Genomic DNA, 72089 nt, shown 5'->3' with positions numbered 1-72089 from the left:
TCAACAACTATTTTCCAATCTGATGTCAACCCCAGTTCTCATGCCGAGTCCTCCAATAATTGCACCAAATTCTTTTGCAGTCATGGATTAGCAACTTGAATAAACAATTCAGCCTTCTGATCCTTCAAAGAACATTGTCCTACTGATGACAATTGATCAAACTTCTTTTTAAATTCTCTTAACAGCTCTCGTGCAGATAAATTTTACTATTCTTATGCATGAGAGCTATTGCAACTTCTCTATAACAGTTTGTCGAACTTTACGAATCTTCTCTTGCAGATTATGTTGTTGTTGGGCAGTATGTTGCTGCTACATGTACGCTCCAAACTACTGCATCATTTGTTGCATGGCTGCCTCTTGCGGTGTAGACATAGGCTTCAACTATTTTCCCACCCCGGCTTGGTTTTGGGTCGGGTTCACCAGGTTGTCGGGGTTATGGGTTTGAAACGTGAGCCAGGGCTACTGGCTATAGGAAAAGTGAGAGCCAAGAGTTTCCGTGCCACACGAGATAGTAGTTATTAGCTACTTGGAATTGCTACCAACGCATAAAAATTGCTTGGAAATTGGTAACACTGACAAAATTGACGCACAATTTTGAAGCAATGCCATTAACGACATCGTTAATTAATTCAAGTGATGGTTTAGGAGTTTAAGCTCCCTTACAATTTTTTGTGGGCCGTTAATGGCTCCGTGATTCATCAAAAAGATTAGCTAAACCTAAGTTGTTGCCAGTGAACAAAAACAAATCCTTCTATGTTGGTTTTCCAAAATCGATTGTCATTCGCTTTACGTCTTTCTTGCCAGTGAGTTGCCTTGTCTCTTTTGTGCAACTTCCCCTCCTTGCTTAATCGAGTGCAAGTCTCCTTCCTCCTCCGTGATTAAGATGCACATTTACGTGATTGCATTTGTTGGAAGGAACTCCTTCGCATGCGGTTTTTTATTGCTTGCATCAGCTTCTCGGATGATGCCAAAATTATCTAGCTCAGCAAAGCCGACAACTAACACCGGCCTCAAGCCATATTATCTCATCAAAGGAGACTCTTCCTGGTGAGCCTTAAATTCCTACAGACTTCTCAAGCTGCATAGAACGCATACAACCCTGTTGATGCTGTAAAATGCCCAGATGGCACACTGACTGAGGCTGTCGACTTGGTCCCCTTAGAAACTTAAACTGGTAATAACTTGGCGACCAGATCTTCGATTGCTGACCTGAAAAGACCGATGTGCTCCACAAAGTGAGCACTTCAAGACTATGCATTCACTTCATTTTTGTCCCCTTAGCTGTAGTTGCCCAATCCGGTACGGATTTGCATCAACTCAAACTCAAACTGACATAACTTTCTCACTGTAGCTCCAAACGACAAGCCGTAAAGGCAAGATGCTAGAGCACTTCAAGCATTGCACTTCTAGATCATAATCTCCCATCTATGCTCACTTCAAGCATACACCTTTCTAGCACCATTAAAGCATCTGTTGGCCCTTTAAAGCTGCATCGGGCATACATTAACCATAAAAATAGCTTGTTACCAAGCATTGGACACTAATCAATAATCAAGTAAGCTTCAAATAATCTTGACGTGAGAGAGAGGTGAAAATCCACAAGTTTTTATGGGAAGAGTAGGTCTAGATGGTTGAGAATAAACTAAATGGTATGATCGAACCACATGATACTGGACTCACAAGAGGCTTTAGGGTCAAGAAATATGCAGGCACTTATATAAGGTCGAAAGACATTCTAGATGGATTCAACGTAGAAATTCGGGTTACTTTTAGCAAATTCCATGTTTCCTTTAGTACGGATGTAGAGGCCGGTATTGGAGGAACATTTGGAGTGGTCAATGAGATTGAGGTTGAAGGGTGCTTTGATGAGCTCCCCTTTCTCCAAAAACTGTCCTCCTTTCAAAATCTTGAGTCTGCAGTCCTTCACAGTAGAGGTAGGGAGGTTTGAAAGGTATACCCAAGTTTCACTCAAAATGGGTGCTAAGAACACTTTGTTGGACAAGACCCAAAGCTAATGGTCAACCCCAAGGGATTCAATTTCAATTTGTCCAACAGGTAAGATATGAAAAAACTTTAGAGATCTTAGGTACCATCTCTAGGAGGTTAGAGTCATTGAGGGAACAAAGATTACTCTGAAATTGTTTCACAACTTCAAGAGCTGTACTATACCTACAAAATATACCACCAGTTTGTGGGATAGTCGGAGTAGCCAGTGTATTGACAAAAGAGGGATTGAAACCGCACAGCTTCCTTAGAAAGTTAGACAGATCAACACCCAAGGAAGAGAATAGGGCAAGCTCTTGTTGGTACTATGAAGACAATAAGGGAAGTTGGGCTATGTATTGGGTAATCAAATTCACCCCTTCCTTGGAGTTCTTGTCCAAAGTAGCCAAAACTTTGACCCAATCATTAAAAGACAGCATATGTAATATAGACAATTTCTTTCAGAGGTAAGAGCTGAGTCATATATTAGTTGAGAAGCATCAAAGCTGCTAATACATCTGAGTACAAGAGATGTGGCCACTGAGAGGGGCTCAGAGGTCAATTCCAATCCTTGTGAGAGAGCAAGAGTCTGCAATATTTCAAAAAAGTGTGGTGAGGTTTACTTTTTCTTACCGTAGTAAGTAATACAATCTTTGGATTTCCTAGTAAGGAAGGGTGATTGTAGAATTGAAAAGAGTAAACCAACTCCTTAGAGATGGAAAGCCAGACATACAGAAAGAAGAAGGCACTTCAGAGCCACCCCAAGTGGAAATCCCCTCGGTCTCATTTGGTAGCTTTGAGACGCAGTCTATAGCAGAGCCGAGTGGGCAAGAAGATTTTCAAGTCCAAATCACAGAGGAAGACACAGTGCCGATGGTCCAGCTGTCAAAGGCTGAAAAAGATGCACTGGAGGAGAAGATAGCTTTGGAGGTACATGAGCAGTGGAAGGAAGCTATCGATTGGGAGTTGAGAGTTCTACACTCTGTCAATCTCACACAGCTCACTCCCAATCAAATCAATGCTCAATGGCACCAACAATCTGTGCCATACCCTCTCATTAAGGTTGAGCTCTTAGAGGTAAAGGAAAGATTATACAAGGATATGCAAGAAGATGGTACAAGGATACTTGATTCTGTACACAAGAGCACCTATGGCCATACAAAAAGATCCAACATTTTGTCCTGTACCACGAGTAAGGATGTGACAAGCACACGAAGCACTGTAGAACAAGAGGCCAACATGGCTGAATTTTCCCAGGCTAACAGCTCCAGAGAGAGGCCAAGCAACACAATAATACATGGTGAAAATCCTAACGGGCGCCATGAAATTCTTCAAAAGTCTGCCAGATCTCTCCTGCACAATGCTATACAAAACCTACAGGATGCTACTTACTTGCATACAAGTGTTCAATGATCTTGAGCAGACAAGAGCCCCATGGCTCTCTTTTTTGGAAGGAAACAAAGGCCTCTGGTATGATCTAAGTAGGAAGCCCTCGGAGGAAGTTCTTTATGGATTTTATATGAAAAAGCACTGGAAGCACTGAAGAACCGCCTCACCCGCCGTCAACCCAAAGATTACTTCAACCCATAAAGCTGCGTCAAGGGACGACACAGGCGAGGAGGGGGGGAATGTTAGCAGCAAGTTAACATGGACACCATTTTTCGGAGTTCTCCTTGTAAAAACAATTATTATTTTGATAAATAGGGAATATTGTAACTCCTGTTTTCTTGATAAACCTTGTAATTAATGAGCCGGGCCTACAAGCTTCCAGATTGTATCAGCCATTCAATTCCTAGCTTTGGTAGAACTCCAGATTATTACTTTTGACTACCCAAAAACCTTGTCTAAGGTATAAAAGCCAATTTTTGTAAGTTTTTTATATGTTTTTGGATAAGAAATACACAGTGTGAGCTAACGGCGCTCATTTCTCTCCTTCTCGCGCTTCCTACTCCCTCTCCGATTGTCACATTGCGAATGTGTTTGTTGCATTGCAACCGCAGGTAAGAGCTCTACAGATTGGTGTAAGCCATTCACAGTATTTCGTAGCTTTTGGCGACGCCGATCCACGGCCTCATTTTATCATAACTATAAATTTACACTTTTAAAATGAAAACTAAGCATAGGCGGGGTATTGGGGCATCATTGCTAAGCATTTAGATGCATTCTGGATTGAAAACGACTAGGTCAAAAATCCACTGCTGTTAATAATCACGATTTTGGAACTTGACCTAAAGTGGGGTTTGAGGCCATAGGCATGTGTGCTTAGGTATTATAAACTTTTCCTAGAAGTTTCGTTACGTTTGGATGTCATTTGATACTGTAACGGATGTGATTTGCTTGCCGATGAGCGATTGGCTTTTGGTGGTTTTAGTCACTTGAGTGTAGCTTGAGTTAGATGCGAGTTGTTAGTTGTTTTCCAAGAGATTGACAACCTCTTGTAGCCTCTATGCACTAGTCGAGTCAGCTTTGTCCCATGGTTTGACAAATTAATTGTGGTTCTCGCTAATACTGTAATAAGATAGGATGGTGAGGTTAGACATGCGTCCCAGAGACTATCTTCAAGCTTTGGAGAAAAAAGCCCTTGCATCCAAAGCGGAGATGGACCAATATGCAACTACCGACGAGCTCATTTGTTTGTTTAAAAGCAAAGCAAGGATGCCTCATGTCTTGTGCAATAGTTTCAATTTGAGAAATCAATCCATGCTCGGCGATCTAGTGATGCCCATTTTGAGGAGGTTGTCAATAGTAAGCCTCATCATTCTCAACTAAAACGCTTCCTTATGCAGACTCTCAAGATTCTATCGAAGCAAGCCAAAAAGCCCGTGACAAGGTTGTCAGTATTGTGTGAGACATATGATGATTGTAATGATGGAAATGACATTGTTTCCAAAAATTCACAAACGAGTATGTTGGTTGTCACTCCTAATGTGCACTTTTGAAAAATGATATATTTGTATATATACATATGCATGACAATCTTCCATGAACGAACATACAACATATACATTTCACTTCCATGATAACATGTGCCATGAGAAACATAAAAATAAACACATACTTTGTGATGGTTAAATCTACTTAAGTTGTCCTTAGTATGTAATTCTGGTAAAATATTTATAGATATCTATATATTGTAACATGTAATGGCCTAGTAGCTTGTGTGTAGCGGAAAATAACATGAACATAGTGTGCATTTCATTAGAATAGATTCCTAATGAGCATAACAAGAGTGATTGGGTGGAGAGAGCAACAAAAAAGCATAACACGTAGCTAGATAGGCATGATCAATACTTCAAAAGAGAGAGAAATTAAGCTATTGACAACAGTTGAGGACCGGATTTACATGGAGCCGGTCCCCCCTCCAAAAGGCTTTGTATTATAGATTTCTCCCATCAAGAGAGACATTTTACAATACAATTGTTTGTGTTCCTTCAATACTAGCTGGTGCAATGAAGATGGAAGCTTCAAGCACTAGACAAAACACTTATAAAACATAACATCAATTCCCTCATGATCTCAGACCCAAGACCTCACACACCTTTGAAGATGGTGAGAGCTAGTGGGGTATGAGAGTAGATTGAGAGGAAGAAGGAGTAGTCTTACAAGAAAGATGTACATATCCTCACATAATCGCTCATATTCGCATAGCATAGCTTAGTAATTAGCATGGTAGAGGAGATGAGCATGCATTGAAGCTTGACTCTTGGTTGGATTTGCATCACAAAGCCAAGAGTTGTTGGTGTAGGCCTCCCTTCTCACAAGCTTGGAGTAGGTGATAAGCTTTGCATTAAAGCTTGAGAAGGAGAGAGAGAGAGAGAGAGTATATTTTTGCTTCGCACATGAGCTAGTGTGAGTGTGTATGCAATAATGCCTTGTAAAATTCAGCCCCCTCTCTCTCTTGGTCAACCCCTCTTGCTAATTACTCTTCCTAGCACCTGATTAGACCTCTCCAGGCTTAGCCAATGAAAATTGAGGGGCATAAGTGATAGCCTTCTGACACGTGTACCCCTTTCCCATTTTGTGAGAGATTTAGGTAAGTAATTAACGCAACTAAACTCTCATTGGACCCCTTTGTCTCCTGGCCAATAGCAATCAGGCAAGCCATTGGGCTGTTGAATGCTCATTGGACCCCTTGGGAGACTGTCCAATAGTCTTCTAGAGAGCTTAATTCTTATTAGTTATTTTATTAAGTGTTTTTAAATTAATTAAACTAGATTTACTCTAGTCTAATTCTCATTGGTCCACCTCCATGGCCATCCAATAGGATTTCAGTACACCTTGTGGGCATCTGGGCTATGGAGCTGACATGTGTCCCTCATTCCCTTTGTGTAAAGGATGCTTGTGAGTGTGTGTGTGTATGTTTCTCTCTCATCCCCTACTTGCAAGGCTCGCCCCCTCCTTTGTAAGATTCATGAAGGCTTTTGGTACACACACAAAGCATCCAATTTTTACTATGCTTTGACCTGTGGACACAACCTTTTAATTTTGGAACCTTAGCATTTTGGAAGTCTTAATGGGCTGAACCTTAAGGTTTTTAAATCCCATTGCTGCACATTGCTCTTTTACTTGGTGTTTGGGAGACGTCGTCTCCGCAAACTTGATTCTAAGCATGCATACTACTTAACATTTGTGCACAATAAAGAAAAAGAGAGTCTTATAAGACAAAAACGTTGTTCATTTTAAACATTTGTACATTTGCTTACTCTAGGGAAGCATTGTAAGCGTTGACAAGGTTTAGATTATCCTTTAATTGTATGCCTTGCATCCATCTAGCATCTTCAAAAGGATAATTCTTAAACTTAATAAGATATTATCGGATAGTCTTACCGCCTCTTAATACCTTGTCTTCATGTCGGAGAATGGACTCGGGTTGCATCACCTCTTCTTGGTCCTCGATCTCCGGTGGGTCTTCAATAGTTGGTTCTTGAGGTGGCTCACCTTTGTAAGGCTTTAGTAGGCTCACATGAAAAGCATTGTGTATGAGCCAATGGCTAGGCAACTTGACTTGATAGGCCATCTCATTGATTGGCCTAAGAATTTGTAAGGGACCATAGTACTTTTTTCTAACTTAGCATAGTACTTTTGGTGTCCGTAGGATTCTTGCCCGTCGTGTGCCTTATCGAGCCTTGGGAAATTTAAGTAAAACCCAATCATTTTCTTTAAAGGCTTGGCTCTTTTGTGATTATCAGCATCAGCCTTTTGCCTTTGCTGTGAGATAGAAATAGATTCCTTAATCTTTTGGAAAGATTCTTGTAGGTATCCGCTATACTCATCTACAACGAAGATCTTTCCGTGTACCTTAAGTAGTAGGGGACTTTTTTATCTTCCCTCAATTACCTCGAAAGGTGCTTTTCCGGTGGAAGTATCTACATTGTTATTGTAGGCATACTCCACTAAGGGTAAGTACTTCTCTCATTGGGATCTTTGATCTACTTCCGTTACGTAGGCTTTTAGTAGATCAAGAATTGTTAGGTTAGCTATTTGAATTTCGCCATCTTTTTGCGGGTGATAGGCCGAAGAGAAATTTAGCCTTGTCCCTAAATTCTCAAAGAGACCCTTCCAGAAATTACTCGTCATTCTAGGATCTCTATCCGACACTATGGACATTGGCAAGCCATGGTACTTGAAGATTTGTGAAATGAAGAGGGTTGCCATTTGATGGGCTTTGATAGTCTTTTTGAGAGGTATAAAATGAGCTTGTTTACTAAACCTGTCTACTATCGTCCATATTCCCGTATTCCCATGGATAGACTTAGGCAATCCAAAGATAAAATCCATGGATATGCTTTTTGATGGTGAATTAGGGCTTTGCAAAGGTTGAAGCAATCCAGGTTCCTTCCCTCTATAAAACTTTGTCTTTTGACATACCACGCATTTAGAACATACTCTTGCATGTTTGCTTTCATGGTAGGCCAATAGAAATATGTTTCAATCCCTTTTAGGGTAGGCTATGTCCCCATAAGGAGGAGCATGAGATTCATACATTACTTTCTCATGTAGTGAGTTAGTAGCACATAGTCTATTGCCATAGAGGAGATAACCATCTTGTAAGGTAAATGGTTCCTCTTTCTTCCCTAATGCAAGGGCTGAAATCACATCTCTAAAATTGGGATCAATAGCATATTCATCTATCATAGAAGATAGATCTTTGTGAGTTTCTATGGAAACCGCATCCACTCTTGGCCATCTTGACAGTGCATCGACTACTTGATTATGCTTGCCAGCAATGTGAGAAATATAAAAATGAAATTGCGAAAGGAAATTTTCCCACCTCATTTGTTTGTCGGAGAGCTTGGTCTGCGTCATGAAGTACTTAAGACTTTGGTGATCCGTTTGCAGAATGAAAGGAGTCCCCAATAAATAGTGCTTCTATGAGTCTAAGGCATGTAGAACTGCAAGGATTTCCTTTTCATATATGCCTAGAGCTTGCTCAACAGGGTCGAGCCTTCGACTTTCATAGGCTATGGCGTGCCCTTCTTGAAGCAAAATAGCTCCAAGGCAATCACCACAAGCGTCACATTGGACCTCAAATGGCTTTGAGAGATCCGGTAGTGTAAGCACTAGTTGAGAGATAAGCTTTTCAAAAGCATTGTTCTCCTTGGCAGACCATGTATACCTGACATTTTTCTTTGTTAGGTCATATAATGGTCCTGCTATTAGTGAAAACTTTTCTATGAAGCGTCTATAATATGCACACATACCTATAAAGCTTCTTAGTTCATGAAGATTCCTTGGTTTAGGCCATCCTTTTATTACCTCTAACTTTGATGGATCCATTTGGTTGCCATCTTGAGAGATAATGTGACCTAAATATGAGTCTCTTGTAAGAAAAACTCACTTTTCTTTCGATTAACATAAAGTTTATTCTCTCTTAGAACTTGAAATATTACCTAGAGGTGTTGCTTGTGTTCGTCTAGTGAATTAGAGTAGATGATAATATCATCAAAGAACACTCCAGTAAAGGTTTGGTGAGACCTGAATAGCTTCTCCATCAAGTGGTTGAATGTGGCAGGTGCATTGGTTGAGCCAAAAGGCATGACAATGAATTTGTAAAGACCAAATGATGGTAACCACTTTTTAGGTTAATCCTACTAAAGTAGGTCGATCCTTGTAGCTTGTCAAATAGGTCTTCTACCCATGAAATGGGAAACCTATTCTTGATAGTGATCCTATTTAGTGCTCTATAGTCGACACACATGCGATATGTGCCGTCTTTATTTTGCACTAATAGCACGTGTCACAATTATAACAAAAGGGGATTGTAAGCAGAAGGGAGTAAGATTTTCTCTTGTCCTTGTCTACCTTCAAGAAAATCAAGGAGAGTTTAAGCTCACATGGATAAAAAAGGGGCCAACTCAAAGATGTTTCCAAGTCCAAGATTGACAAGCTGAATTCTTAGTGTGTGTTGTGAGGCCGCATAGATGGATATGAGCGAAAGAAGGTGGTGCCCCAAAATTGTTGCATGGAATGTGGGCCTTAAGTATTTTATCAGTGTTGTCCCATTGGATTGAGTTCGAAGGACCTATTTAAAAAATTCACCCAAATTGTAACATTTAATGGCCTAAAAACTTATGTGTAGCGGAAATTAGCATGAACATAGTGGGCATTTCATTATAATAGATTCCTAATGAGAATTACAAGAGTGCTTGGGTGGAGAGAGCAACGAAAAGCATAACACCTAGTTAGATAGCATCAACAATACTTTCAAAAGAGAGAGAAATTAAGCTATTGACAACAGTTGACGATCGGATTTGCATGGAGCTGGTCCCCCCTCCAAAAGGCTTTGTATTATGGTTTCTCCCATCAAGAGAGACATTGTACAATACAATTCTTTGTGTTCCTTCAAGATTGGCTAGTGCAATGAAGATGAAAGCTTCATGCACTAAGCAAAACACTTAGTAAACACAAATTTAATTATCCCCGTTCTCAGACCCAAGACCTCACACACCTTCGAAGATGGTGAAAGCTAGCAGGGTATGAGAGTAGATTGAGAGGAAGAAGGAGTATCTTACGAGAAAGATGTACATCTCCTCACATAATCACTCATATTAGCATAGATTTAGCTTAGTAATTAGCTTGGTAGAGGAGATGAGCATGCATTGAAGCTTGGCTCTTGGTTGGATTTGCATCCACAAGCCAAGAGTGTGTCGATGTAGGCTTCTATCTCACAAGCTTGGAGTAGGTGATGAGCTCTCCATTAAAGCTTGGGAAGAGATAGTCTTCTCTTTCTTCACACATGAGATTGTGTGAGTGTGTGTGTGATAATGCCTTGCAAAAATCAGCCCCCTCTCTCTCTTGGGTGAGCCCTCTTGCTATTTGCTCTTGCAGGCTCCCCATTGGACCTCCCCAAGTCAAGCCAATGGCTATTAAGTAGCATAAGTGATAGCCTTCTGACATGTGCCCCCCTTTCCCCTTTTGTGAGAGATTTAGGTAATTTAATAATTAAACTAAACTCTCATTGGACCCCTTTGCCTCCTTGCCAATAGGAATCAGGCAAGCCATTGGGCTCCTGAATGCTCATTGGACCCCTTGGGAGACTGTCCAATAGTCTTCTAGGAGACTTAATTCTCATTGGTTCTTTTATTAGGTGTTTTTTTAAAATTAATTAAACTAGATTTACTCTAGCCTAATTCTCATTGGTCCACCTCCAAGGCCATCCGATAGGAATTGGGCACACCTTGTGGGCATCTGGGCTAGGGAGCTGACATGTGTCCCTAATTCCCTTTGTGTAAAGGGATCCTGTGTGTGTGTGTGTGACTTTCTCTCTCATCCCCTAGAAGAAGGGCTCGCCCCCTCCCATGTAGGGATATGCAAAGACTTTTTAGTTACACACAAAGCATCCAATTGACCTTTGGACACAACCTTTGAATTTTGGAACCTTAGCATTTTGGAAGTCTTAATGGGCTGAACCTTAGGGTCTTTTTAGTCCATTGTTGCACATGGCTCTTTTGCAGATGGCCCCCCATTTGGATCCCTATTGTGGCCGGTCTGCTAGCTTAACCAATATTCTAGCTTTTTCTCCCTTGGCACTTCCCCACATTAAATGATCAGTTTAATATGAGAAAATCATTTAGGAGAATTAGATATTGATTATTATGACATTACCTCTCTCTTGAAATCATAGTCATCCTCGACTATGGTGTAGAGAAGATAAAGCATAATCATGAGTCCTTTTCTTAGTGGGAAGAGGATCCCTATGTTACCCTACGACATCATTCCACAATGGATGACTAGTCCATTTGGCGCTTGAGAGCCTGAGGCTGCCGCAAGCATGTCTGCACATTAGTCCTATCAGTCTTCCATAGTAGAGTGACAAGCTCTACTTGGTGTTTGGGAGACGTTGTCTCTGCAAACTTGATCTAAGCATGCATACTACTTCATTATTGTGCACAATCAAGAAAAAGAGAGTCTTATAAGACAAAAAACTTTGTTCATTTTTAACATTTTGTACATTTTCTTACTCTTGGGAAGCATTGTAAGCATTGACAAGGTTTAGGTTATCCTTTAATTGTATGCCTTGCATTGATCTAGCATCTTCAAAAGGATAATTCTTAAACTTAATAAGATATCGTCGGATAGTCTTACCGCCTCTTAATACCTTGTCTTCATGTCGGAGAATGGACTCGGGCTGCAGCACCTCCTCTTGGTCCTCGATCTCCGGTGGGTCTTCAATAGTTGGTTCTTGAGGTGGCTCTCCTTTGTAAGGCTTTAATAGGCTCACATGGAAAGCATTGTGTATGAGCCAATGATTGGGCAACTTGAGTTGATAGGCCATGTCATTGATTGGCCTAAGAATCTGGAAGGGACCATAGTACCTTTTTGCTAGTTTAGCATAGTACTTTTGGTGGCCCGTAGGATTCTTGCCTGTCGTGTGCCTTAATCGAGCCTTGGGAAACTTTAACAAGACCCAATCGTTTTCTTTAAAGGCTTGGGCTCTTCTGTGCTTGTCAGCAACAGCCTTTTGCCTTTGCTGTGAGATAGAGATAGCATCCTTAATCTTTTGAAAATATTCTTGTAGGTCTTGGCTATACTCATCTGCAGCGAAGATCTTCCCATGTACCTTAAGTAGCAAGGGACTTTTTGATCTTCCCTCAATTACCTCGAAAGGTGCTTTTCCCGTGGAAGTATGTACAGTGTTATTGTAAGCATACTCCACTAAGGGTAAGTACTTCTCCCATTGGGATCTTTGATCTACTTCCGTTACATAGGCTTTTAGTAGATCGAGAATTGTTAGGTTAGCTATTTCACTTTGGCCATCCGTTTGTGGATGATAGGCCGAAGAGAAGTTTAGCCTTGTTCCTAAATTCTCAAAGAGACCCTTCCAGAAATTACTGGTCATTCTAGGATCTCTATCCGGCACTATAGACATTGGCAACCCATGGTACTTGAAAATTTGTGAAATGAAGAGGGTTGCCATTTGATGGGCTTTGATAGTCTTTTTGACAGGTATAAAATGAGCTTGTTTACTAAACCTATCTAGTATCGTCCATATTCCCGTATTCCCATGGATAGACTTAGGCAATCCAAAGATAAAATCCATGGATATGCTCTCCCATGGTGAATTAGGGATTAACAAGGGTTGAAGAAATCCAACTTGCTTCCCTCTATCAAATTTTGTCTTTTGGCAAACCACACATTTAGAAACATACTCTTGTATGTTCACTTTCATGGTAGGCCAATAGAAATATGTTTCAATTCCCTTTAAGGTAGACTGAATCCCTCTATGCCCCGCATACGGTGGAGCATGATATTCATACATTACTTTCTCACGTAGTGAGTTACTAATGCATAATTTTGTATTGCCATAGAGAAGATAACCATCTTGTAAAGTAAATGGTTCTTCTTTCTTCCCTAATGCAAGGGCTGAAATCACATCTCTAAAATCGGGATCAATAGCGTTCTCATCTATCATTAAAGATAGATCATTGTGAGTTGCTATGGAAACCGCATTCACTCTCGGCCGTCTTGAGAGTGCATCAGCTACTTGATTATGCTTGCCAGTAATGTGAGCAATATGAAAATGAAATTGCGAAAGGAAATTTGCCCACCTCATTTGTTTATTGGAGAGCTTGGTCTGCGTCATGAAGTACTTAAGACTTTGGTGATTCGTTCGCAGAATGAAAGGAGTCCCCAATAAATAGTGCTTCCATGAGTCTAAGGCATGTAGAGCTGCATGGAGTTCCTTTTCATATATGCCTAGAGCTTGCTCAACAGGGTCGATCCTTCGACTCTCATAGCCTATTGCGTGCCCTTCTTGGAGTAAAATAGCTCCAAGGCAATCACCACAAGCATCACATTGGACCTCAAATGGTTTTGAGAGATCCGGTAGTGTAAGCACAGGTTGAGAGATAAGCTTTTCTTTAAGATTTTTGAAAGCATTGTTCTCCTTAGCAGACCATGTGTACCTAACGCTTTTCTTTGTTAGGTCATGTAATGGTCCCGCAATTTGTGAGAACTTTTCTATGAAGCGTCTATAGTATGCACACATACCTATAAAGCTTCTTAGTTCATGAAGATTCCTTGGTTTAGGCCATCCTTTTATTACCTCTAACTTTGATGGATCCATTTGAATGACATCTGGAGAGATAATGTGACCTAAATACTAAATCTCTTGCAAGAAAAATTCACTTTTCTTTTGATTAACATAAAGTTTATTCTCTCTCAAAACTTGAAATATTACCTGGAGGTGTTGCTTGTGTTTGTCTAATGAAATAGATTAGATGATAATATCATCAAAGAACACTCCAGTGAAGGTTCGATGAGGCATGAATAGCTTCTCCATCAAGCGGTTGAATGTGGCTGGTGCATTGGTCAAGCCAAAAGGCATGACAATGTATTCGTAAAGACCAAATATGGTGCGAAATGCGGTCTTTACAATGTCTTGATCAACTATCCTTATTTGATGATAGCCACTTTTTAGGTCAATCCTACTGAAGTAGGTCGATCCTTGCAGCTTATCAAATAGGTCTTCTACCCGTGGAACGGGAAACCTATTCTTGATAGTGATCCTATTTAGTGCTCTATAGTCGACACACATACGATATGTGCCATCTTTCTTTTTCACTAATAGCATAGGTGAGCAAAATGGAGATGAGCTAGGCCTAACCATGCCCTTCTCAACTAACTCATGCACTTGCCGCATAATCTCCTCTTGTTGAGCTTGAGAAACTCTATAAGGAGGTTTGTTAGGCGGTGAACTTCTTGGAAGAAGTTCAATTGCATGGTCATCATTACCTCATTTAGGAGGTAGCTCACAAGGGATGTCATCAATAAAAACATCTTGAAACCCCTTGAGGAAATTGGATAACTCTAATTCCTTTTGGTTGCTTTTATTTTCTTTTGCTTAAGCATTAGATTCATTTTGAGAATCTTTAGCAAAAATCATGTACACGGAAATAGAGCTCTTTATTGACTTGTTGAAAGCTGGTGTATGTACAATGGGGATAGTGTTACCCATTTCCTTAGCATCTATATACATGTCTTTTTCCCTGAACTTAAAGGAGATTCTTCTTTAAGGAAATTTAACATCGGCATCCAGGCGGTCAAACCATGGTGCCCCTAGGATTACATCCTCATGCTTGAGAGGAGAAATAAAGAAGTCCCCTTTGTCCACATAGCCTTGGACATGAAGCCTCAATTTCCCGATTAAGGGAGTGACTGAAGCTTCTTGCCCCTTGAAGGCACTGTCTGCGGGTAGGACATCTCCCATCTCGTAGGATTGTATGCCTAGCTTGGTGGCCAACTCTATAGATATAAAATTGTGAGTAGAACCAGGGTCAAAGAGAATAAAAGCATCATGTTCTCTTACCTTTCCCCAAGCATGGCATAGAGGAGATCCTTTGTGATGAGTTTGGTGAGTCTCCTCCTCTTGGATTTCAACCAAGGAGGCTCTAGGAGGATCTTGACGGTTGTTCTTTTGGGGACAAGCGCGGTACGCATGCCCTTGTTCGTCGCACTTGAAACACCGGTTATCCTTGCGATAACGCTCAAGCTCTTCAGGAGAGATTTTGTTCTTACCTTTGTAAACTCCCTTCTCTTTAGCTTTGTTGGAGTTGCCCTTAGGAGACTTTTGGACATTGTCCTTCCCCTTAGGCTCATTGGAACCCTTTTTTTCCAGGGTCTTATTATTTATTTTAGCCCCCGTTTGGAAATTGATTCGTGAGGCCACCATAGTATGGTGTATTACCGCCGATATGGTACGTGGCCTTTGGGAGTTGACATACTCCACCATTTCTTTGGTTAAGCCCGCACAAAATTGTTTCTTTTGCCCTCCAAAATCCAACTTTTTAAAGACAGTGGCTTTGAGTTGTAGGTCCCAAAACTTGTCTACATATTTGTGGATGGATTCATTGGGAGAGAGCTTTAAGCTTCGCCATTCGGTGAGTACTTTGTCTTTGGCATCGGTGGCCAAAAACTGCTTCATAATGGAAGCTCTTAAAGCTTTCCATGTTCGTGGAGCTTCACCGTTGGCTCGTAGGCTAGACCACCATTGCCTGACGGACTTTTGAAAGTGCATAGCTACATGGCATAGCTTAGAGGACTCCGTGAAGCCCTCATCTCCAAACGCCGCATCAAATTGCTGGATAAAGGCCAAGACTTTGTCCGTAGCACCAAAGGTACCATCATAGGTAAGGAAAGAGATGCTCTTCCCTCCCTCTTTGAATTTCTTCAGCTTGGATGACCTCTTCCATGTGGCATAGGATTTCCTATGGCCTCTTCTTTTTGATGGTTCAAAGGTTGCACTATCACTTTCTTCAGAAGGTGAAGAATTTGAAGAAGGTGGAGAAGAGGGTGACCTCTTTCTCGCCTTTTTCTTGTCTTGATCTTCGTCGTCTTTACCATCACTTTCATAAGAGAAAGAGGATGAAGAAGATGGAGAAGAGGGTGTCCTCTTTCTCGCCTTTTTTCTTCTCTTGCTTTTTATCATCCTTCTTTGAATTATGGCGTGGAGAAGAGTGTGATGGTCTTCTCCGCTTTGGTGGTGATGGAGAGCGTTTAGCCCGCCGTCTTCGTGGAGCCATCTCCACCGAGGTGGCGGGAGACTCACTTCTTTCTCCTTCCTTTGATGGAGGCTCTTGAGTTCTCCTTTGGGAAGGAGATGCATCATCAAGAAGTAAATTCTTGAGCCCTTCGTAGGGATTCTCTTCTTCTTCCCGAATCGGAGAGAGACCTCTTTTGGGAGTCTCACAAGGAGGCTTCCTAGGTGTTCTCTCGTCATGGTGATGTGCTTGGAGAATCCCGTGAGCACGGAGCTGCCGTTGCACTTCACTTTGGAGAGATGGATTGCCCATGGCTTGTTGAAGCCTAGAAAAAAGATAGTTAACAAGCATTGAAGCATCATCAGTAGCTTGCTCATGAGCAAAATCAAAGTTATCAACATTAATTTCACTCTCTTTACTATTGTCAGCCATTCTAACAACTTTTAGGTGTAAAATTTTCAGGTGTACTTTGGCACTTCAAGCCCTAGTTTCTACTCCTCTTTACCCCTTTAGAAAAAGCACTCAAGCGACTGTACCCACGGCTCGAATACCATTAATTGCAAGGAATAGAAGAGAGGGTCTTTCGACACCAAAACAGCACCGGATCCTGTCAAGCTTCTAATAGCTCAATAGTGGTTAAGCCATAGGCAATCCCTGTAGGACTCCACTATTAAGAACATAGCTCTCGACGGGGATGCCCTGTTAACTGCACAAAGGCACGCACACTGCAAGGCTGAAAAATCCCTATTCTACTTACTCACAGACAATTAATAATACCAACCATTTATAGCTACCTTGAGGACCTCCCTTCTTGAGCAAGAAAAGAGAAACCTTGTGCTCTGATACCAATGTAACATTTAATGGCCTAAAAACTTATGTGTAGCGGAAATTAGCATGAACATAGTGGGCATTTCATTAGAATAGATTCCTAATGAGAATTACAAGAGTGCTTGGGTGGAGAGAGCAACGAAAAGCATAACACCTAGTTAGATAGCATCAACAATAATTTCAAAAGAGAGAGAAATTAAGCTATTGACAACAGTTGAGGACCGGATTTGCATGGAGCCGGTCCCCCCTCCAAAAGGCTTTGTATTATGGTTTCTCCCATCAAGAGAGACATTGTACAATACAATTCTTTGTGTTCCTTCAAGACTAGCTAGTGCAATGAAGATGAAAGCTTCATGCACTAAGCAAAACACTTAGTAAACACAACTTTAATTATCCCCGTTCTCAGACCCAAGACCTCACACACCTTCGAAGATGGTGAGAGCTAGTAGGGTATGACAATAGATTGTGAAGGAGTACGAGCGGAAGTGTGACGCGAGAGAGAGTGCGAGAAGAAGAGCACGACGATATGGTGAACTCGCTCTACTGTAATGTGTAGAGCATAGTGAGTTCTTATTAGGTTTTTACAAAAGAATATGTGTACATACCTGGCGGCCCGCCCACTTACCTGGGCGACCACATTGGGCTTTATACCCCAAAACCCTCCCACTTAAAGTCCAATGTGGTACTTTAAGTGTGAGAGAAGCTACTATACAAGCTAATATACAAGAGATGTAGAGAAGTGATGTACTACCCTACACCTAACTGCTTGCAAAAATGTGCAAAGCTCTCTGAGGGAAGTCCTTTTGTAAGTAGATCAACAGGATTTTCCGTGGTGTGAACTTTGACAAGCTGAAGTGAGTGATAAACTGTCTTTGAGTGATAAACTGGATTGCGAGCCAGTTGTATAGCACTCTGACTATCACAATATAACACGGGCATCTCTTCTTTGATTCCCAAATCTGTTACTAGTCGATTAAGCCAAATTGATTCTTTGCATGCCTCTGATGCTGCAACATATTCAGCCTCTGTAGTAGACTGAGTAACACAATCTTGTAATCTAGAACGCCATGATACTGCTCCTCTAGCAAATGTAAAGACATACCCTGACGTAAACCTTCGGTTGTCTAAGTCACCTGCATAATCTGAGTCTGTAAAACCCTTTACACTTAGCTCCTGACTCCCATAGCATATACGCATACTCTTTGTCGCTTTCAGGTATCTCAATATTCCTTTCACTGCCTCCCGATGTTTCTTGCCTAGGTTTGAGATGTATCGACTTACTACTCCCACTGCAAATGCAATGTCTGGGCGAGTAGAAATCATTGCATACATCAAACTACCCACTGCAGAAGCATATGGAATCCTATCCATTTCAGCCCGTTCTTCCTCAGACACAGGAAAATCTTGTTTGCTAAGTTTCACATATTGTGGGAATGGAACACTCAATGCCTTTCCCTTCTCCATATTGAAACGTTGTAAAACCTTGTCAATATACTCTGTTTGAGATAACCAAATAAACCTCTTTGATCTGTCTCTCTCAATGCGCATACCAAGTATATGACTTGCCTCACCCATGTCTTTCATGTCAAACGATTTTGCCATCTTTGACTTCAAAGCTGAAATTTCTTCCTATCAACATGTCATCCACATACAAAATAAGGATCAGCCAACTACCATCCTTAGCCTTCTTTGTATATAGACAGTGATCAAACTCACTACGTTTGTAGCCTTGAGAAAGCATAAACTTGTGGAATTTATGGTACCATGTCCTCAGTGATTGTTTTAAGCCATAAAGACTCTTTAACAATTGGCATACCAAATATCCTTTGCCTTTCTCAACAAACCCTTCTGGATGCTGCATGTAGATTTCCACATCTAAATCACCATGCAAGAACGCTATCTTGACATCCATTTGGTGCAACACCAAATCTAATATGGAAACCAATGCAAGCATGTCAATGTAGTCATCTTGACCACCGGAGAGAAGACTTCATCAAAGTCAATGCCTTGTTCTTGCTTAAAGCCCTTGGCAACAAGCCTTGCTTTGTACTTTGGCTGACTATCATGAGCGGTGATCTTATACTTGTAAACCCATTTACAAGGTAGATCGTTTTTGCCTTGTGGTAATTTAACTAGCTTCCATGTCTGGTTTTTATGCAGAGCTGTCATCTCTGACTGCAAGGCCAATTACCAATTCCCGGAGTCCTTCATTTGCACTGGTTCCTTGTAACATGAAGGCTCATTTCCCCAAAGTCTGTACCCCATCTCACCAGAATTACCATAGCCTAGAAAGATGCACTGTCTACTCTTTGGCTCAAGTTTGTTCCTAAATTCCTTTGGAACGTGAGTATATGTCTCACAACCGAAGACTCTGAGATGCTTGTATGAGGGCATTTTGCCTGACCAAACCATCTCTGGCACTGAATCCTTCTGCAAAACCTTGCTAGGAAATCTATTTATAAGATGAACAGCTGTTGATACAACTTCAGCACAAAAACCATTTGGCAGCTATGCATTAGACAACATACTTCTGACCTTCTCTTGTATGGTCCTATTCATCCTCTCAGCAACACCATTTTGAGGAGGATTGTAAGGAGCAATAAGTTCACGTTTTATAACTTTTGACTCACAAAAGTCCTGAAAGGCATTCTATGTCACTCTTGCCTTTAGCACTGCGGGACTTGCTACGAGACTGATCCCTCTTTCCACCTTTGTACTTTTATTTGGTCCTTCCCCTGACAACTAAGGCTGTTCCTTTGCCTTTGTCCATTGTCTTTCTATTGGTTTCTTTAGTAAGCAGACTTACTTCTACACCTGCTATGTTCAAACCATCTGGAGGTGTAGAATTACTCAAAGCTGTGCGAAAAGTGTCCCAACTTTCCGGCAATGTGATCAACAGGAACATAGCTCTAACAAGTTCATCAAACTTGACACCTTGAGCTGGCAACTAAATGTAGATGGTGTTGAATTCATTCAGATGATTGGACATAGGTGTCCCTTCTTTCATCTTCAAGTCAACAAGCTTCTTAAGCCAGTATACCTGTGAAGCTGCACTGTGCTTCTCATAAAGATCACTCAGCTTTGTCCATGCTTCATAAGCCGACATCTCGTCTGCTACATTGAAGTAACGCTTTCTGTCAAAGTCAGCATAATGGTAGAAATTGTCCATTCATCCATTTCGCTCCATTCATCTTCGTCCATATCATGTGGTTTTATCCCCTTGAGCTTTATAGGTTTTATCTGCTTCTTTTGTACCAACACGTGCCAAATCTACTTCTTCCACAATGGGAAATTGGTTCCATCCATCTTCTTGATATTGTAAAGAGCAGTGTCCCGTGATCCAGCCATAGCTACGCTTGACAATAGTTTACTTTCCTGGGAAAAATTCGGCACCCCTGTAAACTGACCTCTGAACCAATATCAACCTGTCAAATGAACCAAGAAAGCTTCAGATTCTGCAAAAATTTCGGCAGAGTCTCCTTTGTAAAATGGCTCTGGTGTACTCAAAAACAGACCAAAAAATAGCTCAAAAAACACTGTCTCTCTGACACTGTAAGCTGCGGGTAAAACTGTCCTGCACCTGTACTGTCTCTCACTATCCTGTCACTGTCCTATAAGCATAGACTGCGACAATGCCTCAAGGGCAGTAAAGCAAAGATGCAATCCCAACTATCTAACTCACAGTCAATACATCCTAGCTCCCTATCTAAGGGTGCTTGAGGGATCGCTCCAAGACCTGTATCACCCAAAGGATCTCAACATTCGAGAATCCCCCAGCTCAATAAAACCTCACTCGACCCTCAACAAAGGCTGCAGTAAATCTGACAATACATAGACTTCCCACAAAATCATACATCCACAAATTTCCCACTGTATGCTGTAACCGCTGCGGCGGTTGTTTGCTGCGTGACTCACAGCCAGCAAACCCTCAACAGACATACATCATCTCTGACAATACATCCCATGTGGAAGTACCTGCAATGTCAGGATGAAATCTGGAATATCAAGCAGCAAACACAAGCTACCTGATGAACTAGTGGATGTCGCCTACAGTCTGTGTGTACATGCGCCCGTGTCGTATGTGACATGCCTCCAAGAACTGTGAGCCGTCCTTCGATGTGTAGACATCCACAAATCAACACTCTCAGAGTGTCCATATCCTCAGCACCTGCAGTCGTAGGCCGAAAACCCCAAATTTGCAGAGTCGGATCTGCACCCGTCGAGACCACGTAGTCGAAAATGGCATGCGCAGACCTTTGTCGAAGCCGAACGGTGGCCAAGATGACCTCAGAATGAAATTCTGACAACACCAAGCCCTTCGACCGCTCCCACGAGATTTGGGGCCGTGTCTTCGCCTGTCGAATTTCACTCCAATCTGAGTTGGTGACTCTAGCCTTCTGCAGTGCTGCCCCGAGCCTCAATCTGAGCTCTGATACCAGTTGAAGGAGTACGAGCGGAAGTGCGACGCGAGAGAGAGTGCGAGAAGAAGAGCACGACGATATGGTGAACTCGCTCTACTGTAATGTGTAGTCGAAAATGGCCTGCGCAGAACTTTGTCGAAGCCGAACGGTGGCCGAGATGACCTCAGAATGAAATTCTGAGAACACCAAGTCCTTCGGGTTCACCCACAAGATTTGGGGCCGTGTGTTCGCCTGTCGAATCTCACTCCAATCTGAGCAGGTGACTCTGGCTACCTGCAAATGCTGCCCTGAGCCTCGATCTGACCTCTGATACCAGTTGAAGGAGTACGAGCGGAAGTGTGACGCGAGAGAGAGTGCGAGAAGAAGAGCACGACGATATGGTGAACTCGCTCTACTATAATGTGTAGAGCATAGTGAGTTCTTATTAGGTTTTTACAAAAGAATATGTGTACGTACCTGGCGGCCCGCCCACTTACCTGGGCGACCACATTGGGCTTTATACCCCAACAGATTGAGAGGAAGAAGGAGTATCTTACGAGAAAGATGTACATCTCCTCACATAATCACTCATATTAGCATAGATTTAGCTTAGTAATTAGCTTGGTAGAGGAGATGAGCATGCATTGAAGCTTGGCTCTTGGTTGGATTTGCATCCACAAGCCAAGAGTGTGTCGATGTAGGCTTCTATCTCACAAGCTTGGAGTAGGTGATGAGCTCTCCATTAAAGCTTGGGAAGAGATAGTCTTCTCTTTCTTCACACATGAGATTGTGTGAGTGTATGTGTGATAATGCCTTGCAAAAATCAGCCCCCTCTCTCTCTTGGGCGAGCCCTCTTGCTATTTGCTCATGCAGGCTCCCCATTGGACCTCCCCAAGTCAAGCCAATGGCTATTAAGTAGCATAAGTGATAGCCTTCTGACATGTGTCCCCCTTTCCCCTTTTGTGAGAGATTTAGGTAATTTAATAATTAAACTAAACTCTCATTGGACCCCTTTGCCTCCTTGCCAATAGGAATCAGGCAAGCCATTGGGCTCCTGAATGCTCATTGGACCCCTTGGGAGACTGTCCAATAGTTTTCTAGGAGACTTAATTGTCATTGGTTCTTTTATTAAGTGTTTTTTTTGAAATTAATTAAACTAGATTTACTCTAGCCTAATTCTCATTGGTCCACCTTCAAGGCCATCCAATAGGAATTGGGTACACCTTGTGGGCATCTGGGCTAGGGAGCTGACATGTGTCCCTAATTCCCTTTGTGTAAAGGGATCTTGTGTGTGTGTGTGTGACTTTCTCTCTCATGCCCTAGAAGAAGGGCTCACCCCCTCCCATGTAGGGATATGCAAAGAGTTTTTAGTTACACACAAAGCATCCAATTTCCCCTAGGGTTGACCTTTGGACACAACCTTTGAATTTTGGAACCTTAGCATTTTGGAAGTCGTAATGGGCTGAACCTTGGGGTCTTTTTAGCCCATTGTTGCACATGGCTCTTTTGCAGATGGCCCCCCCTTTGGATCCCTATTTTCCCTCCTTTGGATCCCTACTGTGGCCCGAGTCTGCTAGCGGTGAAGGGATTTTCAAGAGATATCGAAAGGAACAAGGTCTTCAAAATGATGGCAAAGAGTAGCACACAATCAATCTCAAGCCACTCACATTTCAAGGCCATTTGAACTAGATAAGATTTTCCTTTTAAGTTGCATTAAACTAGTTTAATTTATGGTGTTTAAGTTTAGGAATAAGGGATAGTAAGTCTTAACACACACTCAAGCTCTCTCTCTCTCTCTCTCTCACACACACACACACACACACACACACACACACACACACACACACACACACACACACACACACACACACACACACACACACACACACACACACACAAACACAAACACACACACACACACACGTGATGAATATTGTACAACTAAAGCTTTCCACAATTACATCCTTCAAATGTACAAATTGGAATTCTACAACACATACTTATTATAGGGTTTGAAAAACCTCTACTAGATATAGCCATGTTAGATAATGTATACATATCTATAAATCTTCTACAAGAAGTCCATACTAGGGAGAGCTAAAGTAGATGCAAGCCTCACAAAGTATGTATTTATTTTTTCTTTTCTCATGGCACATGGTATTACGAAAGTGAAATTTATATGCTCTATGTTCGTTTATTGCACATTGTCATGCATATGTGTGTATAAAATTATGCCATTTTTCAAAAGGGCACATTAGGAGTGACAACCAACATACTCCTTTGTGAATTCTGAAAACAATGTCATTCAATCATTAGAATCATCATATGTCTCACGCAATAGAGACAACCCTGTCATGGGCTTTTTGGCTTGCTTCGGTACAATCGGGAGAGTCGGCATAAGGAAGCGTTTGAGTTGAGAATGATGAGGCTTACTACTGACAACCTCCTCAAAATGGTCATCACTAGATCATCGAACATGGATTGATTTCTCCAATTGAAACTATTATAGAAGGGCTTTATCTTCTAGGGCAAGACGTTCCTTTGCATTTCAGATCGCTTGTTCTTGTTCGTGCAAGGCTTGAAGCAGATTATCATGCATTGTGAGGCATGCATGCCTTGATTTTAAACAAATGAGCTTTTCAACAGTTGCATCTTGATCCATCTCCACTTTGGATGCAAGGGCTTTTTTCTCCAAAGCTTGTAGATAGTCATGTTTCATGACTATGCTCTCTTGGAATGTAGCTTGTTCAGCATTGTCACTAGATTGTGTAAGGTTTCTAGTGGCACCACACTCTACCATATAGTCACTATTTTGAGGATCTATCTTGTAAGAGATCTTAGAAGAACGATGTGGGAATTTGAAGTCGAAGCAAAAAATTTGGATGTCCAAGTAAGAGTCACCTTGTGCATCCTCTTTGCGGGTGTTGAACTTGGTACCCACACTGAAGTAGTGGCCTAAAACCCAACATAATTGTCCTCAAAAATGAAGTTGTCGAACTGGTGCATGTTTGATTAATAACGGTTCCCAATTGATTGTTGTTTCTCTTGTGGGCATCAAACCCTCCTATGTCAGCATAGGACACCAAAGGTGGATCTTGCTGAAACCATCGGATCTACTTCATCTTGCAAATAGACAATAGTATAACACCAATTAACTCACCCAGTGTCTATCCAGCGAACCCTTTTCTTGTCAGGTGTCTTCTTCCTCTTTCATGGTGTCTAGGATGACTCCAAGGTAGTGATTCCAACATTGTTCTTCTGAATCAGTCTGAACAATTCCTCTTGTTTCAGCTGGTCCTTCTTGGTAGTCTTCATTTCCACTACATGGGGCATCATAGCATCCCAAGTGTCTTGGTCTCAGCATCATACAGAGTGCATTTTCCCCTTGTTAGGGGAGTCTTGTCCAACTTTTGACAATAGGAAGCAGTGTGCATCCATCCCTTAGTCAATGGCTGGTTGCATTTAATGCGAGCTTCAAACTAGATCTTAGCCTTTTCTCTGAATTGAGGTTCAAAGCTTCCCTTGCTATCAAGTTCCATCTTTGGAATCTTACAGGCCAATCATTAATTGCAACAGCTAATTTGTGATCTGAATGAGCCTTTTGATTTGAACTTTCCATTGGCCCACTAAAAGTTGAAACCTATGGAGGTCACCTAGTAGTTCAACGACCACAGTCTTTTGAAGTGCATCTACAAGGGAGCCAAAATCATTACTGGGTTACATAATCCATGTATTGATGATGAGGATTCTCCTTCACTAAAAAGACCTAACTCATTAACTACCCCCAATAACTCTTTCACATATTTTTTAGCACCAAGTTCTTCCTTTAGCTTTAACAAGGAAAATCTCGCACCTTTACTAGAGGTAGAGGTAGAAATACCCCCATCTATCACCTCCTTGACTTGTAAACTTCTATATTGTGCATGTATCTTGTGGCCCATGTGGAAGGATACAACTCTCTAAAAAGTTCGCTTCAGCAAATTCTATCTATATACACTATCTATACCAGAATGAGCTCTTAGACTCGTTTGCACCCAAAGAAATACTTTGTGAGTGTTTTCACTTCCTTTTTGGCAACCATGAATTGCTGCATAATGTTTGTGTTGACTGGACTTACCATCAGCCTATTAAGAGTCTTGTTTACAACAATGATTTTTTTACGCCACAATACTATCCCTGGTGTGCTTGTGATAAGTATAGTACTTTTTGTAAAGACTTTGGAGGTTCATGAAAGCATGTTTGTACTTGTGCTCTTGGTGTGATTAATTACGCCACGATATAAAATATCTTGGCAAAAGGATTAAACCACTGTTGGGGGTCCCGTTGTTGCAATAGCTCCAATGAACAACAAAATTATCAATCCGGAGGGATGAGCTATCCGACTAGGGCATGGAAACACTCACACGGTTAGTAATCTAATCGTGGAAACACAAATGGTTAACTCTACGAGGTGAGCTTCTCGACCTATGGAGAATCTAAGCCACAATAAAGGGAAATCTCCATATCCACTTCTCTTCACCTCTAATCAACCCAAACACACACACTACAATTGCAAGATGCACACAACACAAATCCTATCATGCAACACACTAATCGCAAGCACACACACATAGATCTATCGAGCACCACACTCCAATCAAACCTACATGCACACACAAGCAAAAAAGGGAAATCACACAAGATTAGAGAGGGATTAACCACTAATTAGTGTAGATCTAGCTAATCTAAGCACCATAGGCAATCATAAGAAGCATGAGAGGGGCATAGTGAGAGAGAATGAATCATTGATTGGTGTTAATCAAGTCTCATGAGCAAGGAAAATCCCAAGGACTCCATAGACACACACCTCAAGAGCTCTCACCAAAGAGTGCTCTCAACAGATGAGCTTGAGAACCCTAATTTCATTTAAACATTGCCTTATGTACCTAGGGTAAAAATATGCAATGTCCGGCCACCCAAGGTCTTTAGGGTTCACCACTTACTGAATCTACAACCTGGGCACAGTAAGTGACCTATTCTTTACAACTTGGAACTCCCATTGAGCCCGTAGCACATTAAAATATTACAATGGCTTGAAATAATCTGGGAATTTACAATACATGACCATTTTGGGAAAACGTGGAAAATGTGTAACTCCAATCTTTACTGCTTCTTCACTTTGATCTTCGATGTACATTCGTATGTCTTCAGTCTTTAGCAGCTTCTGTTAACTGACATTGACTCAGTTAACATTCCCCCCTTTCAATTTTAGTGATTGTCCTTGTGCACTGTTGAAAAGTGTCCGTGGAGGCTAGGGAAGGTTTTTGATTGGTTGTTGATGGGCTGATTTCTTCATTTGTCATTGGATTTGTTGATGAATTTCAATTTTTTGCAGCATCTTCATTGGTCCAAACATGTCTAATGTGAGAGATGATGTTGCATTTTTCCGTTGTAATAGCATAATGATGAGACTGATGTTTATTTATGAAAAGTATGTACAAGGGAAGTAGAATGATGAGATCCTAAATTAGGGTCTAATACCTGGATGACCAAAGGAAAAAAACTCAACGAGAAAAAAGTGCCTTTGGGATACGCGCATTATTGGAGTACTTATGAGCATGGAAAATATAAATAAAGTACTCAAGGAATTATTTGCTAATAGATATGGAATTAGAAGGTAGAAAATATGAGAGGGTAACATGATGGAACATTGGTTTGCCTGTTGTAGTCCACTCAAGGTGCATAGGTGGAAGAAAAAAAGAGTGTCTAATGCATATGTCCAATAATGGTACATCCTATTTATGCATACACAGAAATACATGGAAAACAATACGCTGTGCAAGAAAGATTTTGAGGGGTTATTCAGAAAGATGGTGTAGCTATAAAAGCATATGACATGGTTTTGCAAGCTGGCACCCCTTTAAGAATGGTTTTCATTGACTATATGTGCTCTCATCTTAATGTGCACTATGCGTGAGTGTTGGACTCTACGACACTTCACCAATTGCAAAATAATAGACTTCGACTCTTATGCTCATCTCATCCAGCATGAGTGACATGACTCAAATATGCTCAACTCTTCCAACTTGAGTGTAAGCCTAATAACTACGAATCTTAGCACAGATTTTAATATGAATTGAAGCTTTGGAACTAATGCTTTGCTCATTTGATGGCTCAGCAGCCCGACTTTGACTATACCAAAGAGTGTTTTTTGCACCCTAGAGACTTGACTTTTTACATGCTTGAGCTTACTACAAACATTTCTTTAAGTAAAAGTAAGCTTGAATCGTCAAAAAGATGATTAGTGAAGGGCCAATTTGGCATTGAAGGTTTCTTTTGCCACACCTGTTTTATCATCTTCTTTGAATCTGCATTCGCGTTGGTTGGGTTGTCCTTCTTTGACTATGAAGACTCCATAATCTGTTTGATTCTCTAATTGGGCCTGTTTGATAGGAGTCTTTGATGTTGTTGTAGGCCTCTATTGGCTGTCGGCATTTGGCTTTTGACTAGGAGCATTGGAAGATTTAGGAATCCAAAACTTTTGAGAACCTTTGTAACTGCTTTGTTGACTTTGTTGAGCTCTAGGTCTTGTTGAGCTCTTGAGATGTTCATGCAGGTCTGGTGTAGTTGTAGTTGGCTTGTGGTTGAATAGTAGACAAATCTTTGTATAGCCCATGTAGAATCCTTGTCCAAGAGGAACATTCCTTGAGATCCTTCTTTGTTCTGTATCCTCTTGAGAGTTGTGGTAGACTTTAGCATCTTTTGATATTGTGATGTTGTATACCTGCTTCGTAGGTATCCTAGTATGTTGTCGAGGTTAATACCTTGTGGGCCTTCATTCTTGGGAGGGACTTGAAGTTACTTCATATGCTCTAACATGCGGTTTTGGCACCCATATCTGTCTGTTACCTCCATAGTACTCCTGTTCCTTTAAGCTCCATTGTGATGCTATCCATTCCATGTGTTTGTTTTTCTGTGTTGATTTCTCATCTTTAATCCAAACCGGAACATTGGCTTTGATAAAATTGCTTTGAACAAACACTTGCTTGACTTTCCTTTGCTTTCTTGAGTACTTTGGTTGAAATATCTTTGCTTTTTTGGGTGTCTCTTTAGAGGTTTCAGTTGGGTCGGCAATTGCCTTGAAGTTTTGAAAGCCTTACTTGCTAGAAGTATCTGATCCATGAGGGTTCTTTGATGTAGAGGCATATGATGTCGCACCTTCTTTGCTAATCGATGGAAGTTCCACTTGAGCTTTACCTTTGTCTGCAAGATTTTTCTTTGATTCTTGTGACTTTGCAACTCTGAATCTGGCATTTTTGGTTCTATTGAAGATCTTTGTCCTGTTTTTCCATGGTCTCATCTTGATCTAAATGTGTCTCTATGGAGGGTGACTTGAGACTTTGTTTTCCAATTTGACTTACAGCAGCTGATTCAACTGGCAATGTTTGATTGATCTTTGGACTTCCTATTGCTTCCTAGTTGTCTGCAACCTTGTTCTCAAATTCTGGCTTTGGCGGCATTTTTTGCTCAATAGCTATCATGGTGGCTCTTTGCTCTATTTGATATGGATCTTCTATTGCTTGATTTGCTTTAAGCTCTTCTAAAATTCTGTTTGATGGAGATGAATGATCTTCAATAAGATTTTCTTTGATATCAATCTCCATTTTAACTATGCTGTGGGATGCATGTCTAACCTCACCATCCTATCTTATTGCAGTATTAGCAAGAACCACGATTACTTTGTCAAACCATGGGACGAAGCTGACTCCACTAGTGCATAGAGACTACAAGAGGTTGTCAAGCTCTTGGAAAACAACTAACAACTTGCATCTAACTCACACTACACTCAAGTGACTGAAATCACCAAAAGCCAATTGCTCATCGGCAAGCAAATCACATCCGTTATAGCATCTAATGACATCCAAACGTAACGAAACTTCTAGGACAAGTTTACAAGACCTAAGAACACACGCCTATGGCTTCAAACCCCACTTTAGGGCAAGTTCCAAAATCGCGATTATTAACAGCAGCAGTGGATTTTTGACCTAGTCGTTTTCGACCCAGAATGCATCTAAATGCTTAGCAATGATGCCCCAATACCCCTCCTATGCTTAGTTTACGATTTAAAAGTGTAAATTCCTAGTTATGATGAAATTAGTCCGCGGCTCGGCGACGCCAAAAGCTACGAAATACTGTGAATGGATTACACCGATGCGTAAAGCTCTTACATGCGGTTGCAATGCAACAAACGCATTCGCAATGTTACAACCGGAGAGGGAGTAGGAAGTGCGAGAAGGAGAGAAGTGAGCGCCGTTAGCTCACACTGTGTATTTCTTATCCAAAAACTTATAAAAAACTTACAAAAATTGGCTTTTATACCTTAGCCAAGGTTTTTGGGTGGTCAAAAGTAATAATCTGGAGTTCTACCAAAGCTGGAATTGAATGGCTGATAAATCTGGAAGCTTGTAGCCCTGACTCATTAATGACAAGGTTTATCAAGAAAACAGGAGTTACACTATTCCTTATTTAAAATAGTAATTGTTTTTACAAGAAGAACTCCGAAAAATGGTGTCCACGTTAGCTTACTGCTATCATTCCCCCCCTCCTCGCCTGTGTCGTCCCTTGACACAGCTTTATGTGCTGAAGTAATCTTCGGGTTCACGGCGGGCGAGGTGGTCCTTCAGTGCTTCCAGTGCTTTTTCATATCTGATTTTGCGTTCTTTGTCTGGAACCTACAAAAACTGGATGGTGACTTTGTTTTTGAGTTCTACTGCCGAATAGCTGACAAATCTGGCGATGAGGTTGCTTATCACCGATGCAAATATCTTCGTTCGCTAGGTGAAAAAGCCGGTGTAGAAGGCCTCCTCAAAAGCTAGCATATTGTGCGAGGACACAAACATACATCGGGCGTAAAATCCATAAAGAACTTCCTCTTACGGCTGCCCACTTAGATCATAGCCGAGGCCTTTGTTTCCTTTAGTGCTTCGTGTGCTTTCCATGTCCTTACTCAAGGTACATGACAAAATGTTGGATCTTTCTGTATGGATGCAGGTGCTCTCGTGAACAGAATCAAGTATCTTGGATTCTTGTTCAACCAGCTTAGTCGCCACTTCGGGTAGTCTTGATCTGCGCCATCTTCTTGCATATCTCGGTACAGTCTTTCCTTGACTTGCAAGAGTTCAACCTTGATGAGAGGGTATGGCAGGGATTGTTGGTGCCATTGGGCATTAATTTGATTGGGAGTGAGCTGTGTGACGTTGACAGAGTGTAAGACTCTCAACTCCCAATCCATAGCTGCCTTCCACTGGTCATCTACCTCTAAGGAAATCTTATCCTTTAGTGCATCTTCTTCATCTTTTGACAGGTGGACCATCGGCACTGTGTCTTCCTCTGTGACTTGGATTTGAAAATCTTCTCCCCCACTCGGCTCTACTGTAGACTGTGTCTCAAAGTCAGCAAATGAGACCGAGGGAATTTCCACTTGGGGCGGCTCTAAAGTGCCTGCCTCCTCCTATATATCTGGCTTTCCATCTCTAAGGAGTTGGTTTACTCTTTTCAATTCTACAATTTCTTTAAGGAGTTCCTCCTCTCTTTGGACCCGCATAAGCGCCAGGTCTCTGCGTTGTGACTGCTCTAGCTTCAACTCCAGCTCTAAATCTTTGTTTTTCTTTTCAAGTGCTTTATACACCTCATCGGTTACCTTGATTGAGGCCACTGCTGGATTTTCTCTTAATTGCCGCAAGAAAGTGGCATGATCATTAATCCTTTGTTCCCAATATTGCAATGCTGCGTTGGCTACATCTAATTGTACTTGAATCTTTTGAGTGGACAGAGAAGTGGTGAGAAGTTCATTTGTCACTTCTGTCAATTGCTCATGTTTCAATTTGCAGGCATCAAATAGCTTAGTCAGGAGGTCACCCAACTCCTCCATTTCCTTCTGTTGGATGTCTCGTGCTATTTGATGCTGTTCTGCTTCAGTCTTGAGCTCCTGTACTTGCCTTTGGAGATCTGTAATTGTAGCCATTCTGTCGTCGAGCTCGCCTTGAAGAGCATCGATGACCACTTCTAATTCTTTGGCCTTAGTACTGTGGTTAAAGGCTGCTGAGCGGAGTTTCTCTATCATGATTTGCATCTGCCTTGCATACTCATTCACTTGTACAATGACTTCATCATTAGATTGCCACTCCTCTTGTCTTGCTAGTTCGAATGTGCCGGATGCCTCTTGTGTTGCTTCTTGCTATGTTGTTATTGCTGGTGTTTCTATAGAGGTGGTTGCCTCTCCTTTTCCATCCTGAGGGTTTAAGACCTCGGGTGTTTTTGGATGAGTGGAGACAAGCTGTGTGGTCTCAACCCTTACAGTTTCTTCAGTTGTAGGCCTCCCTACCTTCTCAATGTTGGTTTTTTCCTCATGTATAGTGGTTTTCTCCTTTTATTTATCTTCCTCTTTATCAGTTTCATCTGCCGGCTTGTGAGTTTCCTCGGCTGTCTGTTCTGGTTCTGGTTTAGCTTCCTTTTCTTTATGTTGTTTGGTGTGGTCAGTTTGATGTTTAGCTTCCGCGTGGTGGGTGAACTCAGACTCTGTTGCCTTGTCAGCCTCGGCCTCTTCAGTGGTCTCTTGGCCTGGCGGTGATGATGGTGGAGTGGGCACGGGTTGATCATGTTGTTCCGGCGGCGGTGAGGTGGGTCGGGGATATTCTTGGCTTTGCTCTTGAGTTGCCGCTTCTTCAGCTTTCCTAGCCGCTTCTTCCACCTCTTTCAGCTTCAAGGCCTCTTCCTCTTCGTAGATTCTTTCTAAATGATCCTTGGGATCCTCAGCCTCTTTCCTTGAATGATGTTTTGTTCGAGGTCCCTTCAAGCCTGTAGGTACCCACTTTTCTGAGTCTTTTCCTTGCGCTTTCCTAGTGCGTTGATATTCCTGTTTTTGTCTTTCAAATCTCGCTTGCTTTTGAGCTGGCTCCTCTTGGTGAGCAGCCACAGCTTTTCGCTTCATTTCTTCCCTTCTAGATCTTTTTTCTTCGTTGTCAGAGATTTCACTGCTATGCTGCTCGGATGAACTGTCATCGAATTCATCACCTAATTTAAATGATCGCTTACCAGATCTTGTAGATCTTGGAGAGGGTGGAGCTGCAAAGATCCATGGGTTCTGATCCGGGGCAGGCAGAAGATTGTCGGCCATGCCAATGGCATGATAAGCTATTATGGTCAAGACTTCAGGTGCGCCCAAGTAGGTTATCTTTCCCTCCTTCTTGGTGGCCTTCAATGTTGTTAACACATATTGCGTGTGGTCCACAAGTTGTCTGGTGGTTGACTTTAGAACTTGTGTAAAAGTGGTGGCCATAGCATGATTCGGTGTAGTGTACCTTGATGGCCTTTTCGCCAGGAAATGGAAATGTTTGTGGTACAGATGGACTCGCTCTTCCACTGGCTTGTGGATGAGATCGGAAAATATAGCCGCAGCTATTTCCTTTGTAAATGTGCATGCGGTTTTCCTATCTTTTGCCTGCATGGTCATCCCTTCAGTGGGCAATCTGAGTGCCTCTGCCACTATTTCCTTTGTAATCACAACCTCTACCTTATTTCCTTGGTTGTCTGAGATTTGAGCAGTTCCGTCTTCGTTAATGGTGGACAGAAGCTCGTAAGCCTTCTGAAAGTCTTTTCCACAGGGCTCCTATTCATAGAAGTGTCGGAGTCCCAACCTGCGGTTAGCCTCTTTGGTTTCTGGCTTTGCTGCGATATCATAAACCTCTTTGGACAAGAGTTGAAACTCCACCAGATACCCTTCTTCACTCTTAAATCTACCCGTGAAGACCGTGGTGTGGTGTTCTTCTAAGTGCTCCTTAGAAAGATATGATGTCTTTGCTGCCTTTACTGACGCGGGGTCCAGTTGATACGGTGGCAGTTCTTGCAATTTTTCCTTTTGGTTTAACTTCTTCTTGGTCTTCTTCGTGGCTTGCATTGCTCCTATTCAGTGAATAGAGTGCAAAGTTAGCGGAGTTGATAGATTTTTCTCCAGAATGTCCTTTTAGACTGAAATGCTGATAATCTGGTCCAAATTGCTTCAAATCAAATTTTGAACAAGCAAAGATACATAAAATCATGCAAGGAACAAAAGTGTATGGTCAAAACAAAAATTTGTAACCAAAGTAAATAATCGTGATTATTTACAGCTGGGAAAATTTTCAACTTTTTTGCAATTTTGGCTTTATAGGCTTGAAGTAAGTGCCAATTACATGCTTTGAGGGAAATTTGGGCTCATTTGGATTTACAGGGTGGAAATCGTACCAGATTTTGGCTTTAGGTCTCTGAAACAGTAGATATAAAGGAAATTTGAGATTTTGGAATCCAAATTGAGTCAAAATTGTCTAGTGGGCTTATCACATCATGTACTTTGGATGTATGATGACCAATTTTCCAAATTGCCCCATTTTGGCTAAAAAGTAGATAATCGCGATTATTAACTTTTTTTCCCAAAATGATAATTTTTGGCATTGATTGGTTCTAGGTATGATATAGACCTTGGGTATGAATTATGAGGTGGTTTGGATCAAGAAAAGTTGTTCATAACCCAAATTTTGGCTTTCACAGACTTCTTTGCGTTTTTTGGCATTTTTGCAAGTAATGGGTGGTCATTTTGGCTCATACTTGATATTTGGCATGTGATAGCGTGTACACATGATAGGTGAGGTGAATTGAAAATTTCCATGCAAAAATGTTGCAAAAGTAAATAATCACGATTATTTACAACAGTGACAAAAACTTTGTATTTCACATAAATTTTGACCTAAACATGTTTCATACACCTAATACAAGTCCTAAATTCAATTTGGTAATGCCGGCATCACTTTATGCTCTAATGACTCCGAAATCACTGTTTTTTGTGACTACTCTGTATGTTGGGTTGGTCGGTCAACTTTGAGGCTTTGGACTTGTCCGTAACATCATCGTGAAGCTACCTGTCCAATTTTCGCTCATTTGGAGTCAGTTTGGCCTCATATGTCGAATTTGACGCTTTGTAACCTTCAAGCCGTTTTTCGCTTTTTGAGGGCTTTACTTGATGGATTTCTCCAAACCAATCATATACATTGTATATGAGCCTCATTAGCAAGCCATCTGTGGGGTCAGGTCAGAATTCTGGCATTTCTCAGAAAACCCTAATTCTCTACTGAGGACCCCCTTGACCCCAACCGAATGATCAACTGATGGTATGGAATAGTTATATTATGTTAGGGCATGCTATGGTTTAAATTCCATCCGACTTGGTCAAGTTGGCAGGCCGCTATGGTCACTTTTAGGTCGTAGCTCTTCGTACACTGCCCGGCTTCTAGGGTTTTTTCTAGGGCTTTAAACTAGCTACTGGCCGTACAAAATGCATCATTGATTAGTAAGGAACTTACCCCTCATGTCTGGTGTGAGACGGCGTGGCAAAAGGTCAACCGTGGGCTCCGGAAATGACGTGCGAAAGAAGCCAAAATGCTCTCTCTAAAAAGCTCCAAGTGGAAATGAGGTGGTTTTAGCCTAAGCTGGATATCTATACCTAGACTTCCCGAACCAAATTTCCCCAGATTCCCCCGTTAGTCCTATTAGGCCGTGAAATCTATGTTAGGCTCAAAAATTTCCCAAATCAAATTCCTGTAGCTCATTCTGCTAAAAAATTTGCGGAAGTAGGTCTGGCCGCCTAATTTATGCTTCCCGCTTCCATCTTCTGATTTCATTGGAAATTTTTGTGCTTGGCCGCCTTGTCTTTCTGATAACCATCGTGTATTCCATTTTTCCATCTGAACTTCCCTACTATTTATTATTAATTTTTGACATTTTTATTTGAAAAATCAAAGAAAATAGAAAAATGCTCTAAAAAAGCAAGGTGAAAATCCAATAATTAAGAAAATCCTTTGAAAAACATAGCTTTATTGTTTTTTGTTGGATTTCTCCATTTTTAAGCCTCCTTTTCAACAAAAATGATAAAAAATACACAAAAAGGACTAGTTTTGATGATTTTCTGATAGTATATACACTATTTACACTCATCGGGGAGATATTATCAGTGAATTTTTCCTTGTTGATGAATTATAAGGGCATTATTAGGTAGTTTTGCAAAAAATCACACGTTAACATGAAACTTTTTTCCTCCCTCTTCAAACATTGCCCTTAATTACTTAGTATCTAGTAGTATCCTTCCACCCCTCCTAGATGGCGTTCTCCGGGACGACTGTGTGCATGGGTTGAACAACTGTGTCTATGCATAGCCATGATTAGATCTACCATGTTATGAAGATCAATGCAATTCAACTCGATATGCTGTGCAAGAGTTGGGTCTTGAGTAAGTAACTCAAGTGTTTCCGATGTCGAGGTTTGCTGTTGATGTCTTCCAAAGAGCAAATCCTGTAGCCTTTGTGCTCTCTGTTTGATAGTACCATCAGGGTGTTTAAGCACGCTGATTGCTTGAGCTGTGGGGAGCATTTTGGAAGGTTGTCGAGCTTTTTCTCTCCACCACTGGTAGCTCGGTCTGCTTGGTGTAGGGTTCTTGAGAGTCTGTTTAGACTTACCTCGCCTCTATTTGATTGGTTTCACGTTGTCTGGAGAAGATAAGTGCTCTTTTTTCTTCCAAACCTTTTTCATGTTATGTTCCTTGTTCATAGATGGTCGATTTTGTGCTTGAATCCTTGGAACCGTCTTCTGTCTCTCTGGTGAAATTTTAGGCACCCAGATCTGATTTGGTTTATTCACAAGTTGTGCTTTTGGTACCCAAATTTGCTTGACTCCTTGCATGCTACTTGTAGCATGTGTTTGTCGAGGGGATGGAGAAGATTTACTTCGTGGATTGGGACTCTGATTGCATCTTGTCCATTCCTCTTTGCTTGGTGCAATAGGAACAATGAGTTGCCCTCTCTTAAGTGATAGATTTAGCTGATTTGTATCCCAAACTGGTACTTCTTTGTATGTACGCATACAAGGAATGCCAAGAATCATCGTTTCATTCATGTGTTCATATGGCAAACATACAAACTGATGCGGACATGAGCATCCATATACTAGCACGTTCAAGTTGACTACTCCCAATGTTGGAGTTGGGTTCTTGTTGCATTCTTTGATTGTCGTTATTCCTGCGGTCAATGCTTGACTTGTTGCTTTCTTGTATGTGGAATAACTGACTGCATTCACTCTAGTTCTTGTGTCTACCAAAGCATTGGTGCTGTGATTGTTGAGCTGTGCTTTGATGCGGAGATCCATTCCATCTAACCAATCATCATCTGTTGAAACTGCATCTTTAGGTAATTCCCATTATCGATCGTCTATTTCCAAAGTGTTGATGGGAATCGATATCTGTTGATTCTTGAGATTAGCTTTATGCTTGAGTACTCGAAGTATAGCTTCCTCTTGGGCTTCATCAATAACCCGTTGTCGTTTCATCTTCCTTTGTTTGGCTGCATGCATTCTCTCTAGCAATTCATTGGTTAGTGGAAAACTATATTTCTTTAAACGATATCCACTAATCCAATTAGCTATTGGTTCACCATCGATGGTTGACAATTTTACTGCTCCACTTGGAGATACATCTTCAATGATAAATGGTCCATTTCCCTTTTTCTCTAAACTTGGAAATGTGTTGCTTAAGGGAATAGACTAGAACTAAGTCCCCTTTCTTGAAAATTTTGGTGATTAAGTGGGAATCAAAAAACTGTTTTTTGTTTCCTCTTTTGTGCATAGATATGAGCTACAATAGTTAGCCTTTGCTCATCTAGCTTTTCCAAATCTTCAAGTCTTTCTGACAATTCATGTGCAGTCCGCTCAAGTGCTACCATAGACTTCTTTGCGTTTTTTGGAAATTTTGCAAGTAAAGGGTGGTGATTTTAGCCCATACTTGATTTTTGGCATGTAATAGGTGTGTACACATGATAGGTGAAGTGAATTGACAAAAATTCCAAGAAAAAATGTTGCAAAAGTAAATAATCGCGATTATTTACAACAGTGACAAAAACTTTGCATTTCATATAAATTTTGACCTAAACATGTTTCATTCACCTAATACAAGTCCTAAATTCAATTTGGTCAAGTTTGGTCATGCCGGCATCACTTTGTGTTCTCTCGACTCTGAAGTCACCGTTTTTTGTGTTTACTCTTTCTGTTAGGTTGGTCGGTAAACTTTGAGGCTTTGGACTTGTCTGTAACGTCGTCGTGAAGCTACCTATCCAATTTTGGCTTATTTGGAGTCAGTTTGGCCTCATATGTCGAATTTGACGCTTTGTAACCTTCAAGACGTTTTTCGCTTTTCGAGGGCTTTACTTGATGGATTTCTCCAAACCAATCATATACATGTATATGAGCCTCATTAGCAAGCCATCTGTGGGGTCAGGTCGAAATTCTGGCCTTTCCCAAAAAACTCTAATTTTCTACTGAGGACCCCCTTGACCCCAGCCGAATGATCATCTGATGGTATGAAATGGTTCTATTATGTTAGGGCATGTTATGGCATGTTATGGTTAAAATCCCATCTGATTTGGTCAAGCTGGCAGGCCGCTATGGTCACTTTTAGGTCGTAGGTCTTCGTGCACGTCTCTGCTTCTAGGGTTTTTCTAAGGCCTTAGACTAGCTACCGGCCGCACAAAATGGATCATTGATTAGTAAGGAACATACCCCTCATGTCTCGTGGCGCTAAACAGGTCAAGTGTAGGCTCCGAAAATGACGTGCGAAAGAAGCCGAAATGCTCTCTTTGCAAAGCTCCAAGTGGAAATGAGGTGGTTTTAGCCTACCTTGGCTATCTATACCCGGACTTCCCAAACCAAATTTCCCTAGATTCCCCCATTAGTCCTATTAGGCCATGAAATCTATGTTAGGCTCAAAAATTTCCCAAATCAGATTCCTTTAGCTCATTTTGCAAAAAATTTGCAGAAGTAGGCCTGGCCGCATATTTTAGCCTTCCCGCTTCCATCTTCTGATTTCGTTGAAAATTTTTGTGCTTGTCTGCCTTGTCTTACTGATCACAATTGTGTCTTCCATTTTTCCATATGAGCGTCCCTGCTATTTATTATTAATTTTTGACCTTTTTATTTGAAAAAATCAAAGAAAATAGAAAAATGCTCTAAAAAAGCAAAGTGAAAATCCAGGAATTAAGAAAATCCCTTGAAAAACACAGCTTTATTGTTTTTTGTTGGATTTCTCCATTTTTAGGCCTCCTTTCCAACAAAAATGATAACCAACTCAAGGGTTTCCGATGTCGAGGTTTGTTGTTGATGTCTTCCAAAGAGAAATTCTTGTAGATTTTGTGCTCTCTGTTTGATAGTACCATCAGGGTGTTTAAGCATGCTGATTGCTTGAGCTGTGGGGAGCATTTTGGAAGGTTGTCGAGCTTTTTCTCTCCACCACTGGTAGCTTGGTCTGCTTGGTGTAGGGTTCTTGAGAGTCTGTTTAGACTTACCTCGCCTCTATTTGATTGGTTTCACGTTGTGTGGAGAAGATAAGTGCTCTTTTTTATTCCAAACCTTTTTCATGTTATGTTCCTTGTTCATAGATGGTCGATTCTGTGCTTGAATCCTTGGAACCGTCTTCTGTCTCTCTGGTGAAATTTTAGGCACCCAGATCTGATTTGGTTTATTCACAAGTTGTGCTTTTGGTACCCAAATTTTCCCGACTCCTTGCATGCTACTTGTAGCATTTGTTTGTCGAGGGGATGGAGAAGATTTACTTCATGGATTGGTCCTCTGATTGCACCTTTTCCATTCTTCTTTGCTTGGTGCAATGGGAACAATGAGTTGCCCTCCTTTAAGTGATATCTTTAACTGATTTATATCCCAATCTGGTACTGCTTTGTATGTCCGCATCCAAGGAATACCAAGAATCATCGTCTCATTCATGTGTTCATCTGGCAAGCAGAAAAACTGATGCGGACTTGAATATCCATGTACTACCACGGTTAAGTTGACCACTCCCAATGTTGGAGTCCAATTCTTGTTGCATCCTTTGATTATCGTTATTCCTATTGTCAATGCTTGATTTGTTGCTTTCTTGTATGTGGAATAACTGATTGCATTCACTCTATCTCATGTGTCTACCAAAGCATTGGTGCTATGATTGTTGAGCTGTACTTTGATGTAGAGATCCATTCCATCTAATTAGTCATCATCTGTTGAAATTGCGTCTTTAGGTAATTCCCATTGTCGATCATCTATTTCCAAAGTGTTGATGGGAATCGATATCTGTTGATTCTTGAGAGCAGCTTTACGCTTGAGCACCTGAAGTCTCGCTTCCTCTTGGGCTTCATCAATAACCTGCTCTCACTTCTGTTGGGGTATAAAGCCCAATGTGGTCGCCCAGGTAAGTGGGCGGGCCGCCAGGTATGTACACATATTCTTTTGTAAAAACCTAATAAGAACTCACTATGCTCTACACATTACAGTAGAGCGAGTTCACCATATCGTCATGCTCTTCTTCTCGCACTCTCTCTCGCGTCGCACTTCCGCTCGTACTGCTTCAACTGGTATCAGAGCTCAGATCGAGGCTCGGGGCAACATTTTTAGGTAGCCAGAGTCACCTGCTCAGATTGGAGTGAGATTCGACAGGCGAAGACACGGCCCGAAATCTTGTGGGTGACTCCGAAGGCCTTGGTGTTCTCAGAATTTCATTCCGAGGTCATCTCGGCCACCGTTCAGCTTCGACAAAGATCTGCGCAGGTCATTTTCGACTACGTGGTCTTAGCGGGTGCAGATCCGACTCTGCAAATTTGGGGTTTTGGCCTACGACTGCAAGTGCTGAGGATATACACTTCCAGAGTGCTGATTTGTGGCTGTCTACACAACAAAGGATGGCTCACAGTTCTTGGAGGCATGTCACATACGACACGGGGGCACCTACACACAGACTGTAGGCGACATCCACCAGTTCATCACGTAGCTTGTGTTTGCTACTTGATATTCCAGATTTCATCCTAACATTGCAGGTACTTCTACATGGGATGTATTGTCAGAGATGATGTATGTCTGTTGAGGGTTTGCTGGCTGTGAGTCACGCAACAAACAACCACCGCAGCGGTTACAACATACAGTGTGAAATTTGTGGATGTATGACTTTGTGGGAAGTCTATGTACTGTCAGATTTACTGCAGCCTTTGTTGAGGGTCGAGTGAGGTTTTATTGAGCTGGGGGATTCTCGAATGTTGAGATCCTTTCGGTGATACAAGTCTTGGAGTGATCCCTCGAACACCCTTAGATAGGCAGCTAGGATGTATTGTTTGTGAGTTAGACAGTTGGGATTGCATCTTTGCTTTACTGCCGTCGAGGCATTGTCGCAGTCAATGATAGGACAGTGAGAGACAATACAAGTGCAAGACAGGTTTACCCACAGCTTACAGTGTTAGAGAGACCGTGGTTTTTTGAGCTGTTTTTGGTCTGTTTTTTAAGTACACCAGAGCCATTTTACAAAGGAGACTCTGCCGAAATTTATGTAGAATCTGCAGCTTTCTTGGTTCATTTGACAGGTTGATATTGGTTCAGAGGACAGTTTACAGGAGAAACTCTGCCGAATTTTTCCCAGGAAAGTAAACTATTGTGAAGTGTAGTTATGGCTGGATCATAGGACACTGCTCTTTACAACATCAAGAAGCTGGATGGAACCAATTTCCCATTGTGGAAGAAGCAGATTTGGCACGTGTTGGTACAAAAGAAGCAGATAAAACCTATAAAGCTCAAGGGGATAAAACCAAAAGATATGGATGAAGATGAATGGAGCGAAATGGATGAATTGGCACTTTCTACCATTATGCTGACTTTGGCAGAAAGCGTTTACTTCAATGTAGCAGACGAGATGTCGGCTTATCAAGCATGGACAAAGCTGAGTGATCTTTGTGAGAAGCAGAGTGCAGCTTCACAGGTATACTGGCTTAAGAAGCTTGTTGACTTGAAGATGAAACAAGGGACACCTATGTCCAATCATCCGAATGAATTCAACACAATCTACAGTCAGTTGTCAGCTCAAGGTGTCAAGTTTGATGAACCTGTTAGAGCTATGTTCCTGTTGATCACATTGCCAAAAAGTTGGGACACTTTTCACACAACTTTGAGTAATTCTGCACGTCCAGATGGTTTGACCATAGCAGGTGTAGAAGGCAGTCTGCTTACTGAAGAAACCAACAGAAAAACAATGGACAAAGGCAAAGGAACAGCCTTAGTTGTCAGGGGAAGGACCAAAGAAAAGTACAAAGGTGGAAAGAGGGATCAGTCTCGTAGCAAGTCCCGCAGTGCTAAAGGCAAGAGTGACATAGAATGCTACCATTGTGGCAAGAAGGGTCACATGAAAAGAGACTGCAGAGAATGGAAAGCAGAAAAAGGAAAAGAGAAAGTAGAAGACCATGGTGAGACGAACAAGTCCTCAGCAAAGATTCAAGAAATAAATGTGACAAACACTGTTGCAGAGGATGACAGTCTAGTGTCAGGAGATATCTACTTCTTGAAAAATACAATGGAATCAGCTATTCTTACAGCATCTGATGGAAATGCACTAAGTGACTGGATTATAGACTCAGGGGCATCACTTCATGTGTCTCCAAATAAGGAGTGGTTTACCTATTATGTGACCACTAAAGATCATGTTCGGCTAGGCAATGGGCAAACACGTGAGATCTTAGGTGTTGGAGATGTTCAATTGAAGTTTCAGAATGGCTCTTCTTTCATGCTGAAAAATGTGAGACATGCTCCCGCAATTACAAAGAGCTTGATCAACACATGTTTACTTGATGATGCTGGCTACGTCACCACTTTTGGACAGAACATGTGGAAGATATCCAAGGGTTCCATGACAGTAGCACATGGAGTAAAGTCTGGAGGACTTTAGATGATTTATGTATCAAATGTCTCTAAAAATGTAATCAATGTAACCGAGCAGCCGAACGTTTCTTTGTGGCATAGCCGGTTAGGACATATGTCCAAGAAGGGAATGGAATTCTTGTCTCATTCTGGTTATTTGCCTGGATTTTCATTTAGTGATTTTGAATTCTGTGAACATTGTCTGTATGGTAAGCAAACACAGCAGCCACATAAGCATAGAAGCAGTAGAAGAGATACACAATTGGCACTTGTTCATAGTGATTTGTGTGGACCTATGCCTAACCTATCTCTAGGGGGAGCTTCTTACTTTATGACATTTATAGATGATTACTCGAGGAAAGTATGAGTTTACTTTCTCAAGCACAAGGATGAAGCGCTTAGTGTTTTCAAATCGTTTGTGACACTTGTGGAGAATCAGCGTGGCAAGAATCTTAAAGGCTTACACACTGACAATGGTGGAGAGTATGTTTCAAAGGCCTTTCAGGACTTTTGTGAGTCAAAAGGTATAAAACGTGAACTTACTTCTCCTTACAATCCTCCTCAAAATGGTGTTGCTGAGAGGATGAATAGGACCATACAAGAGAAGGTCAGAAGTATGTTGTCTAATCCACAACTACCAAATGGGTTTTGGGCTGAAGCTGTATCAACAACTGTTCATCTTATAAATAGATCTCCTAGCAAGGTTTTGCAGAAGGATTCAATGGCAGAGATGGTATGGTCAGGCAAAATGCCCTCATACAAGCATCTCGGAGTCTTTGGTTGTGAGGCATATACTCATGTTCCAAAGGAATTTAGGAACAAACTTGAGCCAAAGAGTAGAAAGTGCATCTTTCTAGGCTATGGTAATTCTGGTGAGATGGGGTACAGACTTTGGGATCCCGAATCCAGAAAGGTTATCCGCAGCAATGATGTTCACTTTAATGAAGCCAAATATCATTCTAAACCGGAGAGGGTTGCCTTCCAAGAAGATGGACCTGCATGTGCAAGACAAAATGTCAGGGCTCAAGAGGAGCAAGGACAGGATAGAGTGGAACCACATGTTGTGGCTGATCCTGAGCCACCTATTGTGCATAGATCTGGACATATCACGCAACCTCCTGATAGGTTTGTTCCATCAATGAACTATGTCATGTTGACTGATTGCAATGAGCCTTCATGTTACAAAGAAGCAGTGCAAATGAAGGACTCCGGGAATTGGCAATTGGCCAGCAGTCAGAGATGATAGCTCTGCATAAAAACCAGACATGGAAGCTAGTTAAATTACCACAGGGAAAAAAGGCTCTACCTTGTAAATGGGTTTACAGGTATAAGATCACCGCTCATGATAGTCAGCCAAAGTACAAAGCAAGGCTTGTTGCCAAGGGATTTAAGCAAGAACAAGGCATTGACTTTGATGAAGTCTGATCTCCGGTGGTCAAGATGACTACATTGAGATGCTTTCTTGCATTGGTTTCCATATTAGATTTGGTGTTGCACCAAATGGATGTCAAGACAACGTTCTTGCATGGTGATTTAGATGTGGAAATTTACATGCAGCAGCCATAAGGGTTTGTTGAGAAAGGCAAGGAAGATTTGGTATGCCAGTTGTTAAAGAGTCTTTATGGCTTAAAACAATCACCGAGGGCATGGTACCATAAGTTCCACAAGTTTATGCTTTCTCAAGGCTACAAACGTAGTGAGTTTGATCATTGTCTATATACAAAGAAGGCTAAGGATGGAAGTTGGCTGATCCTTATTTTGTATGTGGAAGACATGTTGATTGCTGGCAAGCACTTGGAAGAAATTTCAGCTTTGAAGTCAAAGATGGCAAAATCGTTTGACATGAAAGACATGGGTAAGGCAAGTCATATACTTGGTATGCGCATTGAGAGAGACAGATCAAAGAAGTTGATTTGGTTATCTCAAACATAGTATATTGACAAGGTTTTGCAACGTTTCAATATGGAGAAGGGAAAGGCATTGAGTGTTCCATTGCCACCATATGTGAAACTTAGCAAACAAGATTGTCCTGTGTCTGAGGAAGAACAGGCTGAAATGGATAAGATTCCATATGCGTCTGCAGTGGGTAGTTTGATGTATGCAATGATTGCTACTTGCCCAGACATTGCATTTGCAGTGGGAGTGTTAAGTCGATACATGTCAAACCCAGGCAAGAAACATTGGGAGGCAGTGAAAGGAATATTGAGATACCTGAAAGCTACAAAGAGTATGTGTATATGCTATGGGAGTCTGGAGCTAAGTGTAAAGGGTTTTACAGACTCAGATTATGTAGGTGACTTAGACAACCGAAGGTCTACGTCAGGGTATGTCTTTACATTGGCTGGTGGAGCAGTATCATGGCGTTCTAGATTACAAGATTGTGTTACTCAGTCTACTACAGAGGCTGAATATGTTGCAACATCAGAGGCATGCAAAGAATCAATTTGGCTTAATCGACTAGTAACAGATTTGGGAATCAAAGAAGAGATGCCTGTGTTATATTGTGATAGTCAAAGTGCTATACAATTGGCTCGCAATCCAGTTTATCACTCAAAGACAAAGCATGTGGATGTGAAGTATCATTTCATCAGGGAAATGCTCGAGGATGAGCAACTTCAGCTTGTCAAAGTTCACACCATGGAAAATCCTGCTGATCTACTTACAAAAGGACTTCCCTCAGAGAGCTTTGCACATTTTCGCAAGCAGTTAGGTGTAGGGTAGTACATCACTTCTCTACATCTCTTATATATTAGCTTGTATAGTAGCTTCTCTCACACTTAAAGTACCACATTGGACTTTAAGTGGGAGGTTGTTAGGGTATAAAGCCCAATGTGGTCGCCCAGGTAAGTGGGCGGGCCGCCAGGTAAGTACACATACTCTTTTGTAAAAACCTAATAAGAACTCACTATGCTCTACACATTACAGTAGATCGAGTTCACCATATCGTCGTGCTCTTCTTCTCGCACTCTCTCTCTCTCGCGTCGCACTTCCGCTCATACTCCTTCAACTTCATCTTCCTTTGTTTGGCTGGATGCATTCTCTTTAGCAATTCATTGGTTAGTGGCAAATTGTATTTTCTTAAATGACATCCACTAATCCAATTAGCCATTGGTTCACCATTTATGGTTGACAATTTTACTGCTCCACTTGGAGATACATCTCAATGATAAATAGTCCATTTCCCTTTTTCTTAAACTTGGGAATGTGTTGCTTAAGGGAATAGACTAGAACTAAGTCCCCTTTCTTGAAAATTTTGGTGATTAAGTGGGAATCAAAAAACTGTTTTTGTTTCCTCTTTTGTGAATAGATATGAGCTACAGCAGTTAGCCTCTGCTCGGCTAGCTTTTCCAAATATTCAAAGTTTTTTTGACAATTCATGTCCGTCCACTCAAGAGTTTGTGATACCCTTAAGGTTGGCAATAGAAATTCTATTGGTAGTATGGCAGCAAGACCATAAACAAGGTTAAAGGGTGTAGCATTTAAAGATGTTTTGAATGAAACTCGATAAGCCCATAGAGCATCATGGAGATTCATTTCCCAGTCTATCCTTCCTGAACTAACAACTTTGGTCAGTACCGAGCTAAGAATTTTATTTGTATGCTCAGCTTGTCCGTTTGCTTATGGGTGATAGGGAGCTTATTTGTTATGGATAACCATAAACTCATTTAGGAGATACTCTAATACCTCATTGAGGAAATGAGTTCCCCGATCACTGACAATCTCTATTGGCAGTCCATATCTTACAAATACACACTCATATAAGAATGCAGCAGTGGTTATGGCATCATTCTGTGGGTTGCTTTAGCCTCGGCACACTTGGTCAAATAGTCCGTAGCTACAATGATATATTGAACTTGGGTTCTATAAGCAGGTGGCTCTATCGGTCCAACAAAATCTATACCCCGTTTTGCGAAGTCTCTGGCCCCCATCATTGGTCTTAAGGGCATGCTGTCTACCCGTGTTGGCATTTTTTCTCGTTGACAAGCATCACACCTGCGAACATATTCTTTGGCATCTGCAAAAAGTGTTGGCCACCATATTCCTACCATCAAGATTGCTCTTGTGGTGGTCTCACCAGAAAAGTGACCTCCAGCTAATCCAGCATGTGCTTGTTCTATAATCGGAATATACTCGTTTGCATTTGCACAAAGACGCAAATGTTGATCCTTACCTCTCCGATACAATTGGTTTCCAATGAGAGCATAGTCTCTTGCTTCCATTTCAATTGCACTTTGATGGCGTTTACTCATATCCTCAGGAAATGTTCCACTTGATAAGTAAGTAACCAGATAGTTACACCACTTAGAAACAGGTGACATTTGAAACAATGTTACATGAGGAATGGGTTGTTGTTTCTGACATTGAGGGAAATCTCTTACAAAATATCGAACATCTCTCCTCATAATCAGCCAAAATACTCCAAGTCTTAAGATTCGTTGCATGGTTTGGTCTTCCACAAAGTGAAGTCCCACTATGGTAACATGTGCTTGACTTAGGTACTGATCCCTTTCTTGAGGGTTAATGCATAAAAGCAATATCCCGTCTCGATTTCTTTTATAAATCCTCCCAGCTAGTACTTAATATGTAGCTGATTGCTCGATTAAATCAACTGTGATAGGAAGTGGTTAATCCACTTGAGATATCATCATGAATGATACAATTTTTTCTGGCCATCTTGGTATCATTTCCACGGAGAACAAATAGGCATTTGGTAGATCATCATCTACCCCTTTAGGTGATTCCCCCAAAACAATCCTAGACAAATGATCTGCTCGTTGATGTGTAGTGCCTTTTTTAACAAGCACGGTGAAATCAAATTTGAGAAGAATGATGAACCATCTCACTATTCTCCCTGTGCTGCATGGTTTGTTGACCAAATATAACAAAGCTTGGTGTTCCACAAAGAACACAAACTTATTGGCCAATAGGTAATGTCTATACTTTTTAACGGCATAGATCATTCCTAGTCCTTCTCTTTCAGTGGTGGTGTAATTCTTTTCTGCCATATTTAATTGTCGGCTAGCATAAGAAATAGGAAATTCAATTTTCCCATCTCTTGGTTGGGCTAGTATACAACCAATAGCAAAGTTTGAAGCATCTACGTGCACATGGAATACTTTATCCCAATCGGGTGCTTTCAATATTGGAGCTGAGGTGAGGGCTTTCTTAAGCTTCATGAAGGATTCTTCACATGCCTCAGTCCATTCAAAGTGCGTAATCAAGCTATACATGGGTTTTGCAATTATGGCATACATGTAGATGAACCCTCGGTAATATCCACAATGTCCCATGAAGGCTTGTACCCCCTTGACTGTTGTTGGTCTAGGCAAATCAGCAATGACATGAATCTTTTCAATATCGGTAGCTATGCTATTTTTAGACATTATATGTCCTAGAATTTTCCCTTGTCTTCCCATGCATGTGCACTTTTCAGGGTTTAAGCAAATCCTATAAAGTCCACATTTCTTAAATATCTTTTTGAGGTGTTTAAAATGATCAACTCAGATTGACGAATGTATACATAAATCATCCATGTATACTTCCAAGAATTTCCAAAGATTATACTCTTTGAAAGCATGGCTCATCAATCTCTCAAATGTGGTTGGAGTATTAGTTAACCCAAATGGCATAACCCGATAGGCAAATATACCCCATTCTGTTGCAAAAGCAGTTTTATGCTGATCTTTTGGGTCAACGAAAAGTTGATTGTATCCCAAAAAACCATCTAGGAAGCTGTAAGCTTCTTTTCCTGCCACTCGTTCGAAAACATGCTCAGTTATCGGAAGAGGAAAGTTGTCTCTAATGGTAGCTGCATTTACTTTTTTGAGGTTAACGCACACTCGTAATTTCCCATTCTTCTTAAGTACTACCACAATTGGGGACACCCAATCAGTGTGTTCTATTTCCTAAATGAATTCAACTTCCTTTGGTTTTTCAATCTCTTCTTTGATCTTCCTGGCAAATGTTTCGTTATAAGTGTATGGTCTCTGTCTACTTGGTTTCGCATCATCTCTCATGGGTATGATATGTTGACAGATTTCTGATTTCTGGATCAACACCCCTAAGATCCTTGTAATAACAAGAAAAGATATCCCGGTATTCCTTTAACAAGCTTAGCAAAATATTTTCTTCTTCTTCTGTTAGGTCATTTGCAATGTAATCCGGTCTAGGCTCTTCTCCTGGTTCAACCAAGTCTACCCTCTTAGCGTTTTTCAGGTCCTTCGTAAGACTCACCTTGTTTTCGTAGTTCCCTAACAGGTTGTTTGATTATGATTTTCCGATCTTGGAGAGTATACTTTTTGTAATGGTATGGAACATGCATTACATCCTTCCCATCCTCTTCCGTGGTTTCCATTTCGGTGGTGTATATCTCCTTTAGAGCTTTTTTCAACTCTTGATATTTCTTTTTCCACTCGACTCTGGTCATGAGTGGTTTTTTATCCTGATGTTCTTCTTGAGTACCCTTCCTTGTTTTTATCGATGTCTGAGACATTTTTGAGTCTCCGTTTGAAGGATATCTGCCAGTTATTTTGTCCTTGACACAATCATTGGCATCTATCTGCATCAAGAATTGTGTTTTACTGGAGAATGATGGCATAGGTCGTGCTTTCACAATTTTAGTGTCCCTCTTTCTTCCATACCATTTTTTGTCTTCTTGATTTCTGGTTTGTAAAGTCAAAAAACTTTTCCTCCCTTCCCTTAACACTAGGTTGGTAATGGGACACTTTTATGTCCTGTTACGTGACCATTTTCCTTGAATTATGTCAAGAGTTTCAAAATGGATTTTGAGGTGCTATCTGTCTAAAAAGTTGTCTCATGAGCTGAAAAAAACTCGACATTTTTTTGGAATATCAATTCCATCTTTAACCTTGTCCTTGCACAACATTTCACAACCTAAACTGTGTGAAAAAACGGGTCCTGGTTTTGGCTTTTTCAACTTTTTGCAACTATACCACTCTAGAATTCATGTTTGTGAGGTCTATAATGCTAGAGAACTATCTTTAGTAGTCCTCAACATGTCCTGATGCTTCTAGGGAGAAATAAATGTTAAAGTTGTAAGTTACGAAAAAATTACAAAAATTGTCAAATCGTGTTTTTTAGTCAATTTTAGCTCTTCTATGAATTTTTTGGTGGCTTTCATGATATCCAAATGCAGTTTTGATTTTCTATGTCGCATATTGTAACATAAAGCTAATATTCCTTGAGTTTTGGGGCACCTAATACCCTATTTTGCATAGTAGACAACGATGGTTGATTTTTTCAATTATAGAAGAAAATGGAACATTCTAGTATATCAAGTATAGCTTTTTCAATATTGTTAGTTTCTTGTGACAACTATATGCATTTTGTAGGTAGTAACCATATCTAGTCATAAGGATCAAATTTGGCTAGATATTGAATAGTTTCTATGGGATTCTACAACTCATAATGTTGAACCCAGTTTTTTCATGTTTGCTGTATTTAGCACTTCATCTTTGTCCCCAAGATTCCCCTTGGTAAGAGATGTATTATTCTTTTGACGTGCTCCATGGATCCTTATGAACCTAAAGGACAATAGGGAACTAAGAAAACATGCATATATTATTTGTATTGAGCGTGGCTATAGAAACTTTGATGATAGGTTTGCAAAATGGTAAAAATTCAACTTTTTTGTACCTATTTCTTTTGGCAAAACAAAAAATAGCCAGTGAGAAGAAATAATATGTTCTAATCACCAACCCATTGAAGTTAACTAGGGAATTTATCTCAAGTCCTACAAAAATCCCTAATCTTATTTTTATGCAACAAAGCGTAAGAAATGACTATTTTGATGAAAACATACTGGTCCATCAACTTTGGAGGCTTGGTGTGACCAAAAGATGAGAAATTTTACAAGTTTCTTATTTTTTCCATGTGTAGTAGGCCTTGAACTATAACCTCATGAAAGGATTTTACAAAATGAGTGGATCTACTATGGTTTTGGAGGTTTTTTAAAAACCCTGAAAGGACACTTTTATGTCCTGTTAGGTTACCAACCTAGTGTTAAGAGTAGTTGAGCTCTCGTATGTTCTTTTTCGGATCCCGAATCTTTGGAGGTAGCCGAGTGTTCATACAACTCATCGGTTTCATCATAATAGGGGTCAGAAAAGACTTGTTGAGCTTTCATCAAGTCCTTTGTTTCCTCATCCTTGTTTTCAATGTTAAGAACTGACATCATTTGGATGGGAATTATGTCGTAGCCATCCTCATTGCAAAATTGAGTAGGCATAGACGTATTCACACAAACATCCATTGTCGCTAAGATTTGAGTCCACTCGAATGGTTTGAATAAATGCTCTAGGAAGGGTTCTGGTATGTAGGCTTTGTCTGTATAGTCCCTTTCTAGGATACATTCCTCTCGTCTTAAGCTTCCGTTTTCTGAAGCTCCGCACATCCAAATAGGAGTGTTTTTGTTTAGCCAAGATGGAAGTTTAGTTTCAGCCGAAGAGACTGAATCAAAATCTTGGATGGGTGTTTTCAAGACGTCTCTATAGGTGTGGTCCTTTAGATTGACCCTTCTTATAGATCCCACCTGCTTTAAGTACAGATAGTCGTTTCCCCAACCTTGGATAAGCTGTACCTGTCGCATGAAAGGTCTTACCAATATGATTTCATAGTTGAGCTTTTTCCCAAAGTCTACTATGGCAAAAGTGTGTTGATATTTCAATTCCACAGGAGTTGAGTATCACTTTTTCTAGTAGCCCTAGCGGTCTTTCAATGTGTCCACCGTCAGTCAACTGCAATTTCATTCGTGTTTGTCTAATGGTTGACTGCCCCCAGGATTCCCATACTGCTTTAGTTGCTATGGCTATGCCCGCTCGACTATCCAGTATTGCCATGGTTTCAACGTCATTATATTTCACTGGGAGGGTAGTGTTTCCTTCTTCCCCTTCATAATATTCTCCAACCTTGTTCATAGGAACTGATAGTATCTCTTTGTATTTCGTTTCATTTTTTGAGTTTCCCAGATTCTTAGAGATTAACCCCATTATCCCCACCTTTTCTAGGGTTTTTTGTAAATCATTCCATAAGTATGGCCTGAGTTTCAATAGTTCTCCCAAAGTAAGAGTGCATTGGATAGGTGTAGACATGATTGCATAAGTATGGCCTGAGTTTCAATAGTTCTCTCAAAGTAAGAGTGCATTGGATAGGTGTAGACATGATTGCATGAATGTTGTCTACTTCTAGGGTATGTTTGGCTCTTTTGACTTGAGTGGTTTTACAAATGATAGATTCATCTTCGTTATCTCCCAAGTAAGAAGGTAATGTTGTTAATGTCATTGGTTTAAATATCCCTTAAGCCTCTAATCTGCAATCCCTGTATAAGGATTGTATATCCATGTTCATATGGGTTATCCAACCAGAGTTCCTCTATAGGAGCCGACTTTAAAGTTAGTCTCCCATCATTGATCTCCCTTACCTTTTCCCATAAGTGTCCTGGCGAGTCTTCCTCCACAAATGGAATTTCGTCTAAGGAATCTTCACTGTTCAGCACTATGAGCTCTGGTTCCTTTGTTTCATGGTGGGGTTTTGCCACCACATCGGATTTTGCTTTCATTTCTTCTACCTCAAGCTCTTCTGGTTTTGCAATACTTTCAAGCTTGGGTTTCTGTTTATCCAGCATTTTCTACGTCAAGGGAATATCCCACAAGAATACATTTCTCTGCCAAGCACTTTCAAGTGTGCCAAATCAGGCTTTGTACCTATAAACTTTTCCTCAGGTGTTACATCATGCACCGCAGCTGTCGGTGTCCTATTCATAATGTACCCAGCTGTATTTACAGCTTCAGCCCAGAAATGATGAGGCATGTTCTTCTCATTCATCAATGCACGTGCAACCTCTGCAATGTGCCTGTTTTTCCTTTCTGCGACCCCATTGTGCTGTGGAGTATATCTACATGGGAAGATCAAAAAGTCCCTTGCTAGTTAAGATACACAATAAGATCTTCGCTGCAGATGAGTATAGCCAAGACCTACAAGAATCTTTCCAAAAGATTAAGGATGCTATCTCTATCTCACAACAAAGGCAAAAGGCTACTATTGACAAGCACAGAAGAGCCCAAGAATTTAAAGAAAATGATTGGGTCTTACTCAAATTTTCCAAGGCTCGATTAATTAAGGCACAAGACGGGCAAGAATCCTACTGGACACCAAACGTACTATGCTAAGTTAACAAAAAGGTACTATGGTCCCTTCTAGATTCTTAGGCCAATCAATGAGATGGCCTGTCAACTCAAGTTGCCCAACCATTGGCTCATACACAATGCTTTCCATACGAGTAAGCAGAGATGTAGTCTTTGATGAGATGAGAAGCTGGTACAGTAATGCACATGGCACTATTGGGGCTGATGTGAAAGATGATGTGGTTGTACAAAATGTGAGGCCACAGTCACAGGTTTTGAGTGGACCACAAGAGTCCTCTTCTCGTGGCAAGAAGCCATGGAATGGTAGACTACGTACGCAGGTTACTCCACCCACAGGTACAGGGAATGTATCACGAAAAGGAAAGGAAAAAATAGATGAACCTCCCTTTATGGCTGATGCATCATCAGGGTTTTCACATGTAGACATGGATTCAGATGGTTCTGAAAAAAGTCTTGATGAGGAATTTGGAATTCCGGCTGTTAGGACACCTGGCGTAAGGAAAGTACAAGAAGATGCTAGAGGGCAAAGGAGTGACCCAGGACCGCGCAGATCTAACAGAGTCAGAAATCCAGTTCAGAAATTGACTTATGATGGGTATCTAGCACATCACCAAGCCTACATGGCTAAGGTGATACAGGATGTGGAGCCCACATGTTTTGAGGATGCGGTTGGAAATGTGCATTGGGATGATGCAATGAATGAAGAGATGGCTGCATCGGAAGCAAACCACACATGGGAGTTGGTGCCATTGCCAAGTGGCAAGAAAGATATTGGCTGTAAATGGGTGTATAAAACTAAGCATAAGGCTGATGGTAACATTGAACGTCACAAGGCAAGGCTGGTCGCAAAGGGTTATGCACAGACGTATGGCATAGACTATGAGGAGACCTTTGCTCCAGTGGCAAAGATGACGACTATGAGAGCTGTCATAGCAGTGGCTGCATCTAGAGGATGGATTATGCATCAAATGGATGTAAAGAATGCCTTCTTGAATGGTGAGTTGTAAGAGGAAGTGTATATGGATCAGCCACCTGGTCATGTCGATCCAGGTTACCCAGATTATGTATGCAGACTTCTCAAAGCTTTGTATGGTTTGAAGCAGGGCTCTAGAGCATGGTATGACAGGATTGCCAAGTATCTTGTCAGTATTGTGTTTAGGAGAGCTCATGCTGATCATTCACTCTATGTACGTGAGAGTGATGTGGGGATTGTGGTCATTACCATATATGTAGATGACCTTATTATTGTGGGTGACAATGCTATGGAGATTGACCATGTGAAGGGTCTTCTCAAACAGGAGTTTGAAATGAAAGATTTGGGCGAGTTGCGCTACTTTCTTGGCATTGAGGTGATCAGGACTCCAGAGGGTGTATGGCTATCACAAAGACAGTATGCTTTGGACATGTTGTCAAAGTATGGTATGGCTGATTGTAAGCCAATTTCTATTCCCTTGGATATGAATGCAAAGCTGAGTGCAGAGAAGGGTGATGTTGTTGAGGATGTCAATATGTACAGGAAGATTGTGGGTAGTCTAATCTACTTGACTATCACGAGGCCAGACTTGAGCTACACAGTAGGCTTGGAGAGTCAGTTCATGCAGCTTCCGAGGAAGCCAAATTTGGATGGAGTACGACGCACACTTCGGTATGTGCAAGGGACTCTTGACTACGCATTGTTCTATGCAGTAGATGTTGCATTAGCATTGTATGGGTATACAGATGCAGATTGGGCAGGTAGCCTTGTTGATAGGAGATCTACGAGTGGCTTCATGTTCTCTTCTGGGAGTACTGCTGTTACTTGGAGCAGTAAAAAGCAGCCTACGATTGCTTTATCGAGCACAGAGGCCGAGTACAGAGGTGCAACAGTTGTGGCGTGCGAGGTAGCTTGGCTACGTACATTACTTGAGGACTTGGGAGTGCAGGTGTACCAGAAGATTGTCATCCATTGTGACAACCTCAGCAGCATGCAGTTAGCTAGGAACCCAGTGTTCCATGCCAGGACCAAGCACATAGAGGTCCATTACCACTACGTTCGAGAGCGAGTGTTGGCGGGCGACATCGACTTGGTCTACGTCAGCACAGAGGAGCAGATAGCGGATATCTTTACCAAGGCCCTCGGAGCTGAGAAGCTTCGACGTTTCCGAACTATGCTTGGACTCTGTGACATGCATAGCTCGAGGGGGAGCGTTGAGATGTCGAGCTCTACATCTTGAGCTGGCATCCACTACGGGTCTTGGCCGCTTACGCCATTTACTCACTGGCGCGTTAGGTGACCGACATGGAGGATCTCTACCAATGATTCTACAGCTGGACTACACTTATAGTGCCAGCCTAGTACGCTTCTAGTGAGTTCACACTTAGTGACCGCATGTACATATGTGCTACTTTTCAGTTTTAGCACTTAGTCATTTTGTACTCTCTTTTCTGTGAGAAGAAGAAAAAGCTTTCCATCTCTGTGTGGTGTGTGCTTGTCTTGTGTACCTCTCTTGCATCCTCTTTCTTTACAGACCCTACGCACATACCATGGCATGTTGATGCAACACCAACCCTCGGAGACCCCATCTCTCGAGCCACATGATCAGCCATGCTCGTCAAATCTGCACTATGAGAATAGGTAGTAGGAATGACCCCATGACTAAAATTCCCTGATTCTGGCAGGAATTGTGGAAGTTGGGTGAATTTCCCAGACTTTGCCTCTGCAACAGCAAAAATGACTCTTTGGTGTTGAAAAACTTGAATAAAATGTTCTCTCACAGAGAAGATTGGAATCATCAACCTCTGCATGTGGTGCATCTGGGTAGGAAAGTCTTTGATAATGCTGAAGACCCCATCCAGAAAACCGTTTGGCTAGACAAGATTGGTTGGGCATGTTGTTTATCAACTCCTCAAGATGCGATAAAGGGCCTATAAGAGGGAATACTTGGATGGACAAAACACCATAACGATGCACGTATTAAGCTGGCAGTGCCACTCATCCTATAGACGCCTTGTTTAAGAAGCCCAAGTAGTATATCGGTGTATGCTCTCCTTTCATGTCCGTCATTAAGGATGATGACCAAAAATTTATAAATGTATTTATCGATACTAAGATGTTTGAGGAGAAGAAATTCTGTGAGGTATTCAATCTTCATGTTTGGTGACCCTAGAACCATACCATGGCATGTTGCTGCAACACCAACCTTCGAAAACCCATCTCTCGAGCCACATGATTAGCCATGCTCCTGAAATCTGCACTATGAGAATGGGCAGTAGCAATGACCCCATGACTAAAATTCCCCGATTTTGCCAGGAATTGTTGAAGTTGAGTGGATTTCTCGGACCCCTTCTCGACAGCAACAAAAATGACTCTGTAGTTCTCAACAACATGAATAAAATGTTCTCTCACAGAGAAGATTGAAATCTTCAATCTCTGCAAAAGGAGCGTCTGGGTAGGAAAGTCTTCGATAATGCTGAACACCCATCCAGGAAACCATTTGGCTAGACAAGATTGGCTAGTCATGTTGTTTATCAACTGCTCAAGATGCGATAAGGGGCCTATAAGAGGGAATATTTGGATGGAGAAAACTCCACTGTCTTGTCAACTATGCACATATTCAGCCGGCAGTTCCACTCGTCCTACAGATGCCTTGTTGAAGAAGCCCAAGTAGTATATCAGTGTATGCTGTCCTTTCATGTGCATCATGAAGGATGATGACCGAAAATTTATAAATGTCTTTATCGATACTAAGATGTTTGAAGAGAAGAAATTACTTGAGGTATTCAATCTCCATGTGTGCTGACCCTAGGCACATACCATGGCATGTTGCTGCAACACCAACCTTCGGAGGACCTATCTCTCGACCCACATGATCAACCATGCTGGTCAAATGTGCACTATAAAAATAGGCAGTAGCAATGACCCCATGACTAAAATTCCCCGATTTTGCCAGGAATTTTGGATGTTGGATGGATTTCCCCGACCCCTTCTCTACAACAACAAAAATGACTCCGTGGTTCTGAACATCTTGAATGAAATGTTCTCTCATAGAGAAGATTGGAATCTTCAACCTCTGCATGCGGAGCATCTGGGTAGGAAAGTCTTTGATAATGCTGAAGACCCCATACAAGAAACCGTTTGGCTAGACAAGATTGGCTAGTCATGTTGTTTATCAACTCCTCAAGATGCGATAAGGGGCCTATAAGAGGAAATACTTGGATGGAGAACACTCCATTGTCTTGTTAACGATGCATGTATTCAGTTCACAATTCCACTCGTCCTAGAGACACCTTGTTTAAGAAGCCCAAGTAGTATCTCGCTGTTTGCTTTCCTTTCATGTGCATCATTAAGGATGATGACTGAAAATTTATAAATGTCTTTATTGATACTAAGATGTTTGAGAAGAAGAAATTCTATGAGGTATTCAATCTACATGTGTGCTGACCCTACGCACATACCATGACATGTTGCTGCAACACCAACTTTCGGATAACCCATCTCTCGAGCCACATGATCAGCCATGCTCGTCAAATCTACACTATGAGAATGGACAGTAGAAATGACCCCATGACTAAAATTCCCCAATTTTGCCAGGAATTGGGGAAGTTGGGTGGACTTCTCGGACCCTTTCTCTGCAACAACACAAATGACTCTCTGATTCTCAACAACTTGAATAAAATGTTCTCTCACAGAGAAGATTGGAATCTTCAACCTCTCCATGCGGAGCATCTGGGTAGGAAAGTCTTCGATAATGTGGAAGAGCCTAACCAGAAAACCACTTGGCTAGACAAGATTGGCTAGTCATGTTGTTGAACAACTCCTCGGGATGGGATAAGGGGCCTATAAGAGGAAATACTTGGATGGAGAAAACTCCATTGTGTTGTCAACGATGCACATATTAAACCGGTAGTGCCATTAGTACTACAGACGCCTTGTTTAAGAAGCCCAAGTATTATGTCGGTCTATGCTCTCCCTTCATGTGCATCATTAAGGATGATGACTCTAAATTTCTTAATGTCTTTATCGATACTAAGATGTTTGAGGAGAAGAAATTATGTGAGGTGTTCAATATCCATGTGTGCTGACCCTACGCACATACCATGGCATGTTGCTGCAACACCAACCTTCGGAGAACCCATCTCTCGAGCCACATGATCATCCATGCTCGTGAAATTTTCACTATGAGGATGGGCAGTAGCAATGAGCCCATGACTAAAATTCCCCGATTTTGCCAGGAATTGGGGATGTTGGGTGGATTTCCGGGACCCTTGGATGGAGCCTAAGATGCTATAAGGGGCGTATAAGAGGGAATACTTGGATGGGGAAAAATCCATTGTCTTGTCAACGATACGCATATTCAACCGAAAGTGCCACTCGTACTACACATTCCTTGTTTAAGAAGCCCAAGTAGTATGTCGGTGTATTCTCTCCTTTCATGTGCATCATTAAGGATGATGTGGGGAGAATAAATTATGTGAGGTATTCAATCTCCATGTGTGCTAACCCTGCGCACATACCATGGCATGTTGCTGCAACACCAACCTTCAGAGAACCCATCTCTCGAGCCACATGATCAGCCATGCTTGTCAAATCTGCACTAAGAGAATGGGCAGTAGCAATGACCCCATGACTAAGTTTCCCCATTTCTGCCAGGAATTTTGGAAATTGGGTGGATTTCCCGGACCCTTTCTCTGCAACAACAAAAATGACTATGTGGTTCTCAACAACTTGAATAAAATGTTCTCTCACGGAGAAGATTGGAATCTTAAACCTCTGCATAAGGAGCACCTCGGTAGGAAAGTCTTCGATAATGCTGAAGATCCCATCCAAGAAACCGTTTGGCTAGACATTATTGGCTAGTCATGTTGTTTATCAACTCCTCAAGGTGCGATAAGGGGCCTATAAGAGGGAATATTTGGATGGAGAAAACTCCATTGTCTTGTCAATGATGCACGTATTCAGCAGGCAGTTCCACTCGTCTTACAGACGCCTTGGTTAAGAAGCCCAAGTAGTATATCGGTGTATGCTCTCCTTTTATGTGCATCATTAAGGATGATGACCGAAAGTTTATAAATGTCTTTATTGATACTAAGATGTTTGAGGAGAAGAAATTAATTGAGGTATTCAATCTCCATGTGTGCTGACCCTACGCACATACCATGGAATGTTTCCGCAACACCATCCATCAAAGAACCCATCTCTCAAGCCACATGATCAGCCATGTTCGTCAAATATGCACTATGAGAATGGGCAGTAGCAATGACCCCATGACTAAAATTCCCCGATTCTGCCAAGAATTGTGGAAGCTCGGTGGATTTCCCGGACCCCTTCTCTATAACAACAAAAATGACTCTATGGTTTTGAACAAAACTGAATAAAATGTTTTCTCACAGAGAAGATTGGAATCTTCAACCTCTGCCTGTGAAGCATCTAGGTAGGAAAGTCTTCGATAATGCTGAAGAGCCCATCCAGGAAACCATTTGGATAGACAAGATTTGCTAGTCATGTTGTTTATCAACTCCTCAAGATGCAAGAAGGGGCCTATAATAGGAAATAGTAGGATGGAGAAAACTCCAATGTCTTGTCAACGATGCACGTATTCAGCCGACAATGCCACTCGTCTGGGTAGGAGGAGTTGGGTGGATTTCCCAGACCCCTTCTCTACAACAACAAAAATGACTTTGTGGTTCTGAACAACTTGAGTAAAATGTTCTCTCTAAAAGAAGATTGGAATCTTCAACCTCTACATGTGGAGCATCTGGGTAGGAAAGTCCTCGATAATGTTGAAGAGCCCATCCAAGAAACCATTTGGCTAGACAAGATTGGCTAGGCACGTTGTTTATCAACTCCTCAAGATACAATAAGGGGCCTATAAGAGGGAATACTTGGATGGATAAAACTCCATTGTCTTGTCAACAATGCACGTATTCAGCCGGCTGTGCCACTCATCCTACAGACGCCTTGCTTAAGAAGCCCAAGTAGTATATGGGTTTATGCTATCCTTTGATGTGCCATATTAAGGATGATGACCAAAAATTTACAAATGTCTTTATCGATACTAATATGTTTGATGAGAAAAAATTATGTGAGGTATTCAATCTCCATGTGTGCTGAGCCTACGCACATACCATGGCATGTTGCTACAACACCAACCTTCGGAGAGCCCATCTGTCGAGCCACATGATCAGCAATGCTTGTCAAATTTGCACTATGAGAATTGACAGTAGCAGTGACCCCATGAATAAAATTCCCCGATTCTGCCAATAACTGTGGAAGTTGGGTGGTTTCCCGGACCCCTTTTATGCAACAACAAAAATGACTCTGTGGTTTTGAACAACTTGAATAAAGTGTTCTCTCATAGAGAAGATTGGAATCTTCAACCCGTGCATGTGGAGCATCTAGGTAGAAAAGTCTTCGATAATGCTGAAGAGCCCATCGAGGAAACCGTTTTGCTAGACAAGATTGGCTAACCATGCTGTTTATCAACTTCTCGAGATGGGTATAAGGGTCCTATCAAAAGGAATACTTGGATGGATAAAACTCCATTGTCTTGTCACAACGATGCACGTATTCAGTCGACAGTGCCACTCATCCTACAGATGCCTTGTTTAAGAAGCCCAAGTAGTATATTGGTGTATGCTCTCCTTTCATGTGCGTCATTAAGGATGATGACCGAAAATTTATAAATGTCTTTATCGATACTAAGATGTTTGAGGAGATGAAATTATGTGAGGTATTCTATCTCCATGTATGCTGACCCTACGCACATACCATAGCATGTTGCTTCAACACCAACCTTCGGAGAACCCATCTCTCGAGCCACATGATCAGCCATGCTCGTCAAATCTGCACTATGAGAATGGGCAGTAGCAATGACCCCATGAGTTAAATTCCCCGATTCAACGAGGAATTGTGAAAGTTGGCTGGATTTCCCGGACCCCTTGTCCGCAACAACAAAAATGACTATGTGGTTCAAAACAAATTGAGAAAAATGTTCTCTCATAGAGAAGATTGGAATTTTCAACCTCTCCATGTGGAGCATCTAGGTAGGAAAGTCTTCGATAATGCTGAAGTGCCCATCCAGGAAACCATTTGCCTAGACAAGATTTGCTAGTCATGTTTTTTATCAACTCATCAAGATGCGATAAGGGGCCTATAAGAGGTAATACTTGGATGCAGAAAACTCTATTGCCTTGTCAACGATGCACGTATTCAGTTGGCAGTGCCACTCATCCTACAGATGCCTTCTTTAACAAGAACAAGTAGTATATCAGTGTATGCTCTACTTTCATGTGCGTCATTAAGGATAATGCCCAAAAATTTATAAATGTCTTTATCGATAATAGAATGTTTGAGGAGAAGAAATTATGTGAGGTATTATATCTCCATGTGTGCTGACCCTATGCACATACCATGGCATGTCGCTACAACACCAACTTTCAGAGAACACATGTCTCGAGCCACATGATTAGCCATGCTCATCAAATCTGCACTATGAGAATGGGCAGTAGCAATGACCCCATGACTAAAATTCCCCGATTCTGCCACAAATTGTGGAAGTTGGGTTGATTTCCCGGACCCCTTCTCTGCAACAACAAAAATGGCTATGTGGTTCTGAACAACTTGAATAAAGAGTTCTCTCATAGAGAAGATTGGAATTTTCAACCTTAGCATGTGGAGCATCTAGGTAGGAAAGTCTTTGATAATGCTGAAGAGCCCATCGAGGAAACCATTTGGCTAGACAAGATTGGCTAGTCATGTTGTTTATCAACTCCTCAAGATACAATAAGGGGCCTATAAGAGGGAATACTTGGACGGATAAAACATTTTCTTGTCTACGATGCACGTATTCAGTAGGCAGTGCCACTCGTCCTATAGAAGCCTTGCTTAAGAAGTCCAAGTAGTATATCAGTTTATGCTATCCTTTCATGTGCCGCATTAAGGACGATGACCAAAAATTCATAAATGTCTTTATCAATACTAAGATGTTTGAGGAGAAGAAATTATGTGAGGTATTAAATCTCCATGTGTGCTGAGCCTATGCACATATCATGGCATGTTGCTATAACACCAACCTTCGGGGAGCCCATCTCTCAAGCCACATGATCAGCCATTCTCATCAAATCTGCACTATGAGGATGGGCATGAGGATTCTGCCAAGAATTGTAAAAGTTGGGTGGATTTCTTGGACCCCTTCTCTCCAACAACTAAAATGACTCTGTGGTTTTGAACAACTTGAATAAAATTTTCTCTCATAGAGAAGATTGGAATCTTCAACCCGTGCATGTGGATCATCTGGGTAGGGAAGTCTTCAATAATGCTGCAGAGCCCATCGAGGAAACCGTTTGGGTAGAAAAGATTGGCTAGGCATGTTGTTTATCAACTCCTCAAGATGCGATAAGGGGCCTATAAGAGGGAATACGTGGATGGAGAAAAATGCATTGTCTTGTCAATGATGCACATATTCAGCCGGCTGTGCCACTCGTCCTACAGACGCCTTGTTTAAGAAGCCCAAGTAGTATGTTGATATATGCTCTCCTTTTTCCATGTGCATCATTAAGGATGATGACCTAAAATTTATAAATGTCTTTATCGATACTAAGATGTTTGAGGAGAAGAAATTCTGTGAGGTATTCAATCTCCATGTGTGCTGACCCTAGGCACATACCATGGCATGTTGCTGCAACACCAACCTTCGGAGAACCTATCTCTCGACCCACATGATCAACCATGCTGGTCAAATGTGCACTATAAAAATAGGCAGTAGCAATGACCCCATGACTAAAATTCCCCGATTCTGCCAGGAATTTTGGATGTTGGATGGATTTCCCCAAACCCTTCTCTACAACAACAAAAATGACCTCTGCATGTGGAGCATCTGGGTAGGAAATTCTTCAATAATGCTGAAGAGCCCATCCAGGAAACCATTTGGCTAGACAAGATTTGCTAGTCATGTTGTTTATCAACTCCTCAAGATGCGATAAGGGGCATATAAGAGGGAATACTTGGATGGAGAAAACTCCATTGTCTTGTTAACGATGCACATATTTAGTTGGCATTGCCACTCCTCCTACAGACGCCTTGTTTAAGAAGCCCAAGTAGTATGTCGATGTATGCTCTCCTTTTTTCACGTGCATCATTAATGCTGATGACCTAAAATTTATAAATGTCTTTATCTCAATACTAAGATCTTTGAGGAGAAGAAATTCTGTAAGGTATTCAATCTCCATGTGTGATGACCCTACGCACATACCATGGCATGTTGCTGCAACACCAACCTTCGGAGAACCCATCTCTTGAGCTACATCATCAGCCATGCTCGTCAAATCTACACTATGAGAATGGTCAACAACAATGATCCCATGACTAAAATTACTCGATTCAGCCACGAATTGTGGAAGAGTGGATTTCCCGGACCCCTTCTCTGCAACAACAAAAATGACACTGTGGTTGTGAGCAACTTGAATAAAATGTTCTCTCACAAAGAAGATTGGAATCTTCAACCTCTGCATGTGGAGAATCTGGGTAGGAAAGTCTTCAATAATGCTGAAGAGCCCATCCTGGAAACCATTTGGCTAGACAAGATTCGCTAGTAATGATTCTTACCAAATTTTGATAAGCTTCCAACTTAGCTGCTTCCATGTCTGGAGATGGATAGTTTTTCCATTTGTTTTCCATATTTTGGCCCGCTTTAAGTCCTGCTTGGTAGGCTTCCAAGGCGGCATTGATAGGATCAAAAATTTTATCAACTAGAATGGATCCTCCAGATTTCACGGTTGTTTCCTTGAATTCACTGCCAATTTCTTTCAACTTGTCCTGGGCTAGAATTTTTGCTTTCTCTTCATTTTCAACCTGTTGTTTTTGTTTTCTCATCTCATATCTTTTGCTTTTGCTCCTTTTGATTCTTTGAGAGAAAACTTTCGTGTTCTCCGAATCATCAGAGGAATTGTGTTTCTTTTTCTTGTCCTGGGCTCTAGTGATTACCTTGATTGGAATAATCAATTCGCTCTCTGATGAGCTACTAGGCATCACTTAGACTACGTTGACTACAATTTTTCCCTTGTTCAAAGGATTCTTACGACAATCTTCCAGAAAGTTTCCTCCCTTTTTGCAACATTGTATCCAATAGGCTTCAATTGGTTTGAGGTTTTTGTCAGGCTCTGGATATTCATTCTTCCAATGGTCATCAACACCACAATTATGACAGTTTCCTGTTCTGGGCTTCATCATGGGTCTTCCCATGGGAGGTCTGACACCTTGATTAGCTACGTAATACATTGGTGCAAGCTCTGGTGGATCATAAGTAGCGGTTTCTTCCATTGGTGGTGGGTGTAGACTATACCAATCTCCCTCTACCATTACTGTAGATGGACTAGGCTCTGCATAGGGTGTAACAGGTACTAATGCTTGTTCATCTATGACTGCTTCTGAACATTCCCATCATACTTTGGTCTGAAGTAGCACTCGTGGGTCTCGTGGTTGGTCCATTTACCCTCGTTTGCACACCATTTTTGTGGCCTAATTGGTTGTCCTTATGGGGATATCCCCAATCCTGGTCCTCTCATAGGTGTTTTTTGCATATTGTTCATCATGTCATTCATCCTTTTTAGCATATCTTCTATGGTTGAGAGTGGTGCTGCAGTAGCCGTTCCCACTTGTGCTAGTTTTGTGGATGCATTCTTCTTACTTTGGTTATCCTTAGGGACACCCTCTTCATTAAAGATCTCACAATTGTCTCCTAGGTCGATAGCATCAGACACACACGCCTCTAGGGTTGTATGCTTTTTACTATAGAGTATAGCATGAAGTTCTTTGTTTAGCAGTCCCTCCAGAAACAATGAAACAAGTCGCTCCTCTGCAGGTATCTCCATCTTTCGGAATCTGGCAATGTATTGTTTCATTCGAGTTGCACAATCCCTAACAGACTTACCATGTTTCTGTTTGAAGCTGTAGATTTGAGCTACCATATTATGTTTAATCCCTGTTTTAGAACAAGCAGCTACAAATCCTTGAGCCAATGTATTCAAATCCATGATTGACCTTGGTGGAATGTTTTGGAACCATGTCAAAGCTTTTCCTCATGATGTCATTCCAAACCCCTCGAATTGAGTATGGAAGTTGAATATACGCTCTGCTCTTAGCACTTGCTTGAAGCTTGCTAAGTGGTCATATGGATCTCCTGATCCACTGTATTTTCTGACCCATTTTTGGAAATCAGCTGATCTGACACGTCTATTCGGTTCAACTCCAGGTCTTTTGGAAGTTGGTCCTGTTCCGAGTCGTTCAAACAAGTTTGTCGGAAATAGTGACTCATGTAGCCCTGGGCTGGCCTTAGTGTCACCCATTTTTCTACGTGATGAGGTGGTTTCTGGTTTCTTCACATTACTCTCAGATGATCTCTCACGATGTTCGTCTCCTGGAGTGGTTTCTAGTCCTTGACCCAATATCCAATCCCGTATGGAATACCCCTAGTATTTGGTTTGTTCTACCTCCTCAGGAGTCATCATAGCAAAGTTGTTGTTATAACACTCCCTAAACAAGTAAATTGGTAGATCCGCAGATCCCTTATCTTTGATTTTGAAGATATAGATGATCTTCATGGCCGTTAATTGCCATGGTCTAGCATGAGAAGTCCACAAAAGATCTTTTATGTTTCTATCTTCCCAACAATAGACTCCGATCCTAGGATTATCTGTACTAATCCGTTTCAAAGGCTTTAAGTCTACTTGATCGTATCCTTCGAATTCCAAAGTTGGTGGTCCTTCTTTTGCTGACATATCTGGGATTATAGTGTTTGCTTCTAAGCCCCATTTATCTATCACATCAGGATTTTCAACCTGTACATATTGAGTTCCGTTTCGATCCATGTACATTTTTCCTTGTTTGTTTGCCCTAACCTCTTCTTTGAACTCAATACCATGATCATCAATGCGAATAGCATACTCTTTGTTAGGATCCAAGTAAATTGGGCTCCATGATGATTAGTCTTGTAAAAAGAGAGTATATACTTATAGCGCATTGTTGTTCCGGTTTTCGAGTGAGTTGAATACGAAGACATTTCGGATGTTGAATTTGAAAAAGTGTCTGAGATTTCTTCAGGAATTGTGTGCAAGGAATTGCTTTGATTCACGCTTTCTTCAATGGACACTCTACTGGTGTTTTCCCCGAATAGGCCTTGATTTCCAATTACACGATCGGATCTACGGTTCATATAGACGTATGAAGCCTTGGATAGAGTACTCACCTGGGATTGAGTTGTCGTCAATGTCCACTTGATTCAATTGCAACTTTCTGTCAAGCCACTTATTCCTCGTCTGCAGCCTGATTCCTGTACAAAATTTATCAAATTAGCTATTTTTCTATAAGGACTATAGAGCTCTTGAGAACTCCAGTGACTGGTCTCTGTATTTCACTTCAATTCGTGCTATGGAAGTCAAAATTTTGACTCTTAGATTCAGCTTAGCAAAATCAAAGGTTTAATCTGCAATCTGTAAACTGAGTGTATCTGTACCAATTTTGATCCGATTGAACCCAAAATTTCCCAGTGGCCTTATTTTATGATGGTCTAACATTGTATAAGCCCAAAAGTCAAATTTGAAGTCTCTGGATATCAGAAGTAAATAATCGCGATTATTTACTTTTGTCACTTTTTGGATTGTTATAGCCCTTGGGAAAGTTTCAACAAGTTTGGACAAAATTTGATCAAGTTTACCCACTGTTCCGAGTCCGCAAACTCTGATTTCGAGAATCTGGCTTGAGTCTCACTTTTGTGGTCCAAGTTTCACCAAAATTGATTTGTGGGTCTAATTGATGTGCTTGACTTTGTGGTATACACAAATTTGCAAAATCACCAAGTTTTGAAGCAAATCTAAATAATCGCGATTATTTACTCTTGACAATTTTTTGTAAATTTTTGTCCCAACTTTGACATAGATCTATTAAGCACCTTATGTTAAGGTCACTAGCCAATTTTCATCAAGTTTGGACACTTTTTGGTCAAATGGTCATTAATTATCTGTTCGCAGACTAACTTTGTAATTTTTGCCACAGTTTTAACTCTAGTGATCTAAATCTTACCAAATTTGGTTTTTGGGCTTATTACAACATGGTAAAGCTAGTGGTGTGCCAACTTGGTCAAAAAAATTCAAAAACAGGACAGAAGTAAAAAATTGTGATTATTTACTTTTGTCAAAATTTTACAAGTTTTTGGTTAATTGAGCATATACACATGTTTATCACATCAATATAAGCCTATAAATCAAGTTTCAACAAATTTGGATAAAGTTTTCCTCAATTCACACTCACGATTCAAAAAGCCAGTACAAACTTTAGTTTTCACCCAGTAATTTTTTACCAGTTTAGTGATCCAAATCTCTTGGGCCTTTACAAAAGTTGTCTGTACACATGCAATGAGTCAATGATATGAGTCTTGGCTGATTTGGAGCAAAAAGTTAATAATCGCGATTATTAACTTGAGGCTTGAAATGAGCACTTTTTTGCAATTTTTCCACAGACAGTCCTTTTATGATGTTTTTTAAGCCTATAAATCAAGTAAAAACTTAATTTGGCCTAAAATATCAAGAAAAAATAAATAATCTGATTTTTGGTCAACTTCTTGAAATTTTTACCTCGAAGTGTCCTTGAGCTTACCCACTGGTTCAGACAACTCTTAGCCTTACTCCCTAGTTGGATTGAGTGAATTCGAGTCTTTTCATGCTATTTCTAGCCGCAGACCTGAAATTCTGCAACTTTACATAACAACTCACACTTGATTCTTTCAGAGAGAGCAATGCTATGAAATCCACCTCGCATCCTACTTACCCTACTCCTAGTTTCTCATGCAATGGGATTGTGGAAAGTGTCCACAAATATTCGTTTTCTTGTGTTTTTTATGTTTTTCAGAGTCTTGATCTTAAGACTTGTTTCATCTACCAATCATTCTCCAAATACTAATCTAAATCTAGAATCCTAAAGTCCTAAAGGTACTCGGCAAGTACCATTACTTCCAAGCTACCTCTACACAGCAAAAGACGACAATCTTAAGCTATGCGGTTTCTAAAAGAGAGTTTTGAACTCTAAGTGAACCTAGAGGAAGTTAAAGGACAATTCACAAGACGCTCGTGTTTTCCTAGTTTAGGTCTCTTCGATCCCCGGGAGCGGCGCCAAATATGTAACGCATGTTTAACCTCACCATCCTATCTTATTGCAGTATTAGCGAGAATCACGATTAATTTGTCAAACCATGGGACGAAGCTGACTCGACTAGTGCATAGAGGCCACAAGAGGTTGTCAATCTCTTGGAAAACAACTAACAACTTGCATCTAACTCAAGCTACACTCAAGTGTCTGAAATCACCAAAAGCCAATCGCTTATCGACAAGCAAATCACATCCGTAACAACATCAAATGACATCCAAACGTAATGAAACTTCTAGGACAAGTTTATAAGACCTAAGCACACATGCCTATGGCCTCAAACCTCATTTTAGGTTAAGTTCCAAAATCGCGATTATTAACAGCAGTGGATTTTTGACCTAGTCGTTTTTGACCCAGAATGCATCTAAATGCTTAGTAATGATGCCCCAATTCCCGGCCTATTCTTAGTTTTTGTTTTAAAAGTATAAATTCCTAGTTATATTGATGAATTAGGCCGCGGGTCGGCGACGCCAAAAGCTACGAAATACTGTGAATGGCTTACATCAATGTGTAGAGCTCTTACCAGCGGTTGGAATGCAACAAACGTATTCGCAATGTGACAACCAGAGAGGGAGTAGGAAGCGCGAGAAGTGAGCGCCGTTAGCTCACGGTGTGTATTTCTTATCCAAAAACTTATAGAAACTTACAAAATTTGACTTTTATACCTTAGCCAAGGTTTTTGTGTGGTCAAAAGTAATAATCTAGAGTTCTACCAAAGCTAGGAATTGAATGGCTGATACAATCTGGAAGCTTCTAGCCCCAGCTCATTAATTACAAGGTTTATCAAAAAAATAGGAGTTACTATATTCCCGATTTATCAAAATAATAATTGTTTTTACAAGGAAAACTCCGAAAAATGGTATCCGTGTTAGCTTGCTGCTAACATAGTCATGTTTCATGACTATGTTCTCTTGGAATGTAGATTGATTAGCATTGTCACTAGATTGTGTATTGTTTCTAGTAGTGCCACACTCTACCATATAGTTACTATTTTGAGGATCTATCTTGTAAGATATCTCAGAAGCACAATGTGGGCATCTGAAGTGAAGTGAAAAATCTGGATGTGCATCCTCTTTGCGGGTGTTGAACATGGTACCCACACCGAGGTAGTGGCCACATGTGTTGCATTTCAGGCTCATTAGGTAACATAATGTGCACCTTCAATTGAGAGTTCTTAGAGCATTTAGGGCGTGGAATATGCAAGGGGTTAAAATCTGGGGGATAGTACTTGTTCATTACTTTTCGTCAACCCATTGTTTAGAGTATCCAAGAGTTCAGTGTTTTGACACCCTTGAAAGGTTGCTCCTCGTTGCTACTCCCCAATCATCAATGGCGTGGAGTTTCACCTTTTTTATAGGTCATTAGGGTCACTGATTTTAATAGGGTGCTAAAAGCTTCTCCTTTTTAATTCGCCCTCAGTGATGTGGCAATTGACCATCTTTTTTTTGCCAACTATTTTCTATCCGATGAAACTTTTGTTTTTTCTTTGTTTTCAAATTACCTTTGGGCGGACATTTAATTTGGTTTCAAGTTTTTTTGGGCGACTGGGCGGACATTCAATTTGGTTCCAAGTTTCTTTGGGTGGCCTTATATGAGAACATATTTATCCAATTATCCCTTTCAAGCAATGTTGTGGCAACAACAACTTGATTTAAGCTTCCTCACCACTTTCATATTGGGCATATCCTTCCCCTAATCACCAATAAAAAACAATAACACGCCTACATGCACAGTGAATGGTTTCATTCGATTTCAAGTACATCATAGTTCTCTTCTAGACTTACTTAGGAGCTCATAGTACAAAGTGCATACAAAATCGAGGGTCGTACAAATCCTATATCATAATCGCACAAAGATCCTTCTAGGGTAACCCTACGGTACTATTTTCTTGTTTCTGTTGCAGAATTTAAGTAGTACAAGAGCTCTCCTCACAAGAAAAGAAGAGTTTTTTCACGCCCTACAACACAAGTGACCGCCAAAACAAGAATGAATGTTTTCCATTAAAAAGGCCATCTGAACTAGCTGAGGTTTTCCTTTTGAGTTGCATTAAACTAGTTTAATTTATGGTGTATAAGTTTAGGAATAAGGGATAGTAAATCTTACCACACAGTCAAGCGCTCTCTCTCTCTCTCTCTCTCTCTCTCGTGCATGCACGCACGCGCGCGCGCACACACACACACACACACACAAATGCACGCACACACACCCATACACCCGAGTGCACGCGCGCACGCACACACACACACACACACACATGTGATGAATGTTTCACAACTAAAGCTTTCCAAAATTACATCCGTCAAATGTACGAATTGGAATTCTACAACACATAGTTATTATAGGTTGGGACATAACTCTACTAGGTATAGCCATCTTGGATAATGTGTACATATCCATAAATCTTCTACAAGAAGTCCATACTAAGGACAACTAAAGTAGATGTAAGCATCACAAAGTATGTGTTTATTTTTTCTTTTCTCATGGCACTTGCTATCATGGAAGTGAAATTTCTATGCTCTGTTATGTTTATCGCACATTGTCATGCGTATGTGCAAAAATATACCATTTTTCAAAAGCGTACATTAGAAGTGACAACCAACATACTCGTTTGTGAATTGCCTGAAACAATGTCATTTCAATCATTACAATCACCATATGTCTCACGCAATAGAGACAATCCTGCCATGGGCTTTATGGCTTGCTTCGGTACAATCCTGAGAGTCGGCATAAGGAAGCGTTTTAGTTGAGAATGGTGAGGCTTATTATTGACAACCTCCTCAAAATGGTCGTCACTAGATCTCCGACAACGAGTTGATTTCTCAAATTGAAACTGTTGTACAAGGGCTTTATCTTCTGCGGCAAGCTTCTTAGCCTTTAAGTTTGCTTGCTCTTGTTCACGCCAGGCTTGAAGTAGATTATCATGCATTGTGAGGGGTGCACGCCTTGCTTTTAAGCAAATGAGCTCGTCGATAGTTGCATCTTGATCCATCTCCACTTTGGATGCAATGGTTTTTTCCTCCAAATCTTGTAGATAGTCATGTTTCATGACTATGTTCTCTTGGAATGTAGCTTGTTTAGCATTGTCACTAGATTGTGTATGGTTTCTAGTGGCACCACACTCTACCATATAGTCACTATTTTGAGGATCTGTCTTGTAAGAGATCTCAGAAGCGAAAAATTTGGATGCCCAAGTAGGACTCACCTTGTGCATCCTCTTTGCGGGTGTTGAACTTGGTACCCACACCAAGGTAGTGGCCACATGTGTTGCATTTCAGGCTCATGGGCAGCATCATGCGCACCTTGGATTGAGAGTTCTTAGAGCGTTTAGGGCGTGGGATATGGAAGGGGTCAAAATCTGGGGGATAGTACTTGTTCAACACTTTTCGCTCACCCATTGTTTAGAGTATTCAACAGTTCAGTGTTTTGACACCCTTGAAGGGTTGCTCCTCGTTGCTCTCCCCAATCATCAATGACATGGAGTTTACCTTTTTTATAGATCATTAGGGCTGCTGCTTTTAATAGGGCATTAAAAGCTTCTGCTTTTTAATCCCCCTCTGTGACGTGGCAATCGGCCATCAAAAACTCCAAAGGCTCTTTCCTGCTTCTTTGATCACACGTGGATGCGCAACAAGGTGAAAAGCAATTGCGTCACCTTGCAGATATAAGCAGATAATTACGGCGGGGGATCGATTACAGGAGGAAATCAGAGCAGCGCACAATCGAGAAGAGCTGATGGAAAGGTTGAATTGCAGTTAGAAGCCGAGCAGCGCGCTGATGTTTTGGCATACAGTAGCACTGGAGCAAGGCAAATTTGCAGGGGTTGATGGCGCCATTACAGAGAAGGAAGCGCTGCGAGAACGTCAAGGAGAGGAGAAACAAGTAAACAATATGTGTGCTACAAGCAAAGAATGTTGGAGAAGGGGAGAAGGCGACGTGTGGCAACAGTGAAGAGGGGACGTGCCCGAGCAAAAGGGAGGGCAACTTCTACAGAGGATAGGGCAAGGAGAAGATGATGTCTTCAACACCTTCTTCAGCGAGACAGGCGTTGGAGCCCACTTACAGCCACATCCTGCGCAGTTCATCAGCGGCCAATATACCAGCAATAAACCATCCGGATTAAGCCACGCCTCCTTCTGAAGTAATTAGGGTACGAACATCTTCGAGTTGCTTGCCGGTGCTACGGCTCCTCTTCAAACTGCTTGTCAGCCCTTCAACAGCTCGTGCGCTTCCACTGTCTTATTGCTCGGCATTTTCCCATCGAGCTGCGCATGGGCACATCCACCATACAACAACAATAGCATACACGCATGCAAAGTTCATACTCTCTTAACAAAATGACTCTTAATTAGTTATCTAAATTTCATGCTCTAGGTAGTATAGCTCCCAGCAGGCATTGCCGGTTTGAATGTTGGCCTGATCGATGTAGATGGCGACGAGGAAGAAAAGATTGACCCAATGAGCCCTCGACTTTCCTCAATAGATAAGCGAGGGCATATCTTTGATGCAATCACCTATGCTTTCGTCTTGAAGGCATGTGGCACTGCCTTGGTTGACATGTATGTCTGGAATGTCGTCTCTTGAAATGCACTCATTGTGGGATATGCCCAACAAGGACGGGTCCACGCAGCTTTGGCTCGTTGTTTTTAGGATGCAAAGCAAGGGCACTTCTTGCACTACGTAGGACTCCAATACATCTATGTTGTAGAACTTTAAGTTAGCTCTTCTTCTCTTTGTGTATTTGTCTTAGCGCGTGTTTTGTGTCCGATAGAGAAGACATACATTCACAACAGTA

At 41.3% G+C, this 72089-nt stretch overlaps 2 pseudogenes; both read right to left on the bottom strand.

Annotated features, from left to right (window-relative positions):
• Positions 1-23495: 23495 nt before the first annotated feature.
• On the bottom strand, positions 23496-68551 carry LOC147419433 (uncharacterized; annotated as a pseudogene).
• Positions 68552-69611: 1060 nt separating this feature from the next.
• Positions 69612-70737, bottom strand: LOC147419432 (uncharacterized; annotated as a pseudogene).
• Positions 70738-72089: the final 1352 nt, after the last annotated feature.

The sequence above is a fragment of the Adiantum capillus-veneris genome, chromosome 29, assembly GCF_014529385.1.
Source record: "Adiantum capillus-veneris isolate H3 chromosome 29, ASM1452938v2, whole genome shotgun sequence".
Lineage (NCBI taxonomy): Eukaryota > Viridiplantae > Streptophyta > Polypodiopsida > Polypodiales > Pteridaceae > Adiantum > Adiantum capillus-veneris.
Note: the sequence above shows the minus strand (reverse complement) of the source record. Positions and strands in the feature narration are given on the sequence as shown.